General features: G+C 42.2%; 3 protein-coding genes across 16 annotated transcripts in view; all 3 read right to left on the reverse strand.

Annotated features, from left to right (window-relative positions):
- Positions 1 to 324: 324 nt before the first annotated feature.
- Positions 325 to 50,640, reverse strand: LOC146634215 (butyrophilin-like protein 2). Of its 12 annotated transcripts, XM_085375326.1 has the most exons (15): positions 50,514 to 50,640; positions 46,937 to 47,281; positions 46,643 to 46,741; positions 41,408 to 41,725; positions 40,278 to 40,613; positions 30,429 to 30,527; positions 26,818 to 27,144; positions 25,079 to 25,402; positions 23,036 to 23,368; positions 15,619 to 15,717; positions 10,730 to 11,056; positions 4,833 to 5,159; positions 1,327 to 1,647; positions 719 to 1,042; positions 325 to 642 (listed from the first exon to the last, which is right to left on the reverse strand). In XM_085375326.1, exons 1-15 carry the CDS (start codon positions 50,548 to 50,550, stop codon positions 551 to 553), a joined length of 3,708 nt encoding a protein of 1,235 aa, XP_085231452.1. In that variant the 5' UTR covers positions 50,551 to 50,640; the 3' UTR covers positions 325 to 550. The 12 variants fall into 12 exon arrangements, with proteins under 12 accessions (XP_085231452.1, XP_085231461.1, XP_085231468.1 ...); XM_085375335.1 differs by lacking the exons at positions 15,619 to 15,717; positions 23,036 to 23,368; positions 41,408 to 41,725; positions 46,643 to 46,741 and having other exon boundaries at positions 325 to 636; positions 40,278 to 40,599; positions 46,917 to 47,281; XM_085375342.1 differs by lacking the exons at positions 23,036 to 23,368; positions 25,079 to 25,402; positions 26,818 to 27,144; ... (4 more) ...; positions 46,937 to 47,281; positions 50,514 to 50,640 and adding exons at positions 15,891 to 16,229; positions 18,825 to 19,017.
- A 5,868-nt stretch (positions 50,641 to 56,508) lies between these two features.
- Positions 56,509 to 69,773, reverse strand: LOC146634216 (uncharacterized). Of its 3 annotated transcripts, XM_085375540.1 has the most exons (11): positions 69,647 to 69,773; positions 68,996 to 69,343; positions 67,875 to 68,207; positions 67,690 to 67,797; positions 67,233 to 67,553; positions 66,485 to 66,811; positions 65,834 to 66,157; positions 64,284 to 64,610; positions 63,717 to 64,037; positions 59,541 to 59,867; positions 56,509 to 56,850 (listed from the first exon to the last, which is right to left on the reverse strand). In XM_085375540.1, exons 1-11 carry the CDS (start codon positions 69,681 to 69,683, stop codon positions 56,759 to 56,761), a joined length of 2,865 nt encoding a protein of 954 aa, XP_085231666.1. In that variant the 5' UTR covers positions 69,684 to 69,773; the 3' UTR covers positions 56,509 to 56,758. The 3 variants fall into 3 exon arrangements, with proteins under 3 accessions (XP_085231666.1, XP_085231679.1, XP_085231673.1); XM_085375553.1 differs by lacking the exon at positions 59,541 to 59,867 and having other exon boundaries at positions 64,608 to 64,610; XM_085375547.1 differs by lacking the exons at positions 64,284 to 64,610; positions 65,834 to 66,157.
- Positions 69,774 to 72,060: 2,287 nt separating this feature from the next.
- The window catches only part of LOC146634217 (uncharacterized), a 20,391-nt gene continuing 20,362 nt past the window's right edge, over positions 72,061 to 72,089 (reverse strand). The window contains exon 14 of the mRNA XM_085349877.1: positions 72,061 to 72,089. This exon is cut by the window's right edge and continues 78 nt beyond it. Within this exon, the coding sequence (XP_085206003.1) occupies positions 72,061 to 72,089 (29 nt within the window).

Here is a 72,089-nt window from a genome sequence, read left to right on the forward strand (position 1 = left end):
TTTTCCACCAAATCATTACATGGAAGTTTTTTAACACTGGAAGGAAAAGTGAAGGAAGTCAGTTTTTAAAGTTTCATGTCACTTGCTCACCATATCTCCTCTTATCACCACTCATTAGAAACATTTATTTATTTGAAGATGCAGTTAGCTGCTGACACGCTGATGATGCTCAGTAAATCTGATCTTTGTATCTTTTTTTTTTCGGGATTTATTTGACAGGGACAGTGTTCATGTTCATGGACATCAGGATAAAAACAGAAGATGGAAACCTGCCAGATTTGAGCTAAACTGCTCATTTCCATTACCACAGAGGATCCACCTGTGCTTCCTCTCCTCTCTCCTCCACCTGTTACAGTGAGGGAACGTCCTCCATGATGGAGGAGCTGCTGGAAAGTGCTGAGAGTTTCCTCCAGAGTGAGACCTCTGTCACAGTTCAGAGGATCTACGGCAGCAGAGACCTTCATGGACACTAAAAGTCTCAAACACACAACAACAACATCACACTGACTCCACTCTGACATCACTGATCAATAATCAAAGAACACACAGATCAAACTGATTGATCAGCCATCAGAGGAGTCGGATCAATGGAGCTGCTTCTGTTCCTGATGTCCCCTGTTTGATCCTGGACCTGAACTCTCCCTGCAGAGGAGACACAACACAGTCAGACAGGGAAATACAGACGTGAACATGAAGAGAGAGAGAGACAGACAGATACCTCTGACTTTCAGCAGCAAAGTTTTCACCCTGATCCAGACGTCCTTGCTGTAGATACCACACTCGTATCTCCCACTGTCCCATTCTGTGGGGTGTTTCAGGGTCAGACTGAGGTCTCCAATTTTCAGCAGGTCTTCATTCATCTTTGTTCGGTCTCTGTAAAGCCGGTCCTGTCTGTGAGGCTGGTCAGAGCCGTTCTCATACACGTGGACCTTGTTATTGATTTGGTCCTTCCAAACCACCATAGCATCTTCAGGCAGGTTTTGTGTGGTTTTGAAGGGCAGCTGGACAGACTCCGCCCCCTCCTCCACCTCCACCTGACAGACTGAGAGGACAACGAACACAACATGAGCTGTACAAAGTGTGATTGTGATTCGTTACTGGTCAATATTAGAGCTACTACCTTCTTGTATGGAGGCCATTTTGGGCCTTACGTAACATCTGTTTTTAGTCTTGAATGTAGTTGAAACTTTTGTAATTTCCATTGTGATAAATAACAGTTAGAGAGTCATGCATTAAATGGAGCATCAAAGTTAATTTTTTTACATTGATGTCAGGGCAGTCTGTTCTTAGTGGCATACAAGGAAAAAAGTAAACAATGGTTCAAACCTTTGGGTTTAAGCAGCAATGGTTTTGCTCTGAAAATGTCTCCATTCCTCCAAACTTCACAGATGAAAGCTCCACCGTCACAGTCTGTGGGATGTTTCAGGGTCAGACTGAGGTCTCCAGTTTTCAGCAGGTCTTCATTCATCTTCGTTCGGTCTCTGTAAACCTGGTGCTGCTCTTTAAGCTGGTCAGAGCCATTCTGATACATGTGGACCATTCTGGATTTCCCGTCCTTCCAGACCACTATAGCGTCTTCAAGCAGACCTGTGGTATTGAAGGGCAGCTGGAGAGAGTCCACCCCATCCTCCACCTCCACTTGGGGGACTGAGAGGACATCAAACACAAAATTAAAAGTGATAACCAGATGAGCTTTTCACTGTTATCCACTTTCTTGAATACAAATGTGGAATAAACTGCTGAACCACTCCAAAACATTCATTTAGAAACAAAGAGAGAAGACGTCACACATACAAGGATAATTTGGATTCTTTGGACAATCTTTGGACTCAGGCGCAGACTGAGAAAGCACGGTTCAAATATTTCTTTATTAATCACACTGTTGGTGTGTCTGTGGGATCACCAGGTACTTGTAGCTGTCCTCTATGTCTACGCTGTTGCCTTCACCCTGGGTCTATACACCTGAATCAAAGGATTAGTTCATTACCAGGCCTCTGGCGAACTGCAAGACATGTTGAGGAGGTAATTTAGCCATTTGAATCAGCTGTGTTGGATCATGGACACATCTAAAAACTGCAGGACACCGGCCCTCGAGGCCTGAAGTTGACGACCCCTGCTCTCAAGGGAGGCTGGTTGTTCGGCTTAACCACGTGACTTCTGAGTTGGAGAAGGAAGTCCCGATTTGGCGTCCGCAATACCGTCACAGACCTGAGGCAGAGGAGGGTATGGCGGAGACCATAGAGGGCTTATTGAAGGTAAGGGTGTTAGCACCCTCAACCCTAAGCCTGGTTCTGCCAGAGGTTTCTTCTTGTTAAAAGGGAGTTTTTCCTTCCCACTGTCGCCAAAGTGCTTGCTCGTAGAGGGTCATATGATTGTTGGGTTTTTCTTTGTATCTGTAATTGGTAATAGTGATTAATCAGGCTGTGGGAGGTTCTGATGCCGACCACATGATGCCACTTTTGAGAACCAGGAAGGGTCAATCCGCTGATATTATGTTTGATGACTTGCAGTAGTGTTGGTCTACCATGGGGGGAGACCAAAAGAGGGGATGTTGGAATGATCTTACCTGAAGTGCTTTATTACTGTGCCTTTTATTAATCTCATATTATTCCAAACTTCCATATGATCATATAGAAGTAGTGTTGAGTGGACACAACCCTGAATAATAAAGGCATTAGAATACGTGTCCTTCAGTCGTAGAGTCTCACACATATTTGCCTGTAGAGCAGTAGATAAGAGGGAACCATCTAGTAGTCAAAAGTTACTGAAATGCTGTTGTTTAGACTAGAATGGGGTGGCCGGGAATAAAACTGTCAGGTGCGCGTCACCATTTTGAGATCTGCTGCAACGTGTCATGTAGGACGCATCTCCCTTCTAGAAGTAATGTTAAAAAAAAATAAAGTGTTAAATGGTCTACTGAGCAGTGTTTTGTGTTCCATCGGATGCCTCTGAGGAATCAAAAGAACTCGGTGAAGTGTTGATATTTGGAGTGCTCAGAGTAGAGATGCTACTCCTCCACATCGAAAGGAGGAAATCACAAAAAAGTTGGTCGTGTTCATCTGGACATAGGGTTTTCAGTGGGAGAAATGTTTTGTCAGTCATCCAAGTGTCTTCTCAGCTGACTGCGAATGAACAATAGGCTGGGGGGCGGTGTCAGTTTTTGACCATTAACTCATTCACTGCCAGCCATTTTCATGGCAGTCAACGTAAGTTTTTCAATTGACGTCTATAGACGTCAATGGCAGTGAATGAGTTAATATGCAAGTTGTCATGACCACTGATCTACGACCATTGATCAATGACTACTCATCATCCATCCATTCGCTTCCACTTATCCTTTTTCAGGGTCGCGGGGGGCGCTGGAGCCTATCCCAGCTGTCATAGGGCGAGAGGCGGGGTACACCCTGGACAGGTCGCCAGTCTGTTGCAGGGCCAACACACAGGGACAGACAACCATTCGCACATTCACACCTAGTGACAATTTGGATTATCCAATTAACCTATCCCCACAAACTGCATGTCTTTGGACAGTGGGAGGAAGCCGAAGTACCCGGAGGGAACCCACGCAAACACAGGGAGAACATGCAAACTCCACACAGAAAGACCCCGGCCTGATGTTGGAATTCAACTCAGGACCTCCTTGCTGTGCGGCAACAGTGCTAACCACCATGCCACCGTGCTGCCAATAGGCTGGGGGGGGTGTCAGTTTTTGACCATTAATATGCAAATTGTCATGACCACTGATCTACGACCATTGATCAATGACTACTCATCAATGACCATGAATACTATTCACAGAGATTTGAGGATTGGCTGCAATCACAGCATTGAAAGATGTACCATTGGGATGTTACATCTCTCTCCACTTGTGTTCCAATTACTGAAGCGTTGGAGGTAGTTCATAAAAGATTACAGGATGACCCCAATACCATCAACAGAATCACTCTCATTACTGACCAAGTGTGTTTGCTCTTGGAACTGTCTTAATTCCACCTATTTCACATACAAGGGTCAGTACTACTGGCAGAAACATGGGTATACCATGGGTTCTTCATTTTCATCCATTGTGTCCAACTTGTACATGGAAGAAGTGGAAAAGGGGGGTTTATTATACTGCCCTGGAACAACACCAAGTGATTAGTTGAGGTACGTGAATAACATCTAGGTAAAATCTAAACCTGAGGATGTACCACAATTCACTGATTATATTAACCTGGTGGACCTACACAAATTCACCAGGGAGGATATGAAAAGTAGCAGGTTAGCCTTCTTAGTCTGTGAGATGTCCATCAGTAATGGGGGACATTTAAAAGTTGATATGTACCATAAACCACCACATATGGTTCATTGTATAAGGTTTGACTCTCATCACCCAGTGGAGCACAAACTGGATGTCATCAGGATGGCGCCCACACAAACACAAAGCAGGAGATGAAGCATCGCTGAATATGTTTCCAAACCAACTTCCTTCCAACCCGAAGACAGAAAAATATGGTGAAGCATGTGATGAATAGCATGCTGACTCAATCATTTCTGCATGTTTCCTCATGTTACAGAGGAGGAGAAGATCCAAAGAGGAGGCAGGGGGAGAGGCTCAGGAACAGTTAGGATCAGAGACTTTGAGCCATCATGGACTCCCACTGTGGGGACTCTTAGTCTTGGTCTGTTCAATTAAACGTACAGTTGCTCCCCCTAAAAGTTTTGGCTTTTAGACAACGGCATCAAAGAATTTATATTATTTGAATGAACTGAAAAAAGATTCAAACTTAAAATGTTTAGAGAATAAACTCTTGCATGGCCTCTGACCTTTGACCTGTATCTACAGCACTGACCTCTGACTTTCAGCTCCACTTGTTTCTTCAGCAGGATATTTCCCTCCCTGCTGTAGACGGTGCAGGTGTAGCTGTCTGTATTCCAGCCTGTGGGATATTTCAGGGTCAGACTGAGGTCTCCAGTTTTCAGCAGGTCTTCATTCATCTTCGTTTGGTCTCTATAAACCTGGTGCTGTTCTTCAGGCTGGTCAGAGCCGTTATGATAAACATAGACCATCCTGCTGCCTCTGTCCATCCACTCCACTTTAGCATCGTCAGGCAGGTGAAGTGTGGTATTGAAGGGCAGCTGGACAGACTCCACCCCTGAATCCACCACTACCCGGGTGACTGAGAGGACAATAAAGCACAACATGAGCTTGGATGGAGACATTTGTGTTGACTCTAACAGGCTGAATGCTGCTGCTTCACTGGGAGCTCACTGTTAAATAGAAAGTGGTCAGTGTGAAGAGGAGACGCAGCAGAAAGATGAAGACTGACAGGAAGAAAGCAGTGAACAGTAGGGATGGGTATCGTTTAGGTTTTATCCGATACCGGTGCCAAACCGGTACTTTTGAAATGGTGCTGGTGCTTAAACGGTGCTCAAACTGGTGCTTAAAGAATGGTGAACACAAAATTGGTCCAAAAACCTCTCATGTTCAGCTGTTTTTTTGTAAAAAGATAACAATGTTAGCCTTTTCTGCAGCTATGGGGCATATATGGCATCACTCTTGGCTGGAAGCAGTGCTTAAACAATGCAAAAAACACAAACTTTGTCCAAAAACCTCTCATGTTTAGCTGTTTCCCTCTTTTTCTTTGATCATTTTAGCCTTTTTGGCCAGGGTGAAGGGAGTATCTGCCATCAAACAAGAAGACAGCCGCATGTAACTACGACGGTGTTTGCTAGTTCACCTTACTGCATTAATGTAATAACGTGGTTAGCCTACTCAACGTAAATTACACACGAACAACATTAAGCTAATCACGCAGAGAAGAACAGCTGCTGCTGCCGTCATCATCCTCATCATTTCTGCTACACTGGCAGGGCTAGGGGCCAGGACTCTCCTCTTCGAGTTTTTGGGGGATGTTGCTAACTCCAGGTCCGATAACAGGCACCACACCCGCAGTAGATGTGCACGGTGTGAGGTCTCGCAGCAAGCTATCAAATACGGCGCATTTCTTGGCTTTTAAAAAGAACGCTATGCGTCGCCAGGTGTTTCATCGGATTTGAGGTGTTACCTCCTTTGACAGTATCACAGTATCAGCTTAAAGCACTTGTTGCAGGCTGCTGAGTTTGCATATTTTGCTGTGAAGTACAGCCAGACTTTTGACCGCTTTGCCTTGGGCATTTTAATCTGTAGCTCTGCTCTAAAAGAATGTACCTACCTGGGCCCGCCTACTATCCTCGGAAACGTAAAATGATTGGCTAGAATCTAAAGTGTATCACAGCTCAGGAAAAAAAGCACCGAAATGTGCGCTGCTTTTCGGTCTGGTTACTACTGTTTATGTCAGAACCGGTGCCATCATGGCACCGGATACCGGTACCCATCCCTAGACTGTTGGAGCTGCTGTTAGTGGGACAGGACTTTATTCAGTCTCTGAGGGCCAGATTTGACTTAATGAAGCAGAGAAACAAAGTCTGAGTGTTTCTATCACCAGAGATGGGCAGTAACACGTTACTTGTAACTTTACTTTTTGTAACTTTACATTATTTTTTTCCAAGTAATGAGTAAAGTAAGGGATTACAATTGTAAAAAAGTAATTAGATTATACTTACTTTCCCGTAAGAACGCTGCGTTACTGCATTACTAAACTATGATTTTGTTTGTGAGAGTGTCTCCTGACAATGACGCAAGCGGGTGCGACGGCTGTGGTAGCACGTCTGTAAATCAACAATAGAAAACATGGAGCGAGGGATAGAGTTCAATCGTGCAGCATTTAATACTTGGAAATACCGACATTGCTTTCAATTTGACTCTTTAAAAAGCGACAAAAACATAAGCGTTCATTGCACACTCTGCATCGGAAGAAAACTTCTTTCTACATCGAAAAATTCCACTTCCAACCTGAGCAAGCACCTAGCACACTGCCACAGGAATGTTAAATTAACAAAAAAAAACCAGGATCCCCCCACTGACATGACCGCTGTGGCTACCACATCTACTTCCACTGGGCAAACCTCAGATGAACCCACTCCTACTAAACAGGTTAAACTAGACGTAAGAGTGACAGGACTTAGTGTCACTGAACTGAAGAAGCTCATTGCTGCCTATATTGTCGAGGACATGTTGCCAATTTCCACTGTAGACTCTGAATCATTCCGATGCATCGTAGAAAAAATACCAACTAAAAGTGATGTCAAGCTGCCCCAGAGAAAGTCATTTGTAAGATACCTTGAGAGAGAATATGACAAAATGAACTCTAACTTGAAGGCTACACTCGAAGAGGTAGAGTTTGTTTCCACCACTGCTGACATCTGGACAGTAAATAATAAACGTTTTATGGGTTCACTGGATTAATTCCACATTACAACACAACAAGGCCGCCCTAGCATACAACAGAATTAGAGGCAGCCATACCTATGATGTGATTGGAACAGAGATTGAAGAAATCCATTCATCATATAGACTACAACGCAACGTTATTGCCACTGTAACGGATAATGCATCCAATTTTGCCAAAGCATTCAGAGTATGTCAGCCCTGTCATTTGGAGTCTGAATCTGAAAATGAAGAAGGTAATGACGAGGAACTGACCTTTACTGATGTCAAGGAAGCTCTTTCAACCCCATGTGGTGATGCACAGTTTGGCCTCCCTCCACACTACAGATGTGCATCGCACACAATTAACTTGATTTTAACAAGCGATGTTGACAAGCATCTAAATTCCTATGGAGACACCAAGGCTGTATATAGGAGTAGCATTGCAAAATGTTCTGCTCTTTGGACTAAAGCAAGTCGATCAACATTAGCCTCTGAACAGGTAGAGGAAGTCAGCCGGAGGAAACTAATGGTACCGACATCCACAAGGTGGAATTCCCTGTATGAGGCCATTTCTAGAATCATCACAATTCCCTTGAATGATTTTAATCCCCTGTGTGTAAAGCTGGGAATCAAGTGACTTAATGAAAGGGAGTACCAGTTCTTGAAAGAGTACTGTACGGTGATGAAGCCCCTGACAGTGGCTCTCGACATCTTACAAGAGGATGAGTGCACCTATGGGGCTTTACTACCAACACTCACAAGCCTGAGGTCAAAGACGCTTGCCCTGACCTCTCTAGAATGACAGCCAACCTTCCAGATGTCATTGTAAAGGTAAGATTATTATTAATTGCTTTGGGTGGTTTTGTTAAATTTGTTATACCATTCAGAGTGGGTGGATGTTATACTTTGTTTTAAGCAGCGTGTAAAATTATTAAAATGAAAGAATAAAAGACCAAGTATTTACCCCTTGTTAAATATCATAATAGTCGGCCTCATCACTGATGGGGACGACAAGGAGTACAGCTGACTGACTCAGGACTTTGTGGACTGGTGCCAGCTGAACTACCTCCAGATCAACGCCAGTAAAACCAAGAAGCTGGTGGTAGACTTCTGCAGGCACAAGCATCCTCCACTGCAACCACTGAACATCCAAGGTATGGACATTGAGGCTGTGGACAGCTACAGGTACCTTGGTGTTCATCTGAACAACAAACTGGACTCATAATTCAGATGCCCTCTACAGGAAAGGGCAGAGCAGGCTGTACTCAGGTCGTTTGGAGTAGAGGGCCCACTCCTTCTATGACTCTGTGGTGGCTTCAGCCATCTTCTATGGTGTGGTCTGCTGGGGCGGCAGCATCTCTGCCGGGGACAGGAAGAGACTGAACAGGCTGATCAGAAGGGCCAGCTCTGTTCTAGGATGCCCTCTGGACCCAGTGGAGGTGGTGAGTGACAGGAGAATGGCGGCTAAGCTGTCATCCCTGTTGGACAACATCTCCCACCCCATGCAGGAGACTGTGACAGCACTGAGCAGCTCATTCAGTGGCTGCAGCACCCACGGTGTGGGACGGAGAGATTTTGCAGGTCTTTCCTCCCCACTGCTGTCAGACTCCACAACAAAGACTTTTGCAGCTGATCAAACCCTCACACGTGCAATAAGACTGCTATATGTGCAATTCTTGTACAATTCTTCTTCTGACGAAGTTGTACTTTTGTATTTTCTTACTCAGTTGTATATAGCATTTGTATTTCTATTTTATTCTATTGTATATATTATTTTATTCTATTCTATTTTATTCTACTGTATATAGTATTTTATTTTATTTTATTGCATTCCAGTGTTTTCTAATTTCTGCTACATAACTTTGCACTTTTGCTGTAACAAAACAAATTTCCCACCTGTGGGACTAATAAAGGTCATCTTATCTTATCTTATCTTATCTTATCTTATCTTATATCAGGGCTATTGATCATCATTAATCAAGAATATTAATCAAAATATCAACAAAAGCCTCAACCAAAATTAAATCTCATACAGTATTGATAATAGAAACATGTGCTAACACTTTTAGCAGGCTTAGAATCAGAATCAGAATCAGAATACTTTATTGATCCCTGGGGGAAATTATTTTTTGTTATTTTTTGTTCTTACATGCTAACCCTACTTTTTAACTCACTGAGACCTATCGAAACACTTCAGATTAATCAAAAACAAGTATTTCCCTCACGGAAGTCTTTAAATGTCCTTTACTTGTCATTAAACTTGCTAACCTTAGTGAACAGAGCATTAGATAGTCTGAAGCTCTGTGCGGTTCGCTCGTGAACTGTACATGCTGCTTTCAAGTGCAGAGCAACAAACTACAGTGGAATCCTGACTTGCGAATACCCCATTTAATGAAAAATTCAACTTACGAAGGCACTTGAATGCAATATCTCTGCCTGCGTTACGGCAAAATGCCGGCGTAACGAAATCTGCTGGCTCTGATTGGCTGAGCCCAGAATGCCCAGAATGCCTTCTGAATCATGTGACAACCCCTTAGCTTTTGTACTTGCGCTTCACTGTTCCACTTGAATGACGTATTGTTGTTGCAGTTAGTAATTAGCCTATAGCCTATTGTTCACTCAAAAGGCGTAATGGGTGCTTCGACTTACAAAAGACCCTCGGGAACGAATTAATTTTGTAAGTCAGGGTTCCACTGTATTTGAACTGATCTAACTTTATTAACACAGACAAAGATTTGTGCATCAGCTGCTGTTTGCTGCTATAGATATAATCCAGCTGATGTGGAGAACTACATGTGACACTGTGATGCAGCCATAAATCTGACTGATTTCTTTCCATTTTCAAAGGTTGATGCATCAGGTAAAGTCCTTAAAAAGCTTAGAAATAAAGAGAAAGGTTGGTTACAGCAAAGAGAGGCACTGGCAGCCTTTAAGACACTAAACAAGAGAAACAGATCAGAGAACATCAGACTGAATAAGTGGAATAAAGTGAAACAGAGAACTAACGCTCCCTAAGAATGGAGCTGTCAGAGGAAGAGAGCAGCAAACTGAAAGTCTCTGTTAGCTGCAGAGCTCTGAAACTTCACACAGCTTTGGATGATAACATGGAGAAAGGATGTGGAGATATGACTGATTATAGATGAGGACCAATGAAGGTTTTTACTGAGATTAGCTTAGCCTGTGTTTTAGCCACATGCTAAACAAACACATGTTCAGAAACTAGAAGATGTTACCTTTCAGATGAAGTCTCACACATGAACTTTGCTCCTACAGTTCATCTGCTGAAGCTTTTACATTTGGCTGGAAATCAAATAAAAACCAAAACAGCCACAAACATCAGACATACTAACACTGAGACATTATTGGATGGAGCCACTGAGACTGAACCACCATCATGAGTCTGACCTCTGACCTTTGGCCTGTATCTACAGCACTGACCTCTGACAGTGAGATTCACTTGTTTCTTCATCAGGATGTTTCCCTCCCTGCTGTAGGCAGTGCAGGTGTAGGTGGAGTTGTCTCCATCTGTGGGCTGTTTCAGGGTCAGACTGAGGTCTCCAGGTTCCAGTAAGTTTCTCTTCATCTTTGTTCGGTTCTTGTATTTATCGTCCTGTTCTTCAGGCTGGTCAGAGCCATTCTCATACATGTGGACCTTCCTGTTGTTTGCATCCTTCCACTCCACTTTAGCATCTTTAGGCAGGCAAACTGTGGTTTTGCAGATCAGTTGGACAGACTCCACCTCTGAATTCACCCCCACCTTATAAACTGAGAGGACAACAAAGCACAACATGAGCTGTAGTGAAGTTACTAATGTTCTCCTTATGACCTGTTATAGTGGACTTATTCCTGTGCTTGTCCTGTTAGACCTCAGTGTAGACCACAACATTTTACTGCAAACACTAGAACACACCAGAGTTATTAAAGGGAATTCACTGCAGTGATTTGAATCACATCTGATAGATTCCAGTTTGTTTATGTAAATGAGGAGTTTTCTTTGCACACAAAAATTATTCATACATTTATTTGATTACCATTCATATGCTATGCATTTGATTTTTATTTCTGATATCATTCAAATCAATCAGTTACAGGCATGTCTTAAGAAGATAAAGGCCTGGAGGACATCTAATTTCCTTCTTCCAAATTCTTTACATACTTGACCTTTATGTGAAATTAAACCCTACTGATTTATTTTTCACTAACATGTCCATATTGGTATTTTTGCAAATATCAGTGACCAATGTGTGATTGCTGATATCTGGCAGAACCACTAACCTGTATTTTTAATGTAAGCGTTTAAACAGTGAAATCCCTGAAATATGGAAATCTGTGTATTTTCCTTTGCTGAATGGATAATTCAGATGTTACCAACTACCAGTGTTGGGCGAGCTACTTTGAAAACGTAACTAATTATAGTTACTAGTTACCTCTTCAAAAACAGTAACTGAGTTAGTAACTGAGTTACAATATTCTAAAAGTAATTAATTACTTGAAAAGTAACTATTGTGTTACTTTAAAAAAATGTTTAACCCTCTGGGTCCAGGGTATAATTGGCCATTTTTGACTACTTTTGATGTGACCTCTTCATTTCACCCTTAAAAACTATTTACTTTGCCTTGTTTGGTATCATCCTTTTCAACACAACCTCACATGCCTGAATTTACAGTCAGGTTTTCATTTAGATATACTGTATTAACACAGTTGATCTAAAATAAAAAAAAAATTAAAATCAGAGTAGAAAAAGTTATATTTTTTACTGTAACAACCACAAACATGTTTAATGAATCCTATTTCATAACTTTAAATGCAAATATAAATTGTCAGTTTTAAAATATGTACAAATTTTGCAAACAACAGTTATTTGCAGCCATTAACCTTTTACCCCTTTTTTAAATAACCATTTCAAACTATTTACAGAACAATCAGCTGTTCTGCATTCAATAAGATGCCACAAATTATCTGTGCCACTCCAAAAAATAATAATTTCTGTCCACTATAAAGGAGAACATCACAGCCTGATACCTGTTGACATGGTGCATTTTCCTCCCCCTATATTGTTTAACACGAATCTGGTTTCACGTGGCCTATCTACGGTGGCCCCTAGAGACAACTCATGTACAAACTCCAAAACACTTGCAAACTCCAAAACACTTGCAAACTCCAAAACACAACGGAAGTGCTCCCGGACGCTAGGGGCAGTGTTGAGCTCGATTTACAAAATAAACGGCAAGTTTGTCTGTATGGGACGGTCTAGTCTCTGTCGAGCTTCCCAGGTTGCCTAGCAACCATGATACTAACTGCTGGAAACGTGTCATACAACTTGGTTTGACAGAAATGAAGGAGAACATATTTAGTTCATTTGTTTGTTTCTACAAGAGCTTTGTGTGATTTGATAAGTATCTGAGGCTGAGACCACAGGACAGCAAAACATGATTTTTGGGCTTCATTTCTGTGCTGAACAGTCATTTAAGATTAGCTAGTAAATAACAATTAGCTGATGTTGTTCATGAGACTAAAGTCATATCACTTTGGTAATGTAAATATAATATGGCCAATATTATAGTTATTATATTAATCATTATTAGCTATTACAGCAGTGAACATGAACTCTGTGTCAAATACTGAGCTTCAGTACAGATTCAAGTTGCAGTTATTTATATGTCTTATCACCTTAAATCTTCACTCAAAGACAAGTATCTTTGACAGTGCATATATAGGTGTATCATATATAAGAGACAAATGTTGTTCCTTCAGTATGTTGCCATTACTAAATTTGGCTCATTGCTTACATATATTTATAAAAAGAAAATGTACAAGCTGTGATAACTGTGTCTGATAGAATGAAGAGTAGACTGATATATGAAATATTCCTTTATTGGGTGAGAAAATCAGACCATGTCATAACTGCTTTAAGTCATACAGAATAGATATCAGAGTCTTAAACAGGCTGACTTCTGCTAAATGGGTCAAACTGGGCAGAAAGTCTACAAACACATAACATCCTTATAGAATATGATGTAACACTATAGATCAACTTAGCTCAGAATATATAAAGCATATAAACAATTACAGCAATATGATGCAACACACACAGCAGTGATACTGATCCAAAATCCTCAAAGCTTCATAGAACTGTAACAAACATTTATTTTTAGCTCCATTCTGCTGCTGATACATACTTTAGGTTTCTGAATATTACACTTGTTGCTGCCTTTCATAGTGTGTAACTTGAAGGCCCTGAGTACTTTCTCCCACACTGAAAACACTGGGATGATCACATTATTTGAACATTACCTAATAAGACTGATTCAGGACAGACAATTAGTTATGTTAAACTTTCCTAGCAGTCCTTCACAAACAGGGAACAGTCTGTCTATTCTCTCCATCTGTCAGCTGCTGCTGGCTCTTCCTCCTCCTCTTCCTCACACACTGCTGAGTTTGTCCTGGTGGATCATCAGGGCTGCAAAGCCTCATAGATGATATGCAGCAGTGGGTCCCTCAGTCTGTCCTCACTCTGGACACTTGCAGTCGTCACACATGGAAATCAAATGTGTGATAAGCTGCAGGATTCAAACACAAGTGTAACTTATAAACACACGTTCATACTTTTATTCCACAATCAGAAAGAAACAGAGAGAGAGTGCAGGACAGACAGACAGGTGACAGTCTCAGGTGTACACACTGCTACAAACAGGAGGATTTAGTGTTTGTGTTATTACGAGTGCTAAACAAGAAGAGTTCCAGATGGTGCAGTGGACACATGTGTGACTGCTGTGATTAAAGCATCTTTCTTTCAGCTTAACGAGTGAACCGTCAGCTCGTTCAAACACACGTTAAAGTCCGTTTGGCTCGACACCACCGAACAGAGGCAGCAATATAACATAGCTAACATTAACAGTGCAGTGAATCCTGCTGGTGCCGTGATATTCAGGACTGCAAACAGAGCAGCATCACTGACTTTCAGCTTGTTGTGTTTGTGGATATATGACTGACTTTAATTATCCATAAAATCATCAGATTCTCTGTAAGATTAAGGTCGACTATCGAACGGCGTATAAAGGCTTTAAAACAAAGTAAACGCTGAAAGTTCAAACATCGCTAATGTGACATAACTTTGCCGGCATGTGGCCAACAGTAATGTTTTAATGTTTCTCATTATTAAACATTTGCACATAAATAAGTGACATAACATTCAGTACTTACTTTTGAAAGTTTACTCTTTGGCTGCTCCGCTTCCACTTCTTTGAAGTGTCTCCCAGTCCCAGTGCACTTGTTAGCATGTTTTGGTTCATGCAACTGGTCCGTCCGCTTATTGTCTCCCCAGAAACATTTCCGTTGTGTTGTGTGTGCTTTTGCAGCGTTTTTCTTTTTGCAGCGTTTTTCTTTTTGCAGCATTTTTCTTTTTGCAGCGTTTTTCTTTTTGCAGCATTTTTTCTTTTTGCAGCATTTTTCTTTTTGCAGCGTTTTTCTTTTCGCAGCATTTTTCTTTTTGCAGCATTTTTCTTTTCGCAGCGTTTTTCTTTTTGCAGCGTTTTTCTTTTTGCAGGTGTTTTTCTTTTTGCAGCATTTTTCTTTTTGCAGCGTTTTTCAGCATTTTTCTTTTTGCAGCGTTTTTCTTTTTGCAGCGTTTTTCTTTTTGCAAGCGTTTTTCTTTTTGCAAGCGTTTTTCTTTTTGCAGCATTTTTCTTTTTGCAGCATTTTTCTTTTTGCAGCATTTTTCTTTTTGCAAGTGTTTTCTGAAGTTGCAGTCCGTTTGGCCTCTCAGGGCCACCGTAAAAAAAAAGGCTTTAGGATATAAGGTTTCCTGGAATAATCTACAAATTGAGCTAAAATTGTCAGAAACGAGAGAACAGCTCTTTTGGTCAGTGTTCTTGTTTTGGTCTGTTATTGCACACAACTCATACATTTGTGTTCACTGGTCTGTACAGAATATAGTATTTAAACATTCTGAATGAATATTGGTTCTTTACTTGTTATATTATTAGTGGTATTTGTTGTAACATCTTCTGCCCCCTGCTGGTCTCTCTTGGAAATATGAGAAACGAGTCTTTTGTCTGGATTAACTGCAGATAATGAAAGAACAGCTTGTCCACATGCAGCCTCTGTGTCAGATCAATGCAGTGAAGCACACACACTGTTTAGTAAAGTCATGTTGTGGAGCTGTTTCACTGATCAATGACTGAGTCTGAAGGAGGTTTTCTGACTTCTGGAACAAACCTGGAAGTTTCTCTTCAGCTCTCTGTATCAGCTGTTTGTAACTCTCAACTCTTTCAGCTTCTGGAGCAAGTTTGTGTGAGCTCTACTTGTGTATAGTACGGAACACTCACCTGATTTATAATATTGACGGAAATAACATATGAGACTTCCAGAAACCAAAAGAAAAATCAGCAGAATCAGGAGAGCTTTGGCCCAGGATGGAAACCGTTCTGTGAAGTTCAGAAAAACATGACCTTTGACCTCTGACTGAATGTGGTGATATATTTTATTGAACATACCTCAAGCTAATATTTTTTGAGTGAACATATTTATGCAGCAATAAAATAGTAAAGTTTTATCTGAGTGATGTCAGATGTATCTACAGCAGATGTTTGTTGCTGACCTTTGACCTGCAGCTGTACATCACTCCGACTCAGCTCATCTCCAAAGTCTCTGACGGAGCAGGTGTAGGTGGCGCTGTCAGACAGTTGGAGGTTGGTTAGGTTCAGGCTGAGGTCTCCAGTTTCCAGAGCGTCAGCCTTCATGGATGTTCGGCCGCTGTAACGCTGGTTTTGATCTTTCAGTTCGTCTCCTTGAAGCTGACGCTGGTGGATGGTTGGAGGACTGAGGTCGGAGCGACTCCACACCACTGTGGATTTAGTCAGATTAAAAGTGTCGACGTGACAGGGCAGGATGAACGTGTCCCCCTCATGCAGCTCCACAGCTGAGGCATGCTGGGAAACTGAGGACACACAGAAAGAGACTCCATGAGTCACTTTAAGGTGAAGATCAAGTTTAGACACATTTACAGAAACCAGGAGACAGAACGACAGAAACATTCAACATTTTAACAACTCATTAAAAAGAACACAGCGCAGATCAGAGGCAGGAAGTCCATCACATAAAAATGTCAAACTAAGTCCAAAGTCTGAAACAGTGAGAAGTTCTAACAACAACCCAACAAAGAACATTACCTCCTACGTTCTGTTCCTAACTACTGTGTACACCATGTGATAGTTGCTTGTTGTAGTTCTTATGTATTTGGTGACTTATTTGGAAAGACAGGGCGAGATGTTCTCAGCATTTGTTGGTAACTGGTGGGTCAAACCCGCAAACAAAAACTTTGTCTCTATCCTGTAACTGTTCGTCTCCAAAAGCTCAGGATTACAACCATAAATAACAAAAACCATGACAGTGTGTCAGGCGCGGATCAAGGTTTGTTTAAAGAAAATATCTTTCTGACACATGCACAACTGAAACCAGCTAACAGTATTCAGGCTCCGCCCACAGCACCACAATAGTCTCTACACAATGATTTCTGTTACAGCCCAGGAACCTAATCTTCCCATTTATGACTCAGTTACAGATCTGACAGGTGTTTGGTGGTCCAGATGTCAAAGCACACCTAACATCTGGACCATGTATTATAGATCTGTGGCTGAACAGTGGAGACAGACATTAAAGTGGAAAATAACTCTTGTCTTGTTACGTCTAATTTCTCCCACTTGTGTTTTCCTCCTGTCTCAAATTCCCTGATTACTCCACTGTGTATTTAATCCCCATGTTTTCCTTTCCCTGGATCGTGTCATGTTGTCGCTATGCTGTATGTTTGTTTCGTGCTCCTGTTAGTTGGCTAATGTTTAATTTCTAGTTTCAAGTGTGAGGTTTTGGTTGGTTTTAGTAAGTCTTTATTTTCATGAAGAGTTTTTCCCACAATACAAGCTACATTATGGGTTTAAGTCACATTTTTGAGATCCTGCATTTGGGTCTAATCCTCCCTGCCGCACAGCACGTCATGACAGAACGACCAAACCAAACAAGCGACCCAGCAGCACTCTTGCCGTCTGAGGAGCTCCAGGAGGATATTATTTACTCTGTGAATAAGTTATCTGACCGGTGGCTGGATCATTCTGAAAAGGAGTTTTAGTGAGCTGTAGATAAATGGCTACAATGCCTGGATTCTGGTCTCTCCTGGTTACCGAGTGTGCTTCACCAACTTTTGCAGCACTTTTTGCTACACACACCAGGGCCCAACTGGTCTGTCCAACGATCTTCTGTCTCCACTGGAGGTCCCAAGGGGTTGCTTCAGCCACCTGTCTCCTTTGGAGGCTCTGAGCCTGTCCAGCCATCAGCGCCGCCATCAGCGCCACCACTTCCACTACCTGCAGCAGCCATGTCCCCGGCCTTTCAGCTGCCCGAGGCTGCTCCACCTTCGTCTGGTCCTGCCTTGCCTGGTCCACCACCGTCTTTTCCTGCCTCGTCTGGTCCCGCGGCTCTCACACCGCCGTCTCGTCCAAATCTAGCACGGCCTGCTTGCCCACGTCCACATCCAGCATGGCCTGCTCGTCCAAACACGGCACACCATCGCCGGCCACTTTTCCAGCCATTAGCTAAGGATCTTTGCCGTCATGGATGGCCTTCTCACCTATGTGGCCAGTGCCACTTGACCTGCGGTGGGGCTCCTGATCTGCTCTGTCATTGCCACTGACTTGCCACCCCGGGTCGGTCTTCTGCTTTGGTTCTGCTCCCAGGATTTTCAGTTTCTTGTGTTTTGTATTATTTTACATGATTTATGTTCAGTTTTTCTAGTTGTGCTGTTCGGATTATCTTTATTCAATGTTTCAGCTTAATTCTGATTATCAGTAGTAACTTAGTTCTTAGGTTTTGTTCTTTTAGTATTTAGTATTTAGTATTTATTTATTTATTGTCATTGTCAAGAACAATGAAATTGCGTTTGGGGCTTCCATACAACCCAAAAAAAAAGAAGAAAATAATAAATACCCCTTAAAACCCAAGTGTACATATTTAACCCAGTGTGACTCCAATGCAATAAGACAATCCTTAGCAATAATGTTCGTAGAAATTCAGACAAAGACCTGAGAAACATGACAAAATACAACAATGCAACCCATTCAATATTATTGTACTGTGAGATATGATATCAGATATGATAGTTATCTATTTAAGAAAGAGGGGGGGGCAGGAGGGGGAAGAGAATAAAGATATGATGCACCAATGCAGACCAGTTCATTGCTATTAAGAAGTTGGATATGGTTATTGTCCGTGAGAGGGGGGCAGAGAGTTCAGGAGCCTCACAGCCTGTGGATACAGGCTGTTGGCCAGTCTGGATGTTAGTAGATCATCTCTGTTGTATTGAAGTAACCCCAGACTGTGTGAAATAATACACAGTACCACCAAAAGTGCCCTTGTGTTTACTGTAGGTTTAGTTCAGTGTCGTGTGTTTCCTGTTTTACATTGCCATGCACTTCAACACATTAAAGAGAGAGAGATGAAAGAAAAGCTGATGATGAGAGCAGAGAGAGGAAGGTGTACTTACCGTGCAGGAGGATCACAAACACCACAAACATCTTCATGTTCCTGTCAAACTCAGAGACTCTTTAAAAGCCCTTCAGGACATCAGCTCACAGCAGCTTCACTTTCCTCTGCTGATCATCTACTGACACTCTCACACTGCTTCACTGTCACAGCTCAGAGTTCAGCTTCACACTTTGTTAAAGCACATCTGTGGAATGAAGTCCAGCCGGCCACAGATCACTTCCTTTCTTCTAGTTTCACGCCCGAGCGCTCCGGTTGGAGGCGGCTGCTGCGGCCTCACCCTGACACGCACAAAGCTCCGCCTCCAGTCCTGACCATGAAACATCCACTGTAGCTACAATGATGCAGATGTGACCCTCAGCAGCTGGATTTCCTCTCCATAGATGTGTTTCCATGCAGATCATGGACATAAAGCAGCTCCAGGATGAAGAGTGTGAAAGAACTTCTTCCACTACAGTATTCATTACAGCACTGTGGCACTCCACAAACCCTCACACTGTCTCAATCCCTGTTTCCAGTTTGACTGAGAGAAGGCCTGAAGCTCAGCCAATCACAGGACAGGAAGTGATCAGCTGACACAGTGATTTGAAGGTTGAGCTGTCAGGGTGAGGCTGCTTCGTGCAGGTGTGAAACTATGAGGAAAACTGACAAAGCGAAGAGTCTCAAAACTACACAAACACAGGTGTGTATCAGGTGACTCATGAGTGTATTTAATGTTCTATCAGTGAGTGAAAAGAACATGAAAGAGGACAGGAGTGGAAGAAGAGAGCTTAAATTTAAATGGAAGGATGCTTATTTAAAGCTTACATCTAAGTCCTCATGTTCTCTAATCAAATATTGGATCTGTACATGTGACATCATGTTTTTCCACATTGTGAAACCTGCTGCTAACTGGGTTATTTAAAGACTACATGTAAAATCCTCTGCAGGCTAGGGCAGGATAAACAGGTTAGTTTACTCGTGTTTACTGTGATGTAAATCCATCACAGGATTTAGAGTAAAAACAGTGTGTGACTAGTGCAGAGTGGCTATGAATTAATGGTCACAGTTAGCTTACATCAAATGTAGCAGAGATTGATATGAACGTTAGCTGATGATGATTCCCTGACTGAATTCGCCCTTCATAGCAACTTTATACCATCTAGAAAACAGACAGCATAAACGGTGTGCAGCCAGTAAACAGACAGAACAACTCATGAACACTAAGAAAATCTACTGAAGCTCTCAATAGAAATTATTGTGAGTTTAAATTCTTTTCCACTGAGACATTACAGCTAATTTTAGGTTCCCCCACCTGCTGAATCCACATTACCTGACGGCACACATTTATTGTTTAGAGGCAAAGTCACCCTCTACAATGTAGGAAATAGAGATTTTTTTTTTAATTTATTTTTTTTTTTTGTTTTATTTTCCTTACTTTTCCTGCTCATGCTCATACTTAACTGATTCAAGCTTAACTGATTGGTTACAATTCAATTTTAGACTGAAATAAATCTTTGTATTTCCATCTACTTGTCTTATCATTATGTTAATAAAGCACAAGGTTCGGTTAGCTTTGCACAAATGTCCTCCAAGGAGCTACTTTTACTTTCTTTCTTTGAGTATTTCAGAGCCTCTACTTTTTTACTTTTACTCGAGTAAAGAAGTTGAATCAGTACTTCAACTTTTACTGGAGTATTTTTAACACTAGTATATGTACTTCTAAAGTAAAGACATACGTTTATTATACTAATTAGTATTAGTCACAAGGAATAACCCCAATGAAAACATATTTATTTTAGTTTTTCCTTTTAAAAAAGCCACGCCCACCACACATCTACTTAACCTGTTCATCTGGCTCACCTGGCTGCAGAAAAGCCTCGCCTGGTGTTTTTCCAGTGTGACACTGATCCATTTCAGCCTTGACACAAAAATCTCCTTTTAAGTAATGTACTGCATTACTTTAAAAAAAAAGTCTTCTGTGTAATATGTGTCATAACTTTTTTACTTTACTTTTTTGAGTAAACACTGATCACAACTAGGAATGGGTACCGGTATCTGACATAAACGGTAGTAACCAGACCGAAAAGCAGCGCACATTACAGGTACGTACATTCTTTTAAAGCAGAGCTACAGATTAAAAATGCCCAAGGCGAAGCGGTCAAAAGTCTGGCTGTACTTCACAGTAAAAGATGCAAACTCAGCAGCAACAATTGCTTTAAGCTGATACTGTGCAAAGGAGGTAACACCTCAAATCTGATGAAACACCTGGCGACGCATAGCGTTTTTTTAAAAGCCGAAAAATGCGCCGTATTTGATAGCTTGCTGCGAGACCTCACACAGAGCACATCTACTGCGGGTGTGGTGCCTGTTATCGGACCTGGAGTTAGCAACATCCCCCAAAAACTCGAAGAGGAGAGTCCTGGCCCCTAGCCCTGCCAGTGTAGCAGAAATGATGACGGATGATGATGGCAGCAGCAGCCGTTCTTCTCTGCGTGAGTAGCTTAATGTTGTTCATGTGTAATTTACGTTGACTAGGCTAACCACGTTATTACATTAATGCATGTAAGGTGAACTAGCAAACACCGTCGTAGTTACATGCAGCTGTCTTCTTGTTTGATGGCAGATACTCCCTTTACCCTGGCCAAGAAGGCAAAAAAAAAAAGAGGAAAACAGCTGAACATGAGAGGTTTTAGGACAAAGTTTGTGTTTTTTCCATTGTTTAATCACTGCTTCCAGCCCAGAGTGATACCATATATGCCCTGTAGCTGCAGAAAAGGCTAACATTGTTATCTTCTCACAAAAAACAGCTGAACATGAGAGGTTTTTGGACCAATTTTGTGTTCTCCATTCTTTAAGCACCGGTTTGAGCACCGTTTAAAACCTAAGCGATACCCATCCCTAATCACAACAAACATGGAAACATCTCAAACATGGAAAAACATTTGACCCACAGCATGTATTTAATGTGCATGAATGTAATGTCTTTGATAAGTTGCTTAGAGATGGTGGTGACTCTCTGTGTTGTGTTAAATTATGTATTTTTCATATAATGTAACGTCCTGCAAAACAAACTGAGTTATACTTACTTTGTGGTTTTTGTTTTTTTTGTTTGTTTTTTTGTTTTTTTTTGTGTGTTTTGTGTTTGTTGTTTGAATGTTGCATGAAAATACTGGGTACTTTTGTGCAGGATAAACTGTTAAGTCTGAATTAATGTGGTGCATTCACAGTACAGAGCAGTGTGTGACTGCGGTGCAGAGTGTCTGTGGCCTCATGGTCAGATTTATGTTGCATTAAGTGTAGCAGAGATTCATATGAATTTTAGTTTATGATGATGAGATTCAGTCACTGAGCACCAAGTTTATAACAGAGTACTTCAGTGTAGGAGATGTACATCAGTATAAAAATACACAATGCAGTTAGCAGCTGACACGCTGATGATGCTCAGTAGATCTGATCTTTGTATCTGGATGTATTTGACAGGGACAGTGTTCATGTTCAGGGACATCAGGATAAAAACAGAAGATGGAAACCTGCCAGATTTGAGCTAAACTGCTCATTTCCATGTGTCGTCCCTGGGCAGGTCACATGACTCTATCCAACATACAAAGACACACAAGAAAAGCCAGAGAAAGAAAGACAAATCCAAACAATCCATCATACTGAGTCAAAGTGATCACAGGTCTGCTTTGTTGGAGATGAGCCTTCAAAGTGGAATATGTGCACTGTTCCTTTATTACTACCACTGAAGGCCACGCCCCTCTGGTCATGTGATCAAGTGGTTTGTAGGACGCTCCTCTTCCTCAGAGGATCCACCTGTGCTTCCTCTCCTCTCTCCTCCACCTGTTACAGTGAGGGAACGTCCTCCATGATGGAGGAGCTGCTGGAAAGTGCTGAGAGTTTCCTCCAGAGTGAGACCTCTGTCACAGTTCAGAGGATCTACGGCAGCAGAGACCTTCATGGACACTAAAAGTCTCAAACACACAACAACAACATCACACTGACTCCACTCTGACATCACTGATCAATAATCAAAGAACACACAGATCAAACTGATTGATCAGCCATCAGAGGAGTCGGATCAATGGAGCTGCTTCTGTTCCTGATGTCCCCTGTTTGATCCTGGACCTGAACTCTCCCTGCAGAGGAGACACAACACAGTCAGAGACACACACACACACACACACACACACACACACACACACACACACACACACACACACACACACAAACCTTTAACTTTGAACTGCACTGTTTTGAATCTTATCCAGATGTTCTTGCTCTGAACTCCACAGATGTATTTCCCACTGTCTCTCTCTGTGGGCTGTTTCAGGGTCAGACTGAGGTCTCCAGTTTTCAGCAGGTCTTCATTCATCTTCGTTCGGTCTCTGTAAACCTGGTGCTGTTCTTCAGGCTGGTCAGAGCCGTTCTTATACACGTGGACATCTATTACTGGTTCAGGGTCATAGCGTACCCACTCTACTGTAGCATCTTCAGGCAGGTTTTTTGTGGTTCTGAAGGGCAGCTGGACAGACTCCGCCCCCTCCTCCACCTCCACCTGACACACTGAGAGGACAACAAACACAACATGAGCTGTACAAAGTGTGATTGGTGTTCAGAGCAGCATCATGTGACTCTTGTTCTGCACTAAATGAAGCGATGGAGCAGAGAAACAGCTCTTGCCCAAGGACACAACGACCGGGACTGTCCAAGCCGGGGCTCGAACCGGAAACCTTCCGATTACAAGGCGAACTCCCAAGGAAGACAGCACGAGAAATGTTGGGGATCATTTTCAAGTGATTGACAATGAATGCAGTACATCAGTTATTGTTCATTATGTTGTTGATATGTATATGCAAAGATGGATGTTTAAATATTCTTTATAAGACACCTTTGAGTTTATGTTAGCTTAACCACTGTTGCTGTAATATAGTTGCCCTAATGGCAGCTTATTTGCAACACTGTCTATTAACTCATTCACTGCCATTGACGTCTATAGACGTCAATTGAAAGCATACGTTTGAAAATGGCTGGCAGTGAATGAGTTAAGGTGACAAAAAACCAGCTGACTTCAACAGTTAAGCAAAGTGGAACCCTCTTGTCCTCCTTCCTGTATTCTGACCAATACACCATCTTGTTGGCTGCTAAGAAACTAGTTATAACACTGCTATTCCAGAACACATGCACTCTGTTTTTGCCCATACTCTGCAACATTTTAGAAAAGTTTCTGGGCAGAATACGATCCTGTGCAGAGGCCGACACCATCCTTATCCACGTGGGCACAAAGCATATTCCAAAAAGCCTAAGGAACTTTGAAAGAAAAGCTTCTGGACTTCTTTAAGTTTCTTGAAGACATTTCACCTCTCATCCGAGAAGCTTCTACAGTTCTAAGAGCAATTGTTGGACAGTCCCAGATTTGCTGTGAGCATTCGTGCTAACAGCCAGAAATGTTCAGACGTCTAAATTGGAAAACATAAAAGAGCCACCTCGACAGGACAAGACTGAGCTGTACATCTGAATCTCAAGGACAAAGATCACACTTTTGAGGATGCAAAGGTTCACATTCTGGACAGAGAGGGCGGTCGGTTTGAGAAAGGGGTGAAAGAAAACATCTATGTCCACCATGGACCAGGAGGCATCTTTCTGCAGCAGATGTTCTCCACTTCAACCAATCAAGAGCCAGACACTCTCTGCTAACATATGATATGGAGTCCAGCAAGCAGGAAACACTCCATCAAGTACCTGTTGACCACTATTTCCACGATTCTCTGTCTTCTGGCTGTGCCCCTGAACTCTGATTTCAGGGACAGTTTTGGCTTTCAGTCGTCATCAAAACACTTTGTTTCATTCATGTTGCTCTGAAGCTTTCCTTTCTTCTCATTGACGTGTTCTGAACCAATCACAGCCCTTTCCTTTACAGCGCTCTGCTTTCACCCCTCCCTGAAAGCCCAAATTCACTCTCAGTTTAGTTCAGCTGGAGCCGAGATGACACAGAGAGCCTTTGGTCCATGAGATCTATCTAGGAGACATCAGTAACATCAGGTTTGTGTCAGCCGTCCTGTAGAACGCTTCCATACAGCTGCTTCTGTCTCTGAGTATCTCTCAGCTTCAGCTGGGACTCCACCCAGGTGTTGGTTGGTTGTTGGCACAGAGCTGCTGCAGTGACTCACAGCTGGTTTCGTCCAGTTTAAATAAGCACATGAAAATCCACCAAATATCAAAATAGAAACAGAAAAAGCTTCAATCCACATTTTGACCTGTATCTACAGCACTGACCTCGGACTTTCAGCACCATTCTCTTCAGCAGGATGTTTCCCTCCCTGCTGTAGACGGTGCAGGTGTACATCCTGTTGTCATAGTCTGAGGGGTGTTTCAGGGTCAGACTGAGGTCTCCAGTTTTCAGCAGGTTTTGATTCATCTTCGTTTTGTCTCTATAAAACTCGCTCTGTTTTTCAGGCTGGTCAGAGCTGTTCTCAAACACATGGACCTTATTATCATTGTTGTCCTTCCACTCCACTTTAGCGTCTTCAGGCAGGTGAAGTGTGGTTTTGAAGGGCAGCTGGACAGACTCCACCCCTGAATCCACCTCCACCTGGGGCACTGAGAGGACAACAAAGTAAGAAACACAGTCTGAGTGTTTCTGTCACACTCACTTCATCACACAGCTCAGTTTGACAACATTTGGAAGAATTTGATAGAAGCTTCCTTTAGTAAAAGCACCAAGAAAACACCATGAAAACACCTCACTACACACAAAACTGCAGTACTGGCAAATTGTACATAAAGTATGAAAAGTCAAAGTACTTATTGTGCAGAAAAATGTTCCCATCAGTGTCTGTGGATCAATATTACTGCTGCACATGTTTAAGGCTGAGCTCATTTCAAATCCTTTCTATTGTGTTGAATCTGCAGTAATGCATCATATTCTATAAAATCATATGTTTGTAGTGGCTGTCCTGTGAGGACCACCCAACTCTATCGTTGCTAAACTCTACATCCACCTCACTAACAGACATTATTCTCTGCTAACCTTATTCATGTTTACAGCTCGTGGTTAAATGCCAAAAGGTCAACTCCACATCCCTCCCCCACAGTTACCTGATTGGTCTGAATGTTCTTGATTGGCTCACTAACAGCCAATAAAATCTCATGTACAGAATTACAGTATTAGTTAGGAAACTGTACAAGCTGCTTTCAAGTGCAGAGCAACAAACTGTTTGAACTGATCCAACTTTATTCACACAGACAAAGATTTGTGCATCAGCTGCTGTTTGCTGCTATAGATATAATCCAGCTGATGTGGAGAACTACATGTGACACTGTGATGCAGCCATGAATCTGACTGATTTCTTTCCATTTTCAAAGGTTGATGCATCAGTTAAAGTCCTTAAAAAGCTCAGAAATAAAGAGAAAGGTTGGTTACAGCAAAGAGAGGCACTGGCAGCATTTAAGACACTAAACAAGAGAAAGAGATCAGAGAACATCAGACTGAATAAGTGGAATAAAGTGAAACAGAGAACTAACGCTCCCTAAGAATGGAGCTGTCAGAGGAAGAGAGCAGCAAACTGAAAGTCTCTGTTAGCTGCAGAGCTCTGAAACTTCACACAGCTTTGGATGATAACATGGAGAAAGGATGTGGAGATGTTCACACTTCTGCTAGAAATCATCTTCTAGTTATTGTGACTCAGATACGACTGATTATAGATGAGGACCAAAGAAGGTTGTTACTGAGATTTGAGCTGACTTAGCTTAGCCTGTGTTTCAGCCACATGCTAAACAAACACATGTTCAGAAACTAGAAGATGTTACCTTTCAGATGAAGTCTCACACATGAACTTTGCTCCTACAGTTCATCTGCTGAAGCTTTTACATTTGGCTGGAAATCAAATAAAAACCAAAACAGCCACAAACATCAGACATGCTAACACTGTGACATTATTGGATGGAGCCCACTGAGACTGAACCACCATCATCAGTCTGACCTCTGACCTTTGACTTGTATCTACAGCACTGACCTCTGACTTTCAGCTCCACTTGTTTCTCCATCAGCATGTTTCCCTCCCTGCTGTAGACGGTGCAGGTGTAGGTGGAGTTGTCTCCATCTGTGGGCTGTTTCAGGGTCAGACTGAGGTCTCCAGGTTCCAGTAAGTTTCTCTTCATCTTTGTTCGGTTCTTGTATTTATCGTCCTGTTCTTCAGGCTGGTCAGAGCCGTTCTCATACATGTGGACCTTCCTGTTGTTTGCATCCTTCCACTCCACTTTAGCATCTTTAGGCAGGCAAACTGTGGTTTTGCAGATCAGCTGGACAGACTCCACCCCTGAATCCACCCCCACCGAGCGGACTGAGAGGACAACAAAGCACAACATGAGCTGTAGTAAAGGTTACTAATGGTCTCCTTATGACCTGTTACGACAGCATTCGCTGTTTAAAGCGTGTCTGTCGTAAAGCTGAGCGTTTGTGGAGAAAGACTCGTTTACAGGTTTATCTCTTTTATTTAAAAGACCTTTTAGTTTCTTTTAACGCTTCAGTTCGTGATGCAAGGGCTGCTTATTGTTCAAACCTAGTCTCTAGGAGCAGAGGTAACCCTAAGGTTCTATTTGACACTATTAGGGATATTGTTGCTCCGGTTTCTGCTGCTGTCGCTATTTCTTCGAATGAAGACTGTGATAATTTTCTTTCCTTCTTTGTTGTTGTTGTTTGTTGTTTCCTTAAAAGGTTAGCAATGTAAGGAGCAAAATCTCTCCCTCCATGTACCATTTGCCTGTTCGGATTTTACTTAAGCCTGTCAGATTTGAAAGATTTTCACCAGTGTCTTTGCCTGAGTTGTTGAAGCTGGTTACTTCAATGAGACCATCCTCTTGCCCCCTTGATATTTTAACTGGATCTTTACTTAAAAATGTTTTTGAGTCTATTGGTCCTAGTGTTCGTAAAATTATTAATGCATCTCTGCTCTCTGGTCAGGTCCCTGTTTACTGTAAAAGTGCTGCCATTCACCCACTTTTAAAAAAACCTAAACTTGATCCTTCTTTGCTTTCCAGTTACAAACCCATCTCAAAATTGCCTTTTATTGCCAAGATTTTAGAAAAGGTTGTGGCCAAGCAACTCATGGATTTTCTAGATGAACACAACGTTCTTAATAAATTTCAATCTGGCTTTCGTCTGGCTCACTCTACCGAAACTGCACTTCTTAGAGTGTCTAATGATATTTTGATGAATTATGATGCTGGAGAGTGCACTGTGTTGATGTTGCTGGATCTGACCTCTGCTTTTGACACTGTTGATCATCTTATTTTGTTAGATAGATTAAACCACTGGGTGGGTGTATCGGGTACCGCATTGGAATGGGTTAAATCCTATTTGTCAAATCGATCTTTCTCTCTTGCCTATGGGGTGCCTCAGGGCTCTGTCTTGGGACCATTATTGTTTTTGTTGTATTTACTCCCTCTTCTGCAACTTCTTAGCTCTTTCTCTGATATTTCATATCATTGTTATGCAGATGATATTCAGCTATATATCTCTTCTAGGCCACCTGATGTTTCTAAGCTCCAAATCTTGCAGTCCTGCTTAGACTCCGTTAGAGATTGGCTGGCTGGTAATTACCTTCAACTAAATGCTGATAAAACGGAAGTCATTGTCTTTGCTCCTGAGAAATTTGTTCCCCTCGTGGTTAAAAATCTAGGCCCTCTTGCTTCCTATATTAAATCATCCATTATGAACCTTGGTGTTACATTTGATCCAGCTCTGACGCTGGACACACACGTTAAATCTTTGGTTGGCTCTTGTTTTTACCATTTAAGAAATATCGCTAAGCTGACTCCCATTGTGTCACGTTCCGAATTGAAAATGATTATTCATGCTTTTGTTTCATCTCGCTTAGATTATTGTAATTCCTTGTTTACTTGCTTAAGTAATGCCTCCCTGGAACGACTGCAGGGTGTTCAGAATGCTGCTGCCAGGCTTCTGACAAAGCATCACAAACACTCCCATGCCACTCCCCTGCTGATTTAGCTGCATTGGCTCCCTGTCAAGTTCAGGGTCCAATTTAAGATCATAATCATGACTTATAGGGCCCTGCACGGTGTAGCTCCAACTTACTTAAGTGATCTTCTTCTTTCCTATCACCCCAGCAGGTCCCTGAGGTCTTGTGACCAGGGGTTGCTGGCTGTCCCGCATACAAGGTTAAAAACAAAAGGTGACAGAGCGTTTGTATCAGCGGCTCCCAGACTCTGGAACTCGCTCTCTTTGAGTTTGGGATCTGTGGACTCAGTCATGTCTTTTAAAAAGCAGTTAAGAACGTATCTGTTTAAACTCGCTTTTGGTTGATTTTGTTTTGTTTTAGATTTTAATGTCTGTTTTCTGCCTCTGTAAAGCACTTTGTGATTTTATCTTGAAAGGTGCTATATAAATAAAATTTTACTTTACTTTACTTTACTTTATTTTACTTTACTTTACAGAGGACTTATTCCTGTGCTTGTCCTGTTAGACCTCAGTGTAGACCACAACATTTTACTACAAACACTAGAACACACCAGAGTTATTAAAGGAAATTCACTGCAGTGGTTTGAATCACATCTGATAGATTCCAGTTTGTTCATGTAAATGAGGAGTTTCCTTCACACACAAAAATTATTCATACATTTATTTGATTACCATGCATATGCTATGCATTTGATTTTTATTTTTTTATTTTTCTGCTTCTAAATTCATCACATTGATCCTGAACCTTTATATAACTATAACCAACACACACATATTAGATGTCAGTGACCACTGTGTGAAAATAATAAATATTAATGACAATATAATAAAATAAATGTATAATAAAATCTTATCATGGAGGTCTCTTTAACATTGTTTTTTTTTAACCTTTATTGGATTACAGTGAGTTGGTGTACATTGCATTGTAAATGGTAAATGGCCTGTATTTGTATAGCGCTTTTCTAGTCTCTAAGGACCCCAAAGCGCTTTAGACAACCAGTCATCCACACATTCACACACTGGTGATGGCAGCTACATTGTAGCCACAGCCACCCTGGGGCACACTGACAGAGGCTGCCGGACACCCTCTGACCACCACCAGTAGGTGAAGTGTCTTGCCCAAGGACACAATGGCTAAGACTGTCTGGGGCTCGAATCGGCAACCTTCCGATTACAAGATGAACTGCAACCTCGTGAGCCACGATCGCGATTGTATTGTAAAGTTATTACATATTATTCACATGTCTGTGTTCTCGAGTATTAGTTTGTTTTTTTTGTAACCTCTGTTAACTCATGACCAATCGCAGTGAAACTTTTGGTAAAAAGTAAAACTGGTTAAATTGCAGATAATGAAAGAACAGCTTGTCCACATGCAGCCTCTGTGTCAGATCAATGCAGTGAAGCACACACACTGTTTAGTAAAGTTGTGTTGTGGAGCTGTTTCACTGATCAATGACTGAGTCTGAAGGAGGTTTTCTGACTTCTGGAACAAACCTGGAAGTTTCTCTTCAGCTCTCTGTATCAGCTGTTTGTAACTCTCAACTCTTTCAGCTTCTGGAACAAGTTTGTGTGAGCCACAGTCAAGGAGCCACCAGAGGACACCTGCTGACCATCGGCATTATGGGTAGTGTAGTAGGAGACACTCACCTGACATGAAATAGTGCCGGAAATAAAATAGAAGACCTCCAGAAACCACAAGAAGAACCAGGAGAACCAGGAGAGCTGTGGCCCAGGATGGAAACTGTTCTGTGGGGAAACAAAAAGAACAGCATGACCTTTGACCTCTGACTGACCTAATAGGCCTACATTTCAATCAAAGAGCCAATATGATTTCTCTGATAAGTTTTATCTGAATGATGTATGATGTGTCTACAGCAGGTGTTTGTTGCTGACCTGCAGCACCTTTGACCTGCAGCTGTACATCACTCCACCTGAGTTCACGTCCAAAGTCTCTGATGGAGCAGGTGTAGGTGGCGCTGTCAGACAGTTGGGGGTTGGTCAGGTTCAGGCTGAGGTCTCCAGTATCCAGAGCGTCAGTCTTCATGGATGTTCGGCCGCTGTAACGCTGGTTTTGATCTTTCAGTTCATCTCCTTGAAGCTGACGCTGGTGGACGGTGGGAGGACTGAGGTCGGAGCGACTCCACACCATTGAGGCATTTCTTAGGTTGAAAGTGTCAAACTCACAGGGCAGCACTACAAATGATGCCCCCTCATATGATTCCACAGCTGAGGCATGCTGGGAAACTGAGGACACACAGACAGAGACTCCATGAGTCACTTTAAAGTAAAGATCAAGTTTAGACACATTGAGACACACATGAGAATGTGTGACTGATGTGATCTGTGAGTCCAAAAAAAAAAAAGTCAGGGTCAAACAGCACAAACAGACTGTGAGTGGAAGTCCTGATGTCGGAGGACAGATTTTCAAGTCTTTTTACAAATTAAAGATTTGGGAGTGACTGAGAGGAATCCAGATCTAAAATCACTAAGCTGATCAAAGCGTTTTACATCAGAGCAACAGATTCAGAATACATTTGTGTTGTTGCAATTAGTGCAACATACAGCTGTATATCATCCACGCAACAGTGGAAATAACACAGTATTTTCAGATTATCCCAAAAAGTTGATTCTGTTCATCTGGACGTAGCGTTTTGTGAGAGAAGTGTTTCGTCACTGGGTCATTCTTACTATTCGGTGCCATTTGAGTCCTAATGACATAATATGGTATATTTAGTGTAAAACTTGTCTAATGCTTATTTCTAAACCATTTTCTTGTATGTTTAACCCCCCTCTACCATAGAACACATTGATATATACACAGGATAAATACATTAAAAGTAAATTACTTTTATTTTAGCACAAGTCACTAAAGTACTATGTCCCCAGTCATGCTTGCTCGACTTCAGTTACAAATATAACTTAAAAAAAAAAAAAAAAAATCAAAATTTTTCATCATTTCTGGATTGGCTTATTTCTAATGTTCCTCATCAAATGTTCTTTTTTATTATTAATGCATGTTTAATACTTAAAATCTTTAAAAAATGTTGTGTCCCTGAATCAACTGTCACCCCTGTTACTCTGATAAGAATTCCATAGAACACATCACCTGATTATTCTTTTAGTCACATGACACTCCCGGATGTAACATATTTTGGAGGGAAAACTTTCAAGAAGAAGACGAGTAAGTACCACTCTTTAATCAACCCTTTTTTCAATGTTTTAGCAAGATTTTGTAATGTGGCAAAGCATAACACGTCCAACCTGTTACGCTTATAATAGTGGAAACAATTTTTTTTTTGTAATTTTTATAATATGGCTAATAAACATGTTAAAAATGGTTCTTAGTGGTCACCATGTACTAGCTTGTTGTTCATCATACTAGTAGTAATGGCTAAGTTTAGCATAAAATCTCCCCCCTGTTACCGTCACCCCTGTTATTGCTATGCACTGTAACATGAAATTTCCTTGCAGATTTTAAAAAGGGACATTGTAGCTTTTAGAAAATGTAAATATTACTATAACTGTGTATTCAAAACAGTTATTAATAGAAAATTGAATGTCCTGTAACAGGGTGGACATTTGGCACGTCATGGGTAAAGACTTTGATTTTAACAAATATTATAATATAATATCCTTAGCTGGACCAATACATTTTTCTTATAGGTTGAAAATCCCTCTTTTAGATGAAATGTTAAAATAATTCAAAATTTTGTATTTTTTGATGAAGAGTGATCACACTGAAATGGCACCGAATAGTAGGAATGACTCCACTCATCCAAGTGACGTCTTCAGTCTCAGCTGACTGCAGGTTTCAACCTTATAAACAGTACCTTTGCATAATGACTGAAACCAGCCCACTGAAGGAACAATGGGCTGGGAGGTCAGTTCCTTAATCACTAGTATTCAAATATTGCACAGACATGCCGTCCCAGCATGTCTGTGCAGGTTTCAGACAGACAGGCTGGGAAACATGGAATAAAACATAAGGAGGGGAAACAAGGCAGCAGAACTCTAATACACACAGGGAGACACTGGGGGTAAAGACACGAGGGGAAATCCAAAAAACTACACTGAACAACTTAGGACTCATAGAATAACTCCTAGAACAACATGATATAGAAACACAAGAAAGCAGAGAAGGCTGCGTCAAAATGACCCAGGACCATGACAGTAAGTACTTAAGTACAGTTTTAAGGTATCTGTACTTTACTTAAATATGTAGCTCATCTGGAAACCACCAAGAAGAATCCAGAGATTTGAAAGTTGCTGCTTTGGATTGTTAGTTTGATATGAATCAGAATCCAGTGTTTGATGGAAATCTCCTCCTGCTGCACTTCAACACATTAAAGAGAGAGAGATGAAAGAAAAGCTGATGATGAGAGCAGAGAGAGGAAGGTGTACTTACCGTGCAGGAGGATCACAAACACCACAAACATCTTCATGTTCCTGTCAAACTCAGAGACTCTTTAAAAGCCCTTCAGGACATCAGCTCACAGCAGCTTCACTTTCCTCTGCTGATCATCTACTGACACTCTCACACTGCTTCACTGTCACAGCTCAGAGTTCAGCTTCACACTTTGTTAATTTGAGGAATGAAGTCCAGCAGCCACAGATCACTTCTGAGAAAAGAGGACGTCGGCTTTCCTCCTAGTTTCACGCCCGAGCGCTCCGGTTGGAGGCGGCTGCTGCGGCCTCACCCTGACACGCACAAAGCTCCGCCTTCAGTCCTGACACTGAAATTTCCCTTCCGCTGTCGCAACAATGATGCAGATGTGAAAAGATCAGTACAGGTTATTAAAGAGGCCGGGTTCTCTGATCACGGCGATCCTGTTTCTAAAGTCCCACATGATCACATTTATGATGTGGTTTCTTTTCACATCATGCAAATAAAGTTTAAAGTCTGCGTGTCTCCAGACTGTGTCCACAGTGTTTCAGTGCAGCAGAGTGAATCTGATTTGCTGGCAGCTTTTTGTCCTTTCACTGAACAAAAAGCTCCAACAGAGATGAAATGAAGATGTGTTTCTATCGTTGCTTCATGATGGAATAATGCTGACATCAATATAAAAATGGGACTTTTGGTTGTCAGTGATATTTGTGAGGCTCACATGTGTGAATGTTGTTGTTTGGAGGCTCGGGCAGCTTTAATGAGACGAATGGAGGCCAGGCATATATCAGCACTGCTGCTGCCTGAGCCTGTTCACTCCCTGCTCTGTGTCCACACTGTGGACTTTATATGTGCTGTTTATACTGTGTGCGTCAGAGCCGATGGCTCAATACACACAAATATGCCACGTAATGTGAGCACACACTCTGTGTGTGGCACATTCCAACAGTGCTGTTTGTGTGTCAAAAAACAAGCAGAACAAAGGTTCAGTTTAAAAGGAATGACTACACCCTGAAGGTTCCTCGGGTGGCTCAGCAGGTAGAGCAAGTCATCTCTTGACTCCTCCTACCAGCATGTCAAAGTGATCTTGTACAAATAAAACTGAGGTTATTGTTCTCGTCCCTAAACATCATAGAAATATGGTATCTAACCACATTCTTTCTCTGGATGGCGTTACCTGGGCCTTCAGTAACACTGTGAGGAACCTTGGAGTCATTTTTGACCAATTCAATTCAATTTTATTCATATAGCACCAAATCACAACAGAAGTCGCCTCAATGTGCTTTATATTGTACAGTAGATCGTACAATAATAGAAAAAAAAAAGCCCAATGGAAAAATGTACCATGTCAACCAATTAATTAAGTGGGATTTGGTTGTTGGTGAGAGAGAGAGAGACAGTTTCTAGATGTGGGAGATTTGTGACGTTTGGTGTAGAGTAGTTAGTTAGTGTGTTGTCTCGTGTAGTTGTTCTGTTGTGTAGTTGTTTTGTTTTGTGTGTCAGTGAGGGCACTGATGAATGTCACAAAGGCACATTTGCAGTGTAAACACTGTCACTAAGTAGAAAACCAGCAGAGTGATACACCTCCTGCTGTCAGGCCTGCAGGTTTGTCCCTGTGTTGCTCTCCTCTCTTTTGGTGGACCAACATTGTTTTTTCCTGGCACACATAATTTGTGGGTTTTTATACTTATTGGGCTACATATGTATTTGTTATACAGGCTTGTAACAGGGCAGCCCTTAGCGGCTGGAAACACAGTGAGACAGACCAAGGCAAGTGTAGTGGAACAAAGTATTTATTTTCTATATGGCTCTCCTTACAACAATTAACTTGTCGAGCTTCTTCACAGCACAAAGAATCCACGCTCTAATGACAACTGGCAGCCTTAAATATGTTCAGCTGTCACAGACTTAACCATTATTCCACTCTCAGGTAAATTCTTAAATCCCAACCTTCCACCACAGTATACAATATATCAATAAGAATAAATAAATACATAAATACATCTTCACATTTACATATTAATAAATACTTCACACTTTAATGTTACACCAAACCCAATATTATAAAAACCCAGAAACCCAAGCACAAAAAGATTCACCACACTCTCTTTACCAATGGTCTCTCCTGGAACCTTTAAATGGTGTCTGGACCCCCGGGGAAACATTTGCCCAAACACCTTGAAGAGGACACAGGCAAGAAAGGTGAGTAATCATTAACTTACAAACACTTATTTGCACCACTTTTATCCTTTGATTTCACACAGACATTTGCATTAGTTTTCCTTATTGGTAAACCTTAATCACAATCTCAATCACCATTCTTCTCTCCTGACAGACAACCACCACATTCCTTGACGAGGAGCAGCTGTGCAGGATCTGAAATAAGGCTACCAACTGATTTTAAAATTCCCAATAAATAGTCAATAAATATTTAAACTTCTTGTGTGCAAATCCATGCTTAAAGTGCAATGCTAAATAAAGTGTTTGATAAGGTGCTTTTAATAAAGTGAAAGGTGTGCTCTAAAGTGCTATACAGATAATATAAATAAATGCAGTAAGGGAGTCCTCTTCCTTACAAGGCTATACAGTACATAGCATCAAAACTCACATGTTTTATGTAACTAAAGTGTTTAATTATGCGGGCTACAGACAATAATTAAGTTATAAACTATTTATATGAAAAATGTGTATACTTACTGCATTTGAATTATTTTAACCACATGTAACCACCTGCATGTGTGTTTGAAAAACAGGTTTTGATTTTGCCACCTCATTTGATTTGTTTACCACCCTCATGCCACCCTGAGAAAATTTCTCTAGATCCGCCCCTGCATATACAGTGGCTTGAACTTGAACTTTCCCACATTTTGTCACATTAAAGCCACAAACATGAATCAATTTTATTGGAATTCCACATGAAAGACCAACACAAAGTGGTGCACACGTGAGAAGTGGAACGAAAATCATTCATGATTCCAAACATTTTTTACAAATAAATAACTGCAAAGTGGGGTGACAATGTTGTTGCGTCTGTCTTGAGTTCCTTCTTTTTCCCTTCCGAACACACACATGTAAAGGAAGCACTCAAAACATGCGGTTATCCTAAATGGGCGTTTTTAAAGTCAGCAAAGAGGCACAGAAAAGAAGATCAGACACCAGCGAGGGAGGATAAGAAAGACAGACGCAACAACATTGTCATCCCCTATGTAGCCGGTGTATCAGAAAAACTCAGTTTTCTCCAAGCATGACATCCCAGCAACACACTCAGACAAAAACTGGTTCACCCAAAAGACAAAACGCCAAAACACAGACTTAACAATGTGGTGTATGCTGTACAGTGCAGCAAGGGATGCCCAGACCTCTACATTGGAGAGACCAAACAGCCACTTCACAAGCGCATGGCACAACACAGAAGAGCCACCTCCACAGGACAAGACTCAGCAGTCCATCTGCATCTTAAGGATAAAGGACACTCTTTCGAGGATGCCAATGTTCACATTTTGGACAGAGAGGACAGATGTTTGAAAGAGGAGTGAAAGAAGCATCTATGTCCACTGTGAGCGACCATCTTTGAACAGAGGCGTGGTTTACGACGCCAACTCTCTGCCATCTATAATCCAGTTTTGAGATCCTTAACAGACGCCTTAACGCCCAGGAACAGAGTCCGCACAATGTTCAAGGTTCAAGGTTCTTTATTTGTCACATGCATAGTTATACAAGTATAACACACAGTGAAATGTAGCCTGACATGCTCCTCGACATGTGCAAAAATTGGGGGGGGGGGGTGTAGAGGAAGAACATTATATATATGTGTGTATATATATACACATATAGTATATACACTGGGTGAATGTGCAGTAGTAGCAGCAAGCAGGTGAATTCTGTACATTAATATGAATAGACATCTGACTATTTTACAGGATAGACAATATAAACATATTTAAAATTAAAGGAATTGAAATGTACATTGTGCCTTGGTTTAGTGTCTGGAAGAGTCCTGTCTCAGTCAATTATAGATGATGTGAGAGGGCGGGTGTGTGTGTTTAGGGCCCGGATGGCTTGGGGATAGAAGCTCCTCTTGAGTCTCTCTGTCCTTGCCCGGATGATGCGGAACCTTCTACCAGATTGCAGAAGTTGGAACAGTTTGTTGCCAGGATGGGACGGGTCCTTCAGTATCTGCGCTGCTCTAGTCCGGCATCTCCTGGTGTAGGTGTCCTGAAATGGGGGGAGAGCAATCCTGCAGCAGCGTTCTGCTGTACGGATCACTCTCTGGAGAGCTTTTTGGTCCTTCACACAGCTGTTCCCGAACCACGATGTCATGTTCTGTGTGAGGATGCTCTCCACAGCGCCTGTATAGAAAATCCTGAGGATCTTTGGAGAGACCCTGAACTTCCTCAATGTCAATGTGGTGAGCCACACGGTGAATCAGGGTTCCTACTGCGATGAGCTGTGGCTTTCCATGCTTTCAGGTGACAGCCCGGGTGGTTAACACAGGGAGTTGTGGGGAATAATCCAGCTCCAACAAGTCTCAGGCGTATCTTATTGGCAGCAGCCCAAGAGTAAAGCCCCTGAAGATCCAGTTCTCTGCTAAGCCGACGAAGTAGCCCAAAAAAGCCCGCTCTCTTCCCCCATTACCTCCGATGAGGCCTGGGAAGCAAAAAAGAGCTGACCAGCAAGAATGGAGGTAAACCGGGAAAACACCCGTGTTTCGTTGACTCTGAAAATTATCATTAGCAGATTTAACGCTATCGCAATAACGCATGGCAATCATAAATCCGGAGGGAGATGATGCTGGACAAAAGTGTAGAAAAGACACTAGCACAACATGAAAAGTAAACAAACAGATGGACAGAGGCAGCGGCACAGCCAAACACAGGCGCCATCTTGCATCTGTGAACCAGTGCACCTTATTTTACTGTTTACTGGCCTCAAACCGATTTTACGTGGAGCTCAAAAATCTGTCAAAAATGTTTTAGTACGACTATCGTAAGCTACGAAGCCGCACCGCTTGATGGATTGTTGGAGTATTATGGCCACCGTAGCCAGGAGCCTCGTGGACTCATAGTATTCTGGGTCCAAAACTCCGTCCTCTTCAGGTCGCAAAGTGAAACGAACACTGCGGCACACTGAGAGTTAAAAACTGTCTGAATTCTTTCATCTTCAATAAAATGATCAGTGTTGCTGCTTTACCAGGTGTAACAGTTCAGTTTAACATCCAGGCATCCATGAAAACAGATGCAAAGTTACATAGCAAAAATGTGAAAAATGCCGGAGCAACATATACCACAACAACATGGGAATAGAGCATCTGCAAGAGAATTCAACATGAATGAATCAATGTTACAGAAGTGGAGGAAGCAAGAGGAATGAGTTGAGTAAAGCTTGACTTATCCGACTGTTTTCTTTCATTAAGGAGCTCCTCATAGAAACCCGGTGCACCTTATGTAGGAAAACAGACCCGTTCATCGACTGTGCGCGTTATAGTCCAGTGCACCTTATGGTCCGAAAAATATGGTAATATTCCAGAAATAATAATAATGGATTGGATTTATATAGCGTTTTTCAAGGAACCCAAAGCGCTTTACAATGCCACTATTCATTCACACACTGGTGGAGGTAGCTACAGTTGTAGCCACAGCTGCCCTGGGGCAGACTGACAGAAGCGAGGCTGCCATATCATGCCATCGGCCAACACCAGTAGGTGAAGTGTCTTGCCCGAAGACACAACGACCAGGACAGAGAGAATCGAACCGGCGACCTTCCGGTTACAGATGCGTTTCCCAACCCCCTGAGCCACGGTCGTCGTTGTTCGTAACACTTCCTACGTTGGAATAGCCATCAGCATGAACTATCACATGTCCACCATCACATGCCCGAATATGGAAGTGACGTCATTTTCACGGAAAATGTATTTTTTTTGTTTGTTTTTTTTTGGGGGGGGGGTCTTATAAGTCTATACTGGTGTTTTTAAAAGTCATGTTTGCCTTTAAGGTTTTCTATATATGCTCAGAAGTCATATTGCACTGCTTGTAATAGTGTATTTTGATGCACATGCTGTTTTTTGGGTTTTTTTGCAAATTTGCATTATAATATTTATTTAAATTTTTCATGCAGTATAAAAATTGGTGTATCTCAAAAATAGAACTAGGAAGACCCTCAAAATATCAAAATGTCCTGTTCAGTTCAATTCAATTTTATTTATATAGCGCCAAATCACAACAAAAGTCGCCTCAAGGCGCTTCATAGATACAGAGAAAAGTAGCCATGATGGTTACCTTCTGTTAACCGCTTTGACGTTTCAAACGTGGCAAAATTTACTTGTCTGTGTGAGCACCGATTTCCAGATTTAATGAATTGATATCGGTTTATTCCAGTTAAAATCAATTTTAATTGAAAAATCGATTATTAAAACCCACCCCTACTGTGTGTGTGTGTGTGTGTGAGTGTGAGGAGAGCACAGTGCAGCAAGGAAGTACTGTAACTCCTTTATTTCACACAGACAGCTTCAGCATTTGTTCTGCTTTCTCTGCTTTTATTTGAATGTAACAGAAACACACGGCTAGAATTTACACAAACGTGTTTACAGGCTGACTTTAATGTGTTTCTGCACATGCTTGTCCTCTGGTCATGTGATCATGTGGTTTGTAGGACGCTCCTCTTCCTCAGAGGATCCACCTGTGCTTCCTCTCCTCTCTCCTCCACCTGTTACAGTGAGGGAACGTCCTCCATGATGGAGGAGCTGCTGGAAAGTGCTGAGAGTTTCCTCCAGAGTGAGACCTCTGTCACAGTTCAGAGGATCTACGGCAGCAGAGACCTTCATGGACACTAAAAGTCTCAAACACACAACAACAACATCACACTGACTCCACTCTGACATCACTGATCAATAATCAAAGAACACACAGATCAAACTGATTGATCAGCCATCAGAGGAGTCGGATCAATGGAGCTGCTTCTGTTCCTGATGTCCCCTGTTTGATCCTGGACCTGAACTCTCCCTGCAGAGGAGACACAAGACAGTCAGAGAGACACACACACACACACACACGCACGCACACGCACACACACACACACACACACACAGAGAGAGAGATAGAGAGAGAGAAACAAACCTTTGACCTTGAGCAGCACTGTTTTGAATCTGGAGATCCTCTCACTGTAGACTCTACACCTGTATCTCCCACTGTCTCTCTCTGTGGGGTGTTTCAGGGTCAGACTGAGGTCTCCAGTTTTCAGCAGGTCTTCATTCATCTTCGTTCGGTCTCTGTAATCCTGGTGCTGTTCTTCAGGCTGGTCAGAGCCGTTCTCATACACATGAATGATTTTGCTAAAGACTTCACCAGACTCATAGTATTTCCACTCCACTTCAGCATCTTCAGGCAGGTTTTGTGTGGTTTTGAAGGGCAGTTGGACAGACTCCGCCCCCTCCTCCACCTCCACCTGACAGACTGAGAGGACAACAAACACAACATGAGCTGTACAAAGTGTGATTGGTGTTCACAGAGCAGCATCATGTGACTCTTGTTCTGCACTAAATGAAGCGATGGAGTGGCGCCTCCTTCAGGCAGAGAAACAGCTCATGGAGAGAAATAATTATTAGAGCAAAAACAAGAGTGGAGCTGCAAATAAGGCTGAGAGGAACGCTGCAGAAAACTGTTCATGTGTGAATTCATCACTTCATAGATTTCTTTGAGCACTAAAATCAGAGCTGCTTCTATTTCTAATATGACAGCTGTACATTAGAGCTGCAACACTTTAAATGTGAGCCATAAAAACATGATGCTCTACAAGTGCATTCAGCTCTGACACTGTCACATCATGAAGGAGACGTGGAAATGTTATTCTTTCTGTCACAACACAGAGCTTGTGACCAAATGTGAGGGTAGGTATGTAGAGTAACCTGTAAATCAACAGCTTCCCTTTCATACTCAGCTCTCTCTTCATCATGATGGACTGGTAGAGCATCCCCATCACTGCAGCCCTAATCTGTGCAGGGTGTGCAGATTTTTTTAATAATCACTTTTTTATTGAGTTTTAGACATTAAAACAAAAATAAGACAATGCACATACACCCCTGACACAAACACAGAAAAAAAACAAAACAACACAAACAGTCTGAGCAAGCAAAATTTCAGTAAGTCACATATTCAAACCCTCTGTACACATAGCTATTGCATTGAGCCTTTTCTCTCAGGATACTCTCTCTCAGATCGCAGGGCTGACCTGTATCTACAGCACTGACCTCTGACACTGAGCAGCACTTCTTTCTTCAGCAGGATGTTTCCCTCCCGGCTGTAGATGGTGCAGGTGTAGGTGTTTGTGACTGTGGGGTATTTCAGGGTCAGACTGAGGTCTCCAATTTTCAGCAAGTTTCTCTTCATTCTGATTAGGTCTCTGTAAAATGGATGCTGTTCTTCAGGCTGGTCAGAACCATTCTCATAGACGAGGACTTTCCTGTAACCATCAGTCCACTCCACTTTAGCGTCTTTGGGCAGACAAACTGCGGTCTTGCAGGGCAGCTGGACAGACTCCACCCCTGAATCCACCTCGACCTTGTAAACTGAAAGGACAACAAAGCACAACATGAAAAAATCAGCTGTAGCTGTGATGGTCACATGACCTCATCTTCCTTGTCACATGCTTCCCTTCCCTTTCTGGATTGACTTGCTTTTGTGTCTTTCTCTCTGTCTCCCATTCCCTCTTTCCTGCTCTATGTGTGTTTCAGTTCTGCTTCATCTTTCAGAGGTGAACAAGCTCACATTTAAATGATAAACAAGCTCTTTTAATTTTTTTTAGCACTTTTCATTAGTGCATCCACTCCTTTAGCCACTTACATCTCCGAGTGCCCTAAACCGCATATTGGATAAGCAGATATTGGACCAGCTCAGGAGAATATTTCAAGGCAGAAAAGAACAATGCAGCAATGAATGCAGCAGCCACGGATCCTGTGAAGAGGGCTCTCTCCAGCCACGGAGCGCCAAGGAACAGCCAGGAATGAGGGAGAATGCAATGCCAGACAGAGGGAGATGTAGACTCTAAATATATGAGAGGGATTAAGGGCAGGGAGGAAACGCCTGGGGAAGACGGCTGAACATAAGCAACTGACAAGACAGGGGAAGCACAGCTAAACATAGTACACACAGAACAAGTGTCTCTAAAAGCTGCAAAACACACAGAGACACAGGCCGACTATGTACAGGCAAAGGCAGGAGCGACAGAGACACTACTGGGGAACAAGGGAAGAGAAGGCAAGGGAGCAACACAGAGACGTGACTGGGGGAAGGGGAAACAAAGACAAGACGGACCTAACAGGGCAGGACACACAGATGCAGGACCAAGACAAACAGAGACGAGACCAGGCATGAACAGGATCAAACACCAGACAACCTAAACTAGAAATACAGATAACTACATAGGAACAAGTCGCACAGCACAGAGAAAACAAAAATAAATAAACAAGACTTAAAATATTATAAAAACAAAACTTGACTGAACGACTCAGGCACCCTAACACACTCAATGTCATCTAGTGCTTACTCATTAATCCTAAATTATTTTTCCTTGTGAACCTGATCAGAGGAAGGGCGCTCATGTGGCCAAGGAGATGTTGGCTGGTAACATGAATATAACTTTTCTGGATTTTCTGGAAAAATTAAATCAGGTTTTTGATAAATACTCTAGCACTGACTTGCTCACAAAACTGCTGACACTCTGACAGAGGAGGAGTAGTGTGGCTGATTTCGCTGTTGAGTTTGTGGATTCTGGCAGAGGAGACTCGCTGGGATAAAAGGGCCCTTTGCGGGACCTAGTTTGCATTATTTGAGTGAATACATTCAAGATAAACTTGCAACGAAGGAATTCCTTGCTTAACTTCATGCACCAGTCTACTTATGTATTAAAGGTGGATGACCACATTCAGGCATTTTGTCCCCAAAGGAACTGTAACTACTGGCAGGTAACTTCTGGTTACAAGGGAGTTTTTGCATCAAACTGCTGCTAAAGTAATTATTCATAGGGGTTGTTTGATTGTTGGGGTTTCTCTGCATTACTGTAGGGTCTTTGCCTTACAATATAAAGCACTTTGAGGTTACTGTTGTTGTAGTTTGGTGCCATCCATCCATTTTCTTCTGCTTATTCAGGGCCAGGTTGTGGTGTCAGCAGGCAAAGCAGAGAAGCCTATGCCTCCCTCTCCTCAGTGTAACAATAACAAATGTGTGGTGTCTCTTTAAGACAGCCTAAGTTAATGTTTAGTGATGTCACTAAATATTACTGCCCAGCCAAAAGATATAATTTCTCTGACATGCCATGGGTCTCCCCCAGGAACTCAACTGGCTCCATTTTTATGTGGAGTAGTAGTGGCTCTACTCCTCACCCTCTCTCTAAGGTAGAGACCAGCCACCATTCAGAGAAAGCTAATTTCTCCACTTTCTCTGAATAGTGCCGTGGGCACTCCACCCTTTTCCAGCTGAGAACCATTGTTTTGTTGGACTAATGGACGGATTCTCCTTTTCAGCACCCTGGCATAGACTTTCCGAGGAAGGCTGAAGAGTGTGACCACACCCTCCAGGCTTTTTCCATGGCCTCTCCGAACTCTTCCCAAACCCAAGTTTTTGCTTCAGCCCCTGCCTGATCACTGTTCTGCTTGGCCTGTCAATACCTACAGTGGGGCAAAAAAGTATTTAGTCAGCCACCGATTGTGCAAGTTCCCCCACCTAAAATGATGACAGAGGTCAGTAATTTGCACCAGAGGTACACTTCAACTGTGAGAGACAGAATGTGAAAAAAAAATCCATGAATTCACATGGTAGGATTTGTAAAGAATTTATTCGTAAATCAGGGTGGAAAATAAGTATTTGGTCAATAACAAAAATACAACTCAATACTTTGTAACATAACCTTTGTTGGCAATAACAGAGGTCAAATGTTTACTATAGGTCTTTACCAGGTTTGCACACACAGTAGCTGGTATTTTGGCCCATTCCTCCATGCAGATCTTCTCGAGAGCAGTGATGTTTTGGGGCTGTCGCCGAGCAACACGGACTTTCAACTCCCGCCACAGATTTTCTATGGGGTTGAGGTCTGGAGACTGGCTAGGCCACTCCAGGACTTTCAAATGCTTCTTACGGAGCCACTCCTTTGTTGCCCGGGCGGTGTGTTTTGGATCATTGTCATGTTGGAAGACCCAGCCTCGTTTCATCTTCAAAGTTCTCACTGATGGAAGGAGGTTTTGGCTCAAAATCTCACGATACATGGCCCCATTCATTCTGTCCTTAACACGGATCAGTCGTCCTGTCCCCTTGGCAGAAAAACAGCCCCATAGCATGATGTTTCCACCCCCATGCTTCACAGTAGGTATGGTGTTCTTGGGATGCAACTCAGTATTCTTCGTCCTCCAAACACGACGAGTTGAGTTTATACCAAAAAGTTCTACTTTGGTTTCATCTGACCACATGACATTCTCCCAATCCTCTGCTGTATCATCCATGTGCTCTCTGGCAAACTTCAGACGGGCCTGGACATGCACTGGCTTCAGCAGCGGAACACGTCTGGCACTGCGGGATTTGATTCCCTGCCGTTGTAGTGTGTTACTGATGGTGACCTTTGTTACTTTGGTCCCAGCTCTCTGCAGGTCATTCACCAGGTCCCCCCGTGTGGTTCTGGGATCTTTGCTCACCGTTCTCAAGATCATTTTGACCCCACGGGATGAGATCTTGCATGGAGCCCCAGATCGTGGGAGATTATCAGTGGTCTTGTATGTCTTCCATTTTCTGATGATTGCTCCCACAGTTGATTTTTTCACATCAAGCTGCTTGCCTATTGTAGATTCACTCTTCCCAGTCTGGTGCAGGTCTACAATGCTTTTCCTGGTGTCCTTCGAAAGCTCTTTGGTCTTGGCCATGGCGGAGTTTGGAGTCTGACTGTTTGAGGCTGTGGACAGGTGTCTTTTATACAGATGATGAGTTCAAACAGGTGCCATTCATACAGGTAACGAGTGGGGGACAGAAAAGCGTCTTACAGAAGACGTTACAGGTCTGTGAGAGCCAGAGATTTTCCATGTTTGAGGTGACCAAATACTTATTTTCCACCCTAATTTACGAATAAATTCTTTACAAATCCTACCATGTGAATTCATGGATTTCTTTTTCACATTCTGTCTTTCACAGTTGAAGTGTACCTCTGGTGCAAATTACTGACCTCTGTCATTATTTTAAGTGGGGGAACTTGCACAATCGGTGGCTGACTAAATACTTTTTTGCCCCACTGTATAGACTGATCCCAGTCCAACAGGCTGACCAAGCCTGATAGCACTCCTTCAGCCTGATGGTTCCCTTCACTTCTGGTGTCCACCATCTGGTTTTGGGGTTGCCACCACCACCAGCTACCTTGTGGCTGCAGGTCAGTGCAACAGCTTCAGCAATGCAGGTGCTGAACATCCAGACCATTTGGACTTAATGTCCCCAGTCTCCCTTGGAGTGCTCTTGAAGGTGAGAGTTGAAGATCTTGTTGACTGCGGCCTCTGCCAGGCATTCCCTGTGGACATTCACTATATGTTTAGGTGAACCAAGTCTGACTCAGGTAATACATGAAACCACGGTTCTTTGTTTACAGATGGATTTATTCTTCCGTCACACTTCTCCATCAATTCACTATAAAATCCACCGTCAAACTGTCATTACATAAATGCGCAGAATGATCAAACATAAATACAACAAACAAAAATTTAAAATAAAGTTAACAAATGTGCAATAAACAGAACACAGTTAAATGTACCACGCTGGCTGCACATGACTGTGAGAGGAGTCTGCTTTAGAAACAAAAACTTAACGAAAAACAATTCCCAACTTCTTCTTTATCTTCTTTGCAGCTCCCTTTCACTATGAAACAACTTATTTAATCTTCCTTATGACTTATTTATCTTACGGCTTTTCTTAGCTTCTTTGCACATTTTCTTAACCTCCTTTTTTGTCACTTAAAGGCGAAAGAAAGAAATAACATACATAACACAATAAATTAACAAATTGACATAATTTACATACAGTTAAAGACTCTAAGAAGGCCGGGTACTCTGATCTGTCGTTTGGCACATAAGTGCAGACGACAGTCAGGTCCCAATCCCTGACCCAAAGGCGCAGAGAAAAAGAAAACTCTCTCATCCACTGGGAAAAACTTCAACATACAGGCAGCAAACTGAGGGAATGCTAAGTTACCCACCTCAGCCTGCCACCTCTCACCAAGGGCAACTCCAGACTGAGACAAAGTTTAGCCCCTCTCCAGGAGACTTGTTCAAGAGCTCAAGCTTTTAATTGACTATTGCATAAAACAACATCTAACACTTTGATGCGCCCATTTTTTTCAGTTAAGCCTTGGACTCATTGCACTTCTGGGACCATAAGTGTGTGGTGATCACAGCCTCCGATCACTCACTCTTTTGGTTTGGCCAAAAGGGTTATGGGTAGGTGTTGTAGGAAAGACTAACCTGACTTAAAATGGTGCCGGAAATGAAATAAAAGACCTCCAGAAACCACAAGAAGAACCAGGAGAACCAGGAGAGCTTTGGCCCAGGATGGAAACCGTTCTGTGTAGAAACATAAAGACAAGTAAGACTTTTGACCTTTGACGGAATGTAATTAGTGAATTTACTGAACAGGCCTATACTTGTGTGAAAGAGCCTAGAGTAACATGGTTATTTCTTATTAAAGTAAAGTTTTAAAGTAATAACGTTTTATCTGAGTGATGTCAGATTTGTCTACAGCATGTGTTTGTTGTTGACCTTTGACCTGCAGCTGCACATCTCCTAGTCTCTCGTAGCCAAATATAGGGTCTCTGATGGAGCAGGTGTAGGTGGCGCTGTCAGACAGTTGGAGGTTGGTCAGGTTCAGGCTGAGGTCTCCAGTTTCCAGAGCGTCAGTCTTCATGGATGTTCGGCCGCTGTAACGCTGGTTTTGATCTTTCAGTTCGTCTCCTTGAAGCTGACGCTGGTGGACAGTTGAAGGACTGAGGTCGGAGCGACTCCACACCACTGTGGGGTCACTCAAATCGAAAGTGTCAAATTCACAGGGCAGGTGGAATGAGTCCCCCTCATACATCTCCAAAGCAGCTGAGGCATGCTGGGAAACTGAGGACAGACAGAGACTCCATGTGTGACTTTGAGGTAAAGATCAAGTTTAGACCTCAAAAGTTGATTCTGTTCATCTGGACGTAGCGTTTTCAGTGAGAGAAACCTTTCGTCACTCATCCAAGTTACTTCTTCAGTCTCAGCTGACTGCAGGTTTCCCAATCTTATAAACAGTACATTTGCATTATGCCGGCTTGTACACATACAAGAGAAACACGAGAGTTCTTCTGTACTGATGTTTACTGTGCTTCTCTTAACGTACACAGGTACACTGTAGAACTGGTGAATACAAATGTACAAGGAAATTGTATTTCAGCATTAAAACATATTGCGATATAAAATTCACAAAATATAAACAAACATACCACTTTGGCCTGCAAGTGGACAAACCGGTGTATTTGGAACTTAGGACTTGTTTTTTCTTCTTTGACATTCACACGGCTAGACCGTCACCATGAGCAGCTTCTCTGGCCTTTTTTCTAAAAACAGGAAGTGACCTCTGCCCTTACCTTAAACTTACAAAATTAACCGATTATTTTCCATGTATCAAATTAACAGTACACCAATCCGGTATGCAATAGGAAAATGTTAACATGCTCAACACAAAAATAAAACATACAAAATAAAATGCGTTAATTACATTATCATTACAAGAGCTCTGCCTAGTGGTCAAATACTAACATTTCAACAGCTGTTACACTTATAAAAGGTTAACCAATAAACATAATGTTTAGTCTTTACTCTGCTTCAAGTAAAAGTGTAGTCTTATGTATGGGTCTCTCTAAAATCGTCTTAGTTGTGTGCTTCCCCTTATTGTCTCTAGTAGAGTCAGTGATGAGAAGCTTAACTTTTCTGACTCTGCCGTCAGCTCCTGGAGTTCCTGAACTTCCACAACTTTAGCGAGTTTCCATTGGTTTCTTGGAAGACAGTCTTCTTGTAATAACACAATGTCATTTACTTTTGCATTTCTTCTGGTTTTATTCCATTTGCTTCTGTGTTGCAGGTTTAACAGATATTCCTTTCTCCACCTAGTCCAAAATACATTTGCCAAATACTGTACTGGTTTCCATCTTTTCTGGAGGTAGAGATCTTCTTTAGCAAATTCTCCAGGTGGTGATGAGATCACTGCTGATTTCATCATCAAAATATGGTTGGGTGTCAACAGCTCCTGTTCTACAGGGTCGTTGATAGACTCTACAGTTAGTGGTTGACTATTAACTATTGCCATGGCTTCATACACGAACGTTCTCAATGATGAAGTGTCTAATCTTGAAGCTGACTGGTCAAGAATGGATTTCAGAATATTTCTTATTGTCCGAATCTGCCTCTCCCAGACTCCTCCCATGTGGCTAGAAGCAGGTGGGTTGAAAACGAAAGTTATTCCCAGCTCTCTGACCTTCTCTTGAGTTGCTTGCGTTAGAAGCTTTCGTTTCTTGCACTGATAAAATTGATGCATTGATCACAATGCAGCTGACCTACATTGCCACGTACTGTTATGAAACAACGGAGTGCATTGAGAAAACAGTCTGTACTGAGATCATCTAGGACTTCTATATGTATAGCTCTCAAGCACATACATGTAAACAAGAGTCCATATCTCTTTAAGTCTTTCCTCCCTTCTTTTACACAGAATGGTCCGAAGCAGTCCATACCGCTGTATGTAAATGGAGGGGTAGCTTCCAGTCTTTCTGGTAGCAGGTCACCCATCCTTTGTTCTTGATTGCCTTTCCTGTACTTTCTACATTTGACACATTTGTATATAAATGACGATACTTCAGTACTGCAGCCAATTACCCATATGCCATTGGACCTTAGCTCATCTACTGTCATCCCTCGGCCTTGCTGATGCGTCTTCTCATGAAAATGTTTAATGAGTAGGTGCGAGACATGATGTTTCTTTGCCAGAATGGCTGGATGTTTGATGTTGGGATGGATTGATGCTTTTGTAAGTCTTCCTCCCACCACTTCTTTCCTTTCTTCCAATGTAATACTTTCATTGGACATTAATTTTGGGTTCTTTACATACTTTACACGTCATCTTAATCTTGCTATTGCTTTCACAATTCTCATCCAATCTGAGAATTTTTCCAGACGTTCCAAAATGGATTTTTCTTCTTTTGCCTTAGCTGCGAATACTGTTGTGACTTTGAGTTTTGGATCTTCGATGTTGATCTCTAGAAAGGCGCTTGAGAAAAGACGATCGCTACTACAAGGATTACGTGCAAGAGCTCATAAAGAGAGGTGATGCAGAGAAAGTGCCAGAGGCTCAGCTAAATAATCAACCAGCGTGGTACATTCCTCACCATGGCGTCTACCATCCTCAGAAGCCAGACAGATCCGTTGTCTTTGATTGCTCTGCAAAGTACCAGAATACATTGCTCAACAAGCATCTCCTGTCAGGACAGAGCGCTAACTTGAGCGGGGATGAATGGTTTCAAGTTCACATTTGGAAAGCTTGGTTGCAGGAAGGAACTATCTTGTCTTACTTGGGAATGAACAGAAGGTTTTTCTTCTTTCTCACTTTTCACATTTTCAGCATACACCTTCAATCTTGCTTGTGCTGCATTATGCTTTTGCAATTCTTTCAATAGTTCCACTTCCTTTCTCTTTTCTTCTAACCTTGTCTTTATTGAGGTGCTCTCTGTTAGAAATTGAGCTCTTTTCCTTGCATCTTCAACTTCAAGATCTCTTATTTCGTCCTCACACTGATGCTGTTTTTATTATCTTAATGACTTCTTCCGTAGCTGCTACTTCAGCTGCAGCTTCTTGTCTTTGTTGTAATGTGACCAGAGATGATTGCTTTGACACCCCAGAGATAGACCTTGACGTATATGTGATCCTTGAAGAAGTGCTGGATGAACACGATCAAACACGGACTCTGAATCAGGCCAGGGTATACTATTTGGATCACCATCTTCTTCTAAAAGGCACCGAGCCTTTGCTCTGGCAGTTTCACTGATAGCCATGCACACATCACATCTTCTGTGCATTTCAATATCAGGACTATGTATTTTTCTGATCTCATCATGAATGTTACAGATGTCAGTCATACTAGCATCTATAACACTCACAGCTTCAGATATTAACTCATAAGTTTATGTGGTATTTCCACTTCTTGTAAAATTTGACATTTGTTTGATGGAAATCTCCTCCTGCTGCACTTCAACACATTAAAGAGAGAGAGATGAAAGAAAAGCTGATGATGAGAGCAGAGAGAGGAAGGTGTACTTACCGTGCAGGAGGATCACAAACACCACAAACATCTTCATGTTCCTGTCAAACTCAGAGACTCTTTAAAAGCCCTTCAGGACATCAGCTCACAGCAGCTTCACTTTCCTCTGCTGATCATCTACTGACACTCTCACACTGCTTCACTGTCACAGCTCAGAGTTCAGCTTCACACTTTGTTAAAGCACATCTGTGGAATGAAGTCCGGCCGGCCACAGATCACTTCTGAGGAAAGAGGAGGACGTTCAGCCTCCTCGTAGTGTGACTGCTCCAGGTTCACAGCGACACCCAGAAAGCTCAAAGTCCTGTCACATGACCATCATTTACAACCAGCTCGGAGCAACTGTATGAGTCAAACACAATAAAACGGAAACATGAAGCTTTGGTGCTTCAGTGAGTTTATGTTAGCATGGATGCTACACACTGCACACACACACCAACATGAAGTTTGTGGTGGCAATGTGTTGATTTCAGCCTGAGCCAGAACCTTTTTATGACACGTCACAGACTCCTGTGAGTTTTTGTGGAAACACTAAACACACCTTTGACCTCCACCAACACAAACAGCTGCACTAAGAAACAAACAGCGCCTGATATATATGGATGTGATTAATCTGAGAGACCATTATTGTTTCAAAGACCAACAAAACTCAGTGAAACTGTGCGTTTGCACAAAGGCTGAAATGTACATGTGTGTTATTATTTCAGATTCTTGCACTGAGCTCTAAATCTGTCATTAAAGTGTTCACATGTAAACCAGGCTGTTTGTATCACTGCACACTTTACTCAGAAACACATGCAGACACGTTCTTCTGCAAATGAAAGAAGGAAACAGAAGTGGTGCTTTATGTTTATCTCAGCTCTACAATCAGGAATGACAGAGCAATAAAGGACAAAGGATCCCAGCAGGAAGAAGAAATGATTAACTACACATGAAATCAAACACTGTGAACTCTGAACTCTGGACTTCAGATCAGAAATAGATGAAGGTTTTATGACAGTCAGAGAAATCAAACTAAAGTAAAACAAGAAAACAACTTAAATAGCACCAACCAAACAAGACGAGAACTAAACACGATCCAGACGCACACTGAGGAGGCAGTACCAACACACAACTGTCACATTCTAGCTTAAAATTTCTGTTTCATGACCCGTCACAGTACCATGCTGGCATTCACGGTGTTCCTGAGAGCACACCATTCTTTCACAAACATTTGTAGAGGCAGTCTGCATGCATATTTTACACACCTGTGATCATGAAAGTGATGGAACACCTGACCTGATTCAATGATCCGGATGGGTGATTGAAGCTTTTGTATATGACTTTGCGGTCCATGTTCACTGAGTATTAGTGGTATCTAGTGGACATTTGAAGACACTACGAACTGATCTCAGACTATTTTGAAATAAATCAAGTATATTTAAATACAGCACAATCACAGAAACTGTGTAAGTGGACAGTAATAACAAAATTAAGGAAAACACAAAAGTGGAAGTGACACAACTGTGAAGTTTTATATATATATATGTATATGTATATATATGTATATATATATACATATACAGGTACCCTGCTGGGGTAATAGGCTGGCCAAAGGAGGAGATAGAAGCCACTGACATAAAGACAAGAAAGCTCCTTACCATGCATGGAGGATTTCACCCCAAGTCCAGCACCCTGAGGCTGTACGCTAAGCGGAAGGAAGGGGGCCGGGGACTGGTGAGTGTCAGCACCACAGTCCAGGATGAGACAATGAACATCCAAGAATACATTGGGAAGATGGCCCCAACTGACCGAGTGCTCAGTGAATACCTCAGGCAGCAGAAACCCAAGAAAGAGGAGGGAGACGAGGAACCATCATGGAAGGACAGGCCCCTGCACGGTATGTACCACCGGCAGATAGAGGAGGTGGCTGATATCCAGAAATCCTACCAGTGGCTGGACAAAGCTGGACTGAAAGACAGCACAGAGGCACTAATCATGGCAGCACAAGAACAAGCTCTGAGCACAAGATCCATAGAGGCTGGGGTCTATCACACCAGGCAAGACCCCAGGTGCAGGCTGTGTAAAGATGCCCCAGAGACAATCCAGCACATAACAGCAGGGTGCAAGATGCTAGCAGGCAAGGCATACATGGAACGCCATAACCAAGTGGCCGGCATAGTGTACAGGAACATCTGTGCCGAGTATAACCTGGAAGTCCCGAGGTCAAAATGGGAGATGCCCCCAAGGGTGGTGGAGAATGACCGAGCTAAGATCCTGTGGGACTTCCAGATACAGACGGACAAAATGGTGGTGGCTAACCAACCGGACATAGTGGTGGTAGACAAACAGAAGAAGACGGCCGTAGTGATCGATGTAGCGGTTCCGAATGACAGCAATATCAGGAAGAAGGAACACGAGAAGCTGGAGAAATACCAAGGGCTCAGAGAAGAGCTCGAGAGGATGTGGAGGGTGAAGGTAACGGTGGTCCCCGTGGTAATCGGAGCACTAGGTGCGGTGACTCCCAAGCTAGGCGAGTGGCTCCAGCAGATCCCGGGAATAACATCGGAGATCTCTGTCCAGAAGAGCGCAGTCCTGGGAACAGCTAAGATACTGCGCAGGACCCTCAAGCTCCCAGGCCTCTGGTAGAGGACCCGAGCTTGAAGGATAGACCGCCCGCAGGGGCGTGGTGGGTGGTTTTTTTTATATATATATATATATACATATACATATACTAGGGGTGCAACAATACATGTATCGATATTGAACCGTTCGATACAGTGCTTTCGGTTCAGTACGCATATGTCGAACAATACAACATTTTGAATTTATTTTATCAACTTTTCTTCTGACGATGCTGTCTGTGTTGAGCACTCAGTGGATCTGCGCTCGACTATCCGCCTAGGCTGCACTGTTGAGTGCAGATCCACTGAGCGCAGCGCAAGCTAGCAAGACAGAAGCTAAGCTCGTTGCAACATGGCAACTGCCTCAACGCTACCCGAAATTGAACCTCCCCCACCCTCATTCAGATCTGGCGTTTGGAACTATCTTGGTTTTCATGTGAAGCATGACCCTGATGGTAAGTGCGTCATGGACAAAAGTAAAACAGTATGTCGGATGTGCCACGCAATGCTCAATTTGTGGGAACTAGTAGGTTAGCCCAGTTAGCTCGTTAACGTGTTGACGCCGTCCAGCCCCACACACGGGGCGATCCGCGGTAACTCGTTAATGGAGATTTGCCGCGTTATGGCGTTAATGTCATTTTAACGAGATTAACGCTGACAGCACTAGTGGGAACACAACGAATATAACTGCACATTTACTTCGACGTCATCCTGGTGCAAAGACAAGTGGAAGCAGACAAAACAACAAGCACCATGCTACAAACTTTACCCGAGTCATTTAGACAGCCATTAGCACATGATTCTCCTTATGGGGACCTGATATGTTTAATATGCTGCTGAGAATATAGCCCAGAAGAAGCGTATAGTCTAGCTTTTATTTTGGAAAGAGCCATTTCTCTGTAATAAACTCTCTTTTCCAAAGATGAGTGATTTCCCGATCAGATAGATTCATTTATTTTTTTATTACTTTGTTGTTTCAGCAACATTAAATTTAAAAACTGTGCTTTTGAGTTAAAATATATATTTATCATTTTAATAAATGACAAATTAAAAAGCATGAACATTTTTTTGTATTGATAAAATACCGAACCGTGACACCAAAGTATCGAACCGAACCGAACCGTGAATTTTGCGTATCGTTGCACCCCTAATATTTACATATTTATACATGCTGCTTACTTAAATGTAACCAGGGCAGAGGAGATGAAGAGTGCAGCAGATCAGTGAGACAATAAAAAGAGCAGAAAGGTGAAGAAGAGTTCCTGTGACTTCAACCTCTCAGCAGCACCGTTTGACATGGGGAGTCACATGATTTTCGTGGTTTTTTCAGGGTTATTATTGTAAGTAGGGTCTTTAACTTTCATTAAATGAGGGAACTGTTTTTTGTGGTTTGGCACTATATAAATAAAACTGATTCTCATCAGCATTGTGAGCTGCTCTGCTGTAAAATGACATAAAACGTGCCTGAATGGAAGCATTTTACTGGATGGACTCGGAGTTTTGTGCTTTAAAAGCTTGAAAGCAGCAACAAGGAGCTGATGGCTTTGGTAGCAGCTGGAAGAAAAACAACATTAGAAAATATGATGGTGTGGTCTCAGCACTGCATACCAGAAAGTAATAATTCCAGCATATGTAACTGTTGTAGTTCCACGTTGTAGGGCTGCTGCTACCTTACACAGATTACATATCGCAGACATCTCTGCTGTAATTACACGGCAGCACAGCTGGAATCAAAGACGAGCTTTATACTTCTGTTTCCGGCACAGCTCACTGTTACACATCTGTTACATTGTTACCCTTTACAGGTGTGAATGCAGCGCTGTGAGATGTAAAAATATAAACTGAATGCAACATTGAAAAAGACCAAATTTACAGTTGAGTGTTGAATGAAATAACCTCTATACAAAGAATCTTTGAATGGCAGAGGTGTGTGCATGTACCACAGAGCCATGGCTCCGAGTCTGACAGCGTCTGAATGTGAGCACCGCCCTACAAACATGCTTTGAGTAAATGGTAACCCTAAGTCCTGAAAATAAAGTGACCATTCATTGGACTGATAGGGATCAGCCTCTGCTGTTACCATTCTTTTCTTCTAATAATGTCATGGAGGTTGTGAGTTAGGACCCAAGATGCAGGCACGGCTGAGATACAAGTGAGTTTTATTCATAAGGTGGTGACAGACGAACCAGCAACAAGCACGAGATGACACACACTATAAAAACACAGACAGGAACATGAGGAAATGTGCAACAGGTGCCAACACAGCTGGAACTGATTGGGCACAACGAGACAAGGAAGCAAAGCAGAATACACTGAGGTAAGACACAGACCTTCAAAGTAAAACAGGAAATACACAGAGACGCAGACTGTAGGGGGAGAGAGAACACTGAGGAGCATCAGGGAGAGCACAGACATGATGGGCTGGGGAAACATGGAATAAAGCACAAGGAGTGTAAACAGGAACCAGAACTCTACACACAGGGAGACACAGGGCGTAAAGACACGAGGGGAAAGGCAATAAACTAAACTGAACAACTTATGAACCATAGAATAACTCCTAGAATAACAAATGAACTCAACATGATAAAGAAACACGAGAAATCAGGGAACACTGGGTCTAAATGACCCAGGACCATGACAAATAATTCTCCTTTGCCTTGTTGTTTCATATCATCCTGTTGATCTTCTCATGGCTAGTTTTGAACTGCTCCGTAACAGAAATGGAAAAAGCACCTGTGAACAAGCAGTTAGAGCTTATAGAAGTCCAGTCTAATGGCACACTAAAGGTAAAGTACCACTCTATGGGGCCTACACAGTTCCCCCACTCCATCCCTACAAATGCTTAGGGATGGGAATCGAGAGTCCCAGTAATCCAATTGGACCTTATCAGTTATTGATTTCAGTTTTAGTTTCTGTGTCAAAGGAGGAAAACCCAAACTGTTGCTGTTTTACCTTAGAGTAATTAAGTAACGTACTGTGTTACTTTCAAGAAAAGTCTTCTGTGTATTAGGTGTAATAATGTTTTTAACTTACTTTTTTTGAGTAAACACTCATCACAACAAAGATGGGAAACACCTCCCACATGCACAAACATTTGGCCCACAGCATGTATTTAATATGCATGAATGTAATGTCTTTGATAAGCTGCTTTGACATGGTGGTGACTCTCAAAGTGGAGCCAATGAGAATCGATAAGGAATTTGAATCACTAAATTCTCATCAGTTCCCGTCCTTACAAACAATCCAAACAATCCATCATACTGAGTCAAAGTGATCGCAGGTCAGCTTTGTTGGAGATGAGCCTTCAAAGTGGAACATGTGGACTGTTCCTTTATTACTACCACTGAAGGCCACGCCCCTCTGGTCATGTGATCATGTGGTTGTAGGAACGCTCCTCTTCCTCAGAGGATCCACCTGTGCTTCCTCTCCTCTCTCCTCCACCTGTTACAGTGAGGGAACGTCCTCCATGATGGAGGAGCTGCTGGAAAGTGCTGAGAGTTTCCTCCAGAGTGAGACCTCTGTCACAGTTCAGAGGATCTACGGCAGCAGAGACCTTCATGGACACTAAAAGTCTCAAACACACAACAACAACATCACACTGACTCCACTCTGACATCACTGATCAATAATCAAAGAACACACAGATCAAACTGATTGATCAGCCATCAGAGGAGTCGGATCAATGGAGCTGCTTCTGTTCCTGATGTCCCCTGTTTGATCCTGGACCTGAACTCTCCCTGCAGAGGAGACACAACACAGTCAGACACACAAAACTCGCTTCCTTCCTCAGACATAATCAGTGAAAACTGGTCCAGTGAGGTCCTGCAGAGAGTTTTCAATAACACAGGAGATGTGCTAACTCCAGAGTTCGGGGAAGCCCAGATGACAGTGAGCTGGGTTGAGCCACAGTCTGAGGAGCAGAGCACAGAAGCACTATTGACCATCATCCTGCTGGTCTATGCACACTTAATCTACTTCATCACTGTGTCATTCTCCTTATTCAACAGTCTTTGTTTGGTTATAGTTCATAGTTTTGATGCATGATTCATAGAGTTATGATGTCTTTGTGTTTCCCTGGTGAGTATTAATAACAGGTAGAACCTTAGATTTCTGAAACAATTAAAATATTCAGTAGGCGTTAAAGTAAAATCCTAAAACAGGACACCTACACTGCATTACTGTTTGTACACAGACTGAGTGGATGTTTGAATTCAGGTTTTATATTTCCTCTTTACTCTCAAACCTTCTTTTTTTTTTTTTTGTCATTTTGCCATAAAAAAAAGGCAGGTAATGTTTTTATTTTTTTAAATACTCAATGTTTGGGTTTTAATTTTAAAAGCCTACAAATATTGTACTTGATAATAAAATCATGACTTACATCGATAACAAATTAAAGCTGAGTTACATTTTACACACATTAAAAGCAAATAAAATATATAAGTAATATATATTTGTTTTGAAATTCAGTTTCACATATTTATAGACATAGAACAGCTTGGAGAATAAGTGCTGCACTGAAAATTACTATTTTGTTATATTAATTATGTTTTAACAAAGCAAGCAGAACTAAAACACACACACACACACACACACACACAACCTCTGAATAACTGAAAGACAGTAAAATGATTTTCTTTTGGTCATTTCTCTAAGTCTAAATGAGCTTCAGTCTGGAGAAAATAAAAGACTGCATTCAAAATGCAATGACTGTTGCAGACTGTTTAACAGGATGGCAGGGGTCCTATAATAGTATAGACATCCAGCTCATGAGACAATAGGTCCCATGATTGCAGTGCATTATGAGTAGCTACCAAAGAATATGAGACCATTTTATAGGACCAGATGTATCCTATGGTCCAAACAGTATTCCCTCATTATGGCCCAATATTGTTTGATGCTAATATGTCCCTTCACACCGCTAGACAAATTCTAAAGTGGTTTAATAAACACTGGGATGCAGTCAAATTGCTTTTAAAGCCCCATTAATATAAGCATCATTACAATTTTATGTGAATGCTAGTGGGAAGCAGATTAATGCCATCTTTGTTGTTGAAAAACATAACAAACAAGCAGGAAAATAACAACAAGCTAAAATGATATTTTCAGTTTGATAATTTGTTTAATATTCCAGCTTGCGAGTACTCTTCTTCTTCTTCTTCTTCTTCTTTTGCAAACAAACCGATAGGGAATGGACTGTGACAGTCTACATGAGACATTTAAAATGTATGGACTTAAAGGAACTTCAGTTTTTAACTAATAGTATAAGGGAACTTTGCATGCTACCCTGTGATAATGGCTTGCAACAGGCAAAGAAAATATTATGGGGGAAAAAAGATTCTATCAAAACCACAGTACAGCTCAATGAAGCCGAATGATCTCTCTCAAGCTCGACTGGATAAAGTCAAACGCCTTGGTTGTGGACATCAATCCTGTTTATGACTGTTAGGCTGGAGGATGTTTTCCAGCTCTGCTGTTCAACACAGACCCTTACAGCAAAATCTCTCAAACCTTCGAACAGCAGCGAGTCTGCAGCTGAGACAACAACAACTCAAACTGCTGGTTATTTTCAGAGTTTTGTTTTAAAATCACTTGGAACCGTCATGTTTTCAGTGATTCTTTTATTTCCAGCATGTTTTAAAAGCATCACAGATCCTGTGCTGGCGGAATATGTTTTATATGTGCAGGTTCAGCCATACTTTACTGAAACCACTGAGCGAAGCACAAACTGTGCATCGCTTTGTCACAACTATGTGTTTATTAATTTAAGGTTTTTGAAACTGTACACAGGCTTTTATTTCTTTTAGCTGTTGCTAAATCTCTATTACACTGATGGAACTGGATGCTGACCTTGCTTTGTAGTACAGGACCCAGGAAGATATAATATCAGCAAAGTTCATCACAGTCAGGATTTATTGACCTTAGTGAAACGTAAAATCCCATACTGAGTATGTTTACTGTGGTTATCTGTGGTTTAACTTTCTCTGTTGGGCTTCTGCCTAAACTGAGTACACTTAAACTCTAATGTTTAGCACCCATAGCCTAAAAAACGAGCAGCACCAGCTGAGGCTTGTCAGCTCAGGTGAAAGGATTACAAAACCACCCCATCTACAGGAGCTCTACACCAAATGGTGGTGAACGAGAGTCATGAGCCCTCATAGGAAGCCCAGTCACACCAAAAACAGAACATCTTCTGATGGGCAAGACAGAAAACGAGCCGGAGCTTCTAACCTCATATCATCATACTGAAAAATACCAGCACTAAAGCCCCTCCCTCACTACTCAAATACTGACTCATGAACATCTGTCGTTATTGCTCTGTTAATGCTAATTTTTCTATGGTTGCATTTCTTTCTTTAATTATTCTGAAATCGTAACAGCCATTTAACGGTGCATTAACTTACATATCAGAGTAAAGACACAAACAAACCTGTGACTGTGAGCAGCACTGTTTTCTTCCTCCAGATGTCCCCACTGATGACCACACAGCTGTATTCTCCACTGTCTCTCTCTGTGGGCTGTTTCAGGGTCAGACTGAGGTCTCCAGTTTTCAGCAGGTCTTCATTCACTCTTGTTCGGTCTCTGTAAACCTGGTGCTGTTTGTGAGGCTGGTCAGATCCACTCTGACACATGTGCACCATCATGTATTCTGGTTTATATCGTTCCCACTTCACTGTGGCCTTTTCAGGAAGCTCAGCTGTTGTTTGGAAAGGCAGCTTTGCAAACTCCACCCCCTCCTCTACGTCTACATGACAGTCTGAGTGGACAAAAAAGACAACACACACAACATGACCTCTATAGAAGGCAACAGATGGTTTTCACAGTTTCACAGTTGTAGAGAAATCTTTAGAACAGAAGCAGATCTCAGAATAAAAAATAAAAGAGGCAGAAATCTTTTTAATTCAGTTCAAATCCAGTCTTTAAAAAAAAACACCCTTGTGTCCTGAATGCTAACTGACAGCCGATTTAATGGGAGAGAGACTTTACAACTAATATGTTCAGATTAGTTGAACATATTAGTTCTTTACGAGGCCACAAAGTGAAGCAGACAGGCAGTGGAAGTTCATATTCATTTACAACTAAACGTTGTCTTCCACTTTTAGAAACTCTGGGAATCACATGTTAGCCTGCTGTTATGGTCCCTGCACTGGGCAATGTGTTTTGTTTTGGGGGTTTTTATGTGTTGTCTCTCGCTCCTCTGCCTGGGCGGTGCTCATCAGGGGCTCGCGCCTCTGGCCCACACACCTCTTCTCAATCACTGGTTTTCAGGATCCTGAGCTCTATTTAAGAGAGCGGTTCTGTGCTACTCATCGCTGGACCGTTGACTAGTCTGCATCTACCCCGGACCGGTCCCCATAAACCTGAGTGTGGTAATACGATACTGTAAGGTTTCGAAGATATAATGGAGCCTGATCATTCATGAACACACCTGCCTCCATTTCCCAACACTGACTGAAAGGTTACACGCAGAAACAGGTAATGCTATCAAAAGTAATTATTGTATCCAAAACCACGTTTCTGAGAGTGTGAGGTCCAAATGTAATAACTTCAGTTTCTCTGAATTTGTAAACAGGAAGAGGTCATCCAGGCCTTCATGACCTTTATGCAGTGTTTTATAATATTTCTTAGGGGTGGGATGCGTGACATAAACAGTCTTGATTCCACCACACACTTTAATGTGTGAAGAAGACTGCTCACACACATGGACATATTGGAATCTGTCAGAAGTCTATAATTTAAACTATATCCTGTCATGGTCCAGGTGAGTGGCATGCTTGTTTGCTGTGCTCTAGGGCTCCTCCTCTGGGTGGAGACCTTCATTCCACCTGGGAGCTGCACCTGAGGCTGATTATGTCGGCAATATTTAAGACCAGCGCTCACAACCACTCGTCGCCTGAACGTCTGCTAATCACCATTAGTGCTAATCCGTTCATGTCTGTTGCCGATTGTTAGTATTTGTGCTAATCTTTTGCTCTGTCTTCAGCTAAATCCACAGACCACGCCTGCAAACTGTCACCGCTTACACAGTCTGGTTGCTGGTCACTTTTGCCAACCATTTTGTGTCAGTCATAGCAGTCCCAGCTCACAGTGTGTGCATCTGCCCTAACCTTTGTATATACTCCCCCAGCCCAAGTGTTTTTAATCACAGTTTTCACTCAGTCACTATTTCACTCCACCTGTATATAGCCACTAAACTCCATATTAGTGTGTATTCACGTTTTTTTTCACTTGTTGTAATAAATTCTTGCCACGTTCATCTGGTGTCGGTGTTTAATCTGTTTGAGTCCAATCCGCCCTGCACAGCCCGCGCCGTGACAATTTCCTTTAATACAAATGTTGCATTCTAGCATCTGTAATCTAATGCTGTGGTCGGCAGCATCAGTTGCTACGATAAGGACCAGCACAGAGATGACTCCACTTTCAGAAACCATAATAAGATCATTTTTATCTTTCACCAGTGCTGCTTTGGTGCTGTGATGAACTTTAAATACAGACTGAAACTCTTAAAACAAACCACCTTCTACAAATGATCACACGCTGATTTATAATCACTTTTTAAGGAGTTTAGGAAAAAAACTGAAAGCTCAAATTTGATCTATGATCATTCTGTCTCAGCTACACCTGTCGCTCAAACAAACACAAATCTTTACCTGAACATCAGAGGAAAAAAATCCACAGGAGAGAAACACTGCTAATAGAAATTATAGTGATGTGAAAAACTGTTTGACCCCTACTGATGTCCCACTGTCACCCTGTGTTCACACTTAAAAGTTTCACTTCATCAAACATATTTTAACCCTCTCCAGGCCGGCGTTGCAGATTTGCAACAAGTAAAGGCTCACACCCCGATTACCCACATGCATATTTTATGAGTTGTTTTACTCAGAAGTACCACTGCAGGTATTCTTTTGTGCATCAGCAACAAAAACTTAATTTGAGCCTGAGAGGGTTAATATATTTGATATACTTAATACCACTTTTAAATCGCATCTTAAAACTCATGTATTCAAAATTGCATACCCTTCATTATGATTTTCTTGTACTAATGTAAAGTGACCTTGAGGGTCTTTAATAAAATAAAATGTATTATATTATGTGATAGTGAAGCCCGAGATATCCAAACTTGACTTAACTAACATGAAAATAAACATAATTAAGTGTTTTTCATAACTTTTGATGAGTCATTAAAGCACAGCGGAGGAATTTTGCTTCACTACCTGCAGAATTACTGTACGCGTACTGTAATCGGATTACAGTAACGCGCTACTCTCTGAGACTGGAGTCAACTAGGGCACTCCAGTACCTCCATTTTGGTCTTTCTGAGTTGTTCAGAGGTGAACTTCCTGCTGTGTTCTGGATGTCTGACTGCTGCTGAGTTCTCTTAGTTAAACGCTGTTAGACTGATGCAGATGTAAGAGGACTCAAACCTTACAAAACGTCCAGCTTTGGTCTCATCAGCGTATTCCTCTACCGAGTTTGATGTTTCACAGAAAATGTGATGCAAACCTTTTTCTTTTTGCTCAGCAGTGGTTTTTATCTTGAAATGCTGCCATGCAGGCCATTTTTGCTCAATCTCTTTCTTATAGTGGGGTCATGAACTCTGACCTCACCTTTGGGAAGTGAGGCCTGCAGTTCTTTGGAGTTAATGAGCTGTTGAGCTTTTGGGGTCACTTTGGCCGGCTCACAGGAAGGTTCACCATGTTCCACAGTTTCTCCTTTTGTGGATAATATCTGTGGTTTGTGGTAAATAGTGACCTGATGTGTTGCTTTTCAGGTCTGTTTTCAGATGATTTCTATTTAGTGAATTTCTTGATTCTGGCAATAATGTGGCCACACCTGAGTGTGGATAGTGAAAGTGAACTCAGCTTTCCAAACATGTGTTTTCATACAGGTGGGTTTGGATCATCTTTTGCCCAAAATAAATGAAATCATCATTTAAAAACTGTGTTTTGTATTTAGTCAACTTATCCTTATCTAATATTATAAACTGATTATCTGAGTGGGGCGAACGTCCAATATGGAAAAATAATCAAGAAGAGGAACAAGTTTTTTCACAGCACAATAACCAAACTTTAACGTTTCTGCTTTCATGAGTTTGTCTCAACAAAAAAGTGTTAAAGATTTTTTGTAAGATATTTTTTAGCATACATTTTTGAGGTTTTAAAATGCTACCATCAGTCAGCTCCCTTTGGCCCCAAACTCAATCAGAGACATTTCAGTGGGAAACCGCTTTCACCCTCAGGCAGCTTTAAATGAATATAGTAGAAATCATTTAACAGCAGGCCTCACAGTAAGAAGGTCCTGAGTTTGATTCCACTCCCATGTCCGCGTGGGTTCTCTCCGGGTTCCTCCATGCAGTTAGTGCCGTTAGATAATTGGTAATTCTAAACTGCTCAAAGGTGTGAGTGTGAGTGCGAATGAACGTCTGTCTGTCTCTATGTGTTAGGTGACCTGTCCGCTCTGTGGTAGCTGGATGGTCTCCAACCCCCCATAACCCTGACAAGGATAAGAGAATGAACGGGTGGATACTAATACAAAATACACTACTGACTGGAAGCAGAAAATTAGATGATGCAAACCTCTGACCTGTATCTACAGCACTGACCTCTGACTTTCAGCTGCACTTCCTTCTTCATCAGGATGTTTCCCTCCCTGTAGACGGTGCAGGTATAGACTTGTGTGTCTCCATCTGTGGGGTGTTTCAGGGTAAGACTGAGGTCTCCAGTTTTCAGCAGGTCTTCATTCATCTCCGTTCGGCCTCTGTAAGCCTGGTCCTGTTCTTCAGGCTGGTCAGAGCCGTTCTCATACACGTGGACCTTTCCGTATTTACCCTTCCACTCCACTTTAGCGTCTTCAGGCAGGTTTCCTGTGGTTTTAAAAGGCAGCTTGACAGGCTCCACCCCTGAATCCACCTCCAGTTTTTGGACTGAGAAGACAGAAAAGCACAAACTTATAACTTAAACATGACAACAGTTTAAGCTGTTTTGGAGAGGTTTCATGTTTGGAAAATGCTATTGTCTGCTGCTGGGAATGAAGGAGACAACGAGTCTCTTGATTGCACTATTAGTTGTGTTAAATTATTGTTTCTTTCTTTAATTAATCTGCAGATGAACTCGTAACAACCATTTAACGGTGCATTAACTTACATATCAGAGTAAAGACACAAACAAACCTGTGACTGTGAGCAGCACTGTTTTCTTCCTCCAGATGTCCCCACTGATGACCACACAGCTGTATTCTCCACTGTCTCTCTCTGTGGGCTGTTTCAGGGTCAGACTGAGGTCTCCAGTTTTCAGCAGGTCTTCATTCACTCTTGTTCGGTCTCTGTAAACCTGGTGCTGTTTGTGAGGCTGGTCAGATCCACTCTGACACATGTGCACCATCATGTATTCTGGTTTATATCGTTCCCACTTCACTGTGGCCTTTTCAGGAAGCTCAGCTGTGGTTTGGAAAGGCAGCTTTGCAGACTCCACCCCCTCCTCTACGTCTACATGACAGTCTGAGGGGATGAGAAATATACAGCATGACCTCTTGTGACCTTGTGCTGCTTAGTTTCGACAGTTTAACAGATGCAGAAAAAGCTAAAGAAAAATGTTGCAGTCATTGCAGGAGCTCCTATAAAATTGACCTCATGTGGGTCTCTCCTGCCTTTGATACCACCCTGTTTTGTTCAGCTGACTTTAATCAGCAATTAGAGCTACTTAAGACTAAAGAAAGGTGAGCTCTAGTGCCAAAGAGGATCTGAGGATTCAGGAATGACGGACGATTAACAGCCAGGAGGTGGCAGTAATGCAACAGTTTTGGATGCAAGCTGCCGTTAAACTGAAGAAGAAGAAGAAGAAGAAGAAGCTCTAGTGCCAGGCATCCTTGTTGGTTTTGTAGCTGGTGTGAGTGTGCAGTGGCACTTTTAGGGAAACAAAACAAGTGTGGCCTTTCTGTGATCTCAGAAAATGGAAGCTTGGAATTGGCAATATTTCATTTTTGAATATTTCACTTGTAGGTGTCTAGAATAATGTTACCTTGGAAAATACAACTTCCCAGTTAAGTTAGGTGAGTGTCTGTCTGAGTTTAAGTTCTTACTTCAAGCACTGTTTGCATAGATAAGATAAGATAAACCTTTATCAGTCCCAGTATGGTCACGGCACAAAGCGGACAATACAAAGTTAAGGGCAGCAAAAATTACGAAAAACAGTAGAATAGAATAAAATAAAATAAAATGCTGTACAAAAGAGAATAAAATAGTTTAGCCTTATTTTCAGAGTAATCTGGGGTGGGGATAAGTTCTCTGTTGGGGACAGGAAATTGAGGGCTCTTGTCACTGAAGAACTTTTTGCCAAATGTGAAGGTTGGCAGGCAACTGTGAAGGGGGCTCAAGTCACTTTGCTCTTCTTTAAATAATCATTTATTTTCCTCCCACACAGCATATACAGTGCAATACAAATACACGTATTCTTCTTTTTTATTACTAAGTTATTATACTGTGTTGTGTTGCGTTGTGATGTGTCGTATCGTGTTGTGTTGTGCGACTGTGCAATGACAATAAAGAGTTATCTTCTTATCTTCATATTAATTTAGGGCCACTTTAAAATTCCATAATCAGTCAGTTCACTTTGGCTCCTTCACTGGGAACCAGTTTTGCCTTCAGTTAGCTTTTTATTTCTACTCATCACAACTACTTAGAAAGCAAAATTCAAACCTCAGACCTGTAACTACACCACTGACCTCTGACTTTCAGCTCCACTTCTTTCTTCATCAGGATGTTTCCCTCCCTGCTGTAGACGGTGCAGGTGTAGGTGGAGTTGTCTCTCTCTGTGGGGTATTTCAGGGTCAGACTGAGGTCTCCAGGTTTCAGCAGGTCTTTTTTCATCTTCGTTCGGCCTCTGTAATCCTGTTCCTGTTCTTCAGGCCGGTCAGAGCCGTTCTCATACACGTGGACCTTTCCATATTTGTCCTTCCACACCACCTTAATGTCTTTAGACACTTGAACTAAGGTTTTGCAGGGCAGCTGGACAGACTCCCTGCCTGAATCCACCTCCACCTTGTGAACTGAGAGAAACAAAGCACAACACGATGACATGAGCAGCAGCATTGAGAATGTTTTATTTGACTGGATAACTTTTCCAGTAAAATCCATTCTGACTGGACACATTTGATGACGATGAGCAGAAGCAGGCAGAGAGAAGAAAACGCTCTTATTTTTATTTGTGTGTAATTGACACCTGATGGGATGGGACTACACTGTTAAAGCTAATAATATAAAAATGACAACAGTCACCTGTTCAAACTGGTTACATCTGTTAGATTCTTTGACATTTAACTAATCAGATCATTTTAAATAAACACTGACCTTTGACCTGTATCTACAGAACTGACCTCTGACAGTGAGCAGCACTTCCTTCTTCATCAGGATGTTTCCCTGCTGATTGTAGAGGGTACAAGTGTAGGTGTCTGTGTCTCCATCTGTGGGGTGTTTCAGGGTCAGACTGAGGTCTCCAGTTCTCAGCAGGTCTTCATTCATCTTCGTTCGGTCTCTGTAATCCTGGTGCTGTTCTTCAGGCTGGTCAGAGCCGTTCTCATACACGTGGACCTTCCTGTTTTTCATGTCCTTCCACTCCACTTTAGCATCTTTAGGCAGGAAAACTGTGGTTTTGCAGATCAGCTGGACAGACTCCACCCCTGAATCCACCTCCACCTTATCACCTGAGATGACAACAAAGTATCTTTTACTAGAGCAATGTTATTCTCTTTATTATGTATTTTGTATTCCTTTTCTTTGTACAGTTGTACAAAAAGAGAGAGAGAATTTATTTCCATCGTTGAATCACAACAAGCAGCCTGTTTCTTTGACGATAAGGTGCTGGGAACAATAGCTAAAATTATGTTGTCTCTAAACAAACTTTAGTGAGGACAGCATGAGCACTAAAATGATTTTTGTTGACTGGATAAGTTAAAATATTTCCAGTAAAATCTGTTCTGACTGGTTCCAGTCTCAGAAATGACCGACTATAGATGGGACATGAAAAAGTCTGTGTATTGAAGGAACGGAGGAGCTTTGAGCCAACTGATACTTGGCACACTATTACAATGAATCTGACCTTTGACCTGTATCTACAGAACTGACCTCTGACAGTGAGCAGCACTTCCTTCTTCATCAGAATCTTTTGCCTCCGGCTGTAGACGGTGCAGGTGTAGGTGTCACTGTCTTTGGGGGTTTTCAGGGTCAGACTGAGGTCTCCAGTTTTCAGCCATTTCCTCTTCATCTCCGTTCGGCCTCTGTAAACCTGGTGCTGTTCTCCAGGCTGGTCAGAGCCGTTCTTATACACGTGGACCTTCCTGTCTTTCATGTCCTTCCACTCCACTTTAGCGTCTTTAGACAGGCAAACTGTGGTTTTGCAGGGCAGCTGGACAGACTCCACCTCTGAATCCACCTCCACCTTGTAACCTTTGAGGACAACAAAGGACAACATGATGACGTCAGCAGCAGCTGTGAACAAGTTTGTGTGAGCCGCAGTCAAGGAGCCACCAGAGGACACCTGCTAACCATCGGCATTATGGGTAGTGTAGTAGGAGACACTCACCTGACATGAAATACTGTCGGAAATAATATATGAGACCTCCAGAAACCACAAGAAGAACCAGGAGAAACAGGAGCACAAGAACAGCTTTCGCCCAGGATGGAAATGGTTCTGTACAGAAACATAAAAATATGACCTCTGACCTGTATCTACATCTCTGACCTTTGACCTGTGGCATCATCACTGACCTTTGACCTTCAGCACTACTTTCTGTCTCAGGATGTCTTTGTCCCTGTAGATGGTGCAGATGTATCCTCCACCGTCTCTCTCTGTGGGGTATTTCAGGGTCAGACTGAGGTCTCCAGTTCTCAGCAGGTCTTTGTTCATCTTTGTGCGACCACAGTAAAGGTCGTCCTGGTTCTTAAGGTGGTCACTTCTGTTTGGATACACATGGCTCATCATGAGTTCTCGGTCAGAGCGAGTCCACTCCACTGTGGTGTCCTCAGGCAGGTCAGGTGTTGTTTTGCAGGGCAGGATGACGGAGTCTGAGCCTTCCTCCACTTTAACCACCACTTGCTGGTCTGTGAGGACAATAAACCACAACATCAGCTGCAGAAGCAGACAATGGGAGTCGTAGCACTGATCTAATCTGGGTATGTTTTGCCAATTGTGATTGTATACAAGAACCATACTTTTCAACAATAAAAGTTAAATAATAACTGCTTCCTGTTTCAAAGCTACATTTACTTTATTGCTCTTTTTCAGTGAACGTTAAAGATTTGAAGTACTGATGTCAAAGAGCCTGAAATTACAACAACCTTGACCTGAGGTCACTCTGCAACAATGCTATCTAAGCAAGCACTTGGTGACAGTGAGAAGGAAAAGTTCCTTTTAACAGGAAAAAAGCTTAAATATTTATATTTTATGTGACCACCCATAAAACTTCAATTCTGTTCCTTTGCTTTACTTTTTCCTACTGAAAACGTCATCAGTGCAGGCTCTGCACACGAACAAACAAATACAAATCATCTTTTTATGGGAATTTGAATCCAATATTCCTGAGAGTTTCCTTCTCTTTTTGGTGAACAGGGCCTCAAATGAAAACCACATTTTCTGAACTCAATGATCCGAACTCAAAATGGACCAATCTTTAGAACTAACGTTTGTCCAGAAAAGGTAAAAAATTATAATTCACAACAGTAAAGAGATATCATTAATGTGTCAAGCCCCAGCATGTTACAGTGCTTTAACTCGACATGACCGTGACTGTTAGACTGTTACGACTATCAGGACACTTTGGATGAACATTGATTTGTTTGATTTCTGCTGTTTCAGCTTCTTACAGGCAGAGTTACACTGTACTGCTGACCTTTGACCTGCAGCTGTACATCTCCCACTCTAACTTTATTTCTTTCATTGCTGAGTGTGCAGGTGTATTTTCCGCTGTCAGTCAGCTGGAGGTTTTTCAGAGTGAGGCTGAAGTCTCCAGAGTCCAGAGCATCAGGCCTCATCGATGTGCGCTCGCTGTAACGCTGGTTTTGTCCTCTGAGATCATCGGTTTCTTCTTGTCTCACGTGGACAGATTGGGGATTGAGATCGTTGCGAGTCCATGTTACTGTGGGGTCCACAGGTGGTAAACCTGAGTACTGACAGGGCAGCAGGACAGATCTTTCCCCCTCATTCACCTCCACCAACACAGCCAGGGCATGCTGGGAAACTGAGGACATATAAACAGACAAACAAATTATCTGTGACCTGTGGATTACAGCAAGAAATCACAGCTTAATCTGAACATGTTTAATGTTGATGTATTCTGCTGTTGGTGTAGTTGCACATGCTCATAGTTATAAGGGAAATGTTAATGAATGTTGTGATGCATTCACGGGAAAATTTCTGCTCAGTTCAAAGAGGACGGGAAGCACAAACCTGCACGATCTCTCCTGCTGCACTTCAACACATTAAAGAGAGAGAGATGAAAGAAAAGCTGATGATGAGAGCAGAGAGAGGAAGGTGTACTTACCGTGCAGGAGGATCACAAACACCACAAACATCTTCATGTTCCTGTCAAACTCAGAGACTCTTTAAAAGCCCTTCAGGACATCAGCTCACAGCAGCTTCACTTTCCTCTGCTGATCATCTACTGACACTCTCACACTGCTTCACTGTCACAGCTCAGAGTTCAGCTTCACACTTTGTTAAAGCACATCTGTGGAATGAAGTCCGGCCGGCCACAGATCACTTCTGAGGAAAGAGGAGGACGTCGGCTTTCCTCCTAGTTTCACGCCCGAGCGCTCCGGGTGGAGGCGGCTGCTGCAGCCTCACCCTGACACGCACAAAGCTCCGCCTTCAGTCCTGACGCTGAAACATCCACTGTAGCTACAATGATGCAGATGTGACCCTCAGCAGCTGGATTTCCTCTCCATAGATGTGTTTCCATGCAGATCATGGACATAAAGCAGCTCCAGGATGAAGAGTGTGAAAGAACTTCTTCCACTACAGTATTCATTACAGCACTGTGGCACTCCACAAACCCTCACACTGTCTCAATCCCTGTTTCCAGTTTACTGAGAGAAGGCCTGAAGCTCAGCCAATCACAGGACAGGAAGTGATGAGCTGACACAGTGATTTGAAGCTGCCAGGGTGAGGCTGCTTCATGCAGGTGTGAAACTATGAGGAAGCTGAACGCCTCCTCTTTCCTCAGCAGTGATCTGTGGCAGTCTGCCATCATGTTTGGCTGCTCACACTGAATGTGACTCACTGTTGGGGTGTAGCTCAGGTGGTGGAGCAGGTCCTCTGCTATTCGGAAGGCTGGTGGTTCACACTGCAGGGGGTGGTTCACCCCCTGCAGTGTGCATCCCAAATATCTTTCAGCAACTCCAAGTTGCTCCGTGATGCATCACAGTGTGGATGTTAGAGGGTGGGGAAAAAGTGCTTGGATTAATGAGTGAAGTTGTTTAAAGTGCTTTGGGTATAATCACTGATTAGAACACGAACATGAACACAGAGCTGCAGAGAGACAGGATGAGGTGAAAGCTGCGACCCTGGTGTGGTCAGAGGGGTCACGGGTGTTTAGATGTCATCCAAGGAAAGATTTAATATTTCAATAATATAAATTACACAAGTTTGCAAAATCCACACAGACAAAAGAGACGGTTTCAATAATATAAATACTTTATCTAAAAGATATGCAGTGCAATAAAACAAACACAACACACAAAAAGACTGCAGCACCATGTTGGCCACAAATCAGCATTAAATCAGAGAAAGTAAAGAGGCTGGATGGAGCAGTAACTCAGCAGGAACACAAAACACTTCAGCTTCACACTCGGAGCTGCACAGTAAAGGAAACCTTTCAGAGTGATGTGGAGTAAAGGAAACATGGAGGGAGGAAACCACCAGCAGGGAGGCCACACCGCTGCTGGCTCGTCCTTCAGTAACCAAACACAGAAACGAAAAAGTGACACATCACATAAAAACATGTAGTCCAAAGCTAAAAGGACAAACATGTTCACCACAAATACTAAACACAGTGTTAAACAGTCACAGTGAGGCTGAGCTGTGTCAGTTTCACCTCTGACACAACAATCAGTCATTAAAGGAAACTGCAGAGCTGCACTTCCTGTGGCAGCTCGAATCACCTCGATGACTCCGAGCAAACGTCCCTCACACAGAAGCTCAGTTCTGCTTCCTGTGTGATCAGATTATGTTCAGGATGAACTCTGTTCAGGAGGAAACAGTTATCACTGATGATGTTTGAAATAACTTCCAGAAATCCAGTTAGAAGCCAGAGAAGACGAACGTTCGAGCATCATAATTTTTAATGGGACAGGTTACAAAAATTAAACTCTGAACTCTGAGTGTGACCATCATTATCATCTGATAACATCTCTGACTGCAGTATGTGGATTTCACAAAGATTTAGAGCTGAAAAAAGTAACAAGACAAGAAGTTTAACAGAGACGGTTGATAACCAACTGTTTCCTCCAGGTTTTCTCAAGGCAGCAGAGACAAAGAAGTCTTTCCTGATATGTTCATGTTCTGCAAACACAACATGACTCAAATGTCTTCAGCTGCACCACAGATGAGTCCGTGCCGGTATCTACAGTGGCATTCACAAACGTGTTTACAGGCTGACTTTAATGTGTTTCTGCACATGCTTGTCCTCTGGTCATGTGATCATGTGGTTTGTAGGAACGCTCCTCTTCCTCAGAGGATCCACCTGTGCTTCCTCTCCTCTCTCCTCCACCTGTTACAGTGAGGGAACGTCCTCCATGATGGAGGAGCTGCTGGAAAGTGCTGAGAGTTTCCTCCAGAGTGAGACCTCTGTCACAGTTCAGAGGATCTACGGCAGCAGAGACCTTCATGGACACTAAAAGTCTCAAACACACAACAACAACATCACACTGACTCCACTCTGACATCACTGATCAATAATCAAAGAACACACAGATCAAACTGATTGA

Source organism: Diplotaxodon limnothrissa, linkage group LG3, assembly GCF_057381915.1.
Source record: "Diplotaxodon limnothrissa isolate DT_005_m linkage group LG3, D_limnothrissa_male_GT1.1, whole genome shotgun sequence".
NCBI classification, from domain to species: Eukaryota; Metazoa; Chordata; class Actinopteri; order Cichliformes; family Cichlidae; genus Diplotaxodon; species Diplotaxodon limnothrissa.

Bases quoted from the DNA above. Each gene is read 5' to 3' on its own strand.
- LOC146634215 (XM_085375326.1), bottom strand. From the start codon at position 50,550: ATGAAGATGTTTGTGGTGTTTGTGATCCTCCTGCACG. The intron at 41,726-46,642 runs GTTAGTCTTTCC...TTGTCCTTTCAG, and splicing joins CCGGCACCATTTTAAGTCAG to TTTACAAGGTCGAGGTGGAT. The intron at 5,160-10,729 runs GTCAGTGCTGTA...TTGTCCTCTCAG, and splicing joins AGTGAATCTCACTGTCAGAG to TCACCCGGGTAGTGGTGGAT.
- LOC146634216 (XM_085375540.1), bottom strand. From the start codon at position 69,683: ATGAAGATGTTTGTGGTGTTTGTGATCCTCCTGCACG. The intron at 69,344-69,646 runs GTAAGTACACCT...ATATGTCCTCAG, and splicing joins GTTTGTGATCCTCCTGCACG to TTTCCCAGCATGCCCTGGCT. The intron at 64,038-64,283 runs GTTTGTTTGTGT...CTGTCTTCTCAG, and splicing joins AGTGCTGCTCACAGTCACAG to TCCAAAAACTGGAGGTGGAT.